This window comes from Suncus etruscus, chromosome 13 (assembly GCF_024139225.1).
Source record: "Suncus etruscus isolate mSunEtr1 chromosome 13, mSunEtr1.pri.cur, whole genome shotgun sequence".
NCBI classification, from domain to species: Eukaryota; Metazoa; Chordata; class Mammalia; order Eulipotyphla; family Soricidae; genus Suncus; species Suncus etruscus.
Genome location: NC_064860.1, coordinates 60,381,473 through 60,453,561, shown reverse-complemented (window position 1 = coordinate 60,453,561; position 72,089 = coordinate 60,381,473). Strand labels below are relative to the sequence as shown.

Below are 72,089 nucleotides of genomic sequence, written 5' to 3'. Positions count from 1 at the left end.
TCGGTGCACTTTTCCTGCATTTATAGCCTACTGTCACCAGATAATATTGTTTAGGGACTGTCAAATATGATTTAGAAAATAAAATCGTACTAAGCTTAAAATAAATGGAGAGATCTACAACAAAGAGTGAGAAAATGATGTGTGTTGCATACCAAAAAAGCAGTGATATTAACAATTCGATGGCTTCCTGGTTGGGAGACCAGGCTGAGCCAGACGCATATATTAAAGGCTGTCTGCTATCGATGCAAGCTTGCTCAATGCGGTGGAAATGAGGAATCACCCCTTTTCTGACACTAGTTTATTTTACATTTTCATTTTGAAATAGCAAATCCCTGTTTTACATAAATATACTAAGTCCTGCTTTGATTTTTTTTCCTTCTCACATGATTTGCTAATCTACTGTGAGCTTTCAATTCCTTTAAAAAATACATATTGTCACTCACCTTATACATCTATCAGAGACTGAAAGGATGTGTAAATTTTCCCTTTGTCTCTTTTGCATTGCTCTGTGAGTATTCTGATATGAAATTTTTGAAACTTCTAATCTCTGTAAAAAGACATCAGTTTTCTAGCATGCTTTTTCTTGAAGCCTTTTAGGATCCATCAAAACAACCACTTCTGGAATATTGCCAAATCTATATATGATTATATTTCATTTCAAGGTGTATAGGATCAATATCTTTCTAAGTGTAAAAGTCCTTAACACTTCAGTAGTCCAATAGCTTTAAAAGAGGTATAGCAAAATCCCTAAGTATTTGAAGCATTAGATTACAATAATAATGTCTAGAAGAGGAATGTGTATCTCAGGAGGATTTCAGTACAATTAATTAGTAATTAAATTGTAAAGGTATATACTACCTTAAATTCCTCCTCAAATGGTCATGCTAGTACGCATGTCTAGGCCTGATCTAATTCATCTGATAAAAATGTAAATGGTATTACAGGCTGTCATGTTTGACTGAGTTTTGAGAAAAGCAGTACATAAAGGGTTAGCTAACGCCCAAATTTTTCTCCCATGTACTCTTGCAGTGCAGCCTACATTTCGATAGGCAGAATATGCAGGCATCATTTGAGTACTTGGATTCTTTTGTTTAATGTCTTACTAGACTTTTGACTTAGCATTCTAAATACACTGCTCCTTAAGACTGTATTTGCAAAGAAAAAACAAAGTTTATAAAAGACAGAACTCTTCTAAATTTTGGGACTATTGTAAGCATTTTTAAAACAGACATTTTGATGTATTTCTGAAAATGAATAATTAGTATGCAGAATCCTAGGTATTGATAGGAACTCTGTTGGCTTCATATTTAGTTCATTCATATCTTTGAATGAACAAACACAATGAGCTATTAGTGCCTGTTTTATTCTGTATATTGTCCACTTTAAAAAGTCCATATATACAAAATAAAAATTAATATATCACCATAAAACTATTCACACTTTTTTCCAATGAGCTAGTTCATGTTTCATTGAATGTTTCTTTCCCCATCTCATTTTTATTTGCCTAGATTAAATGTTTCTTTATCATAGAAAGTTTATGGCTAGCCAGTAATATTATTCTGTATAAAATATTTTACTGGTGGAGCTTAAAAGAAAGTTAAATTTGAAGATAATAGAAATGAAGTAAATATAATATTATGTAGTTAGGTTTTTATATGACCAATCAACTATTTCCAGATATATCTTATGGATAATATTAAAGTCAACAATTACTTTACAGTAAAATAAGAATTGTTGGTAAAGGTAATTTGACTTAGTTTTTTACCTTAAAAATTTCTAAATAAGCAATGGTTAAATGACTGTGAGCTATATGTTGTTCAACTGAATGACAATGATAATAATAATAATGTCTATGTATCACCTTGACCTTATAAGTGTATGTTTGATTTTATTGTGTGTAGGTAGATTTAACCATTACTCTTTTCTAAAAAGTTTCTCCCTCTCTGTTGTTAGGTGTGTGATGATTTGTGAAACCTGTGACTATTCTATGGATTCATCTTTCCTTGATTTTTGAATTAATGTTTTCTAGGCCATGAATCAACAGCCCTATTTTATACATTCAAATTGGTAGGTCTTACTGAAACTCTATATTTATCTGTGGATTTTAAGAAATTAGAATTTAAGTGTTAATAGTGCTTTTAATGTTCAAATATCATCTTTATGAAATTTGGGTAGTGTTGAAAGTAGCCAATGGAAAAATTGGTGTTAAAATTTTTTAAATGTTGTTTTTGTCATATTTGAGTTCTTAGTTATTGCTGTGTTACACATCATCCTAAAACTTAGCCTGTGCAATTGTAAACCTTGCTGAGATTTCTACATTAGACAACCTTTTTTTGTTGTTGTTGGGGGATTACACCACAGTTGGTTCCTCTCACTTTTCTCTGTCTTCCTGCCCCCCTCCACCCAACATGGAGCCTTTTCAACTTCTTCAAAGAAATGGGGGTTGGGGGATGTAGACTCTTTATTAATGGCAGAAAACAAACTGGCTGCTGGACTTCCGAGGCAGCCTTCTAATAATAAAGCAGGGTAGGCCTTACAACAAAGAATTCTTGAATGTACAATATATATAGGGAAGCCTATTTAAATTCACCAGAGGGGCTTAGAAGACAAGCAGCAGAAAGTTTAGAATTCAATTCAAGCCATGCCAGAAAATGAAAATGTACTTAAAAAAGGATTTCTGAAACAATTGTTCAAAGACATGTCAACTTTTAAGGTTCTTTCACAATAATGAAATTTGTACTCTAATTTCTGTGGTGACTTTTTCAATTAGAGAAGAGAAAAAAAATGATTAACAGGATCTCAAAAGAACTGCATCTCATATTCAAAGGGAATGTGTTTTCTTTCCATAGGGTGTGCTCAAGTGAGGACCACCTAGTATACAGACTAAAATCACCCAAATTCATACATAAGACCAGGAGATGAAGTATTTTTCCCCTCATTTAGACATACCATAACAGATGTATTCTTCCTTTTTTGAAAACTATTCATATATTCTTTGTAGTTTATCTCCTTGCTATCATTCTATGAATTATAATCATTTTAAATGAATGTAAAAAACATTTAGAAAATAAATCTCCAAAAAAGTACAACCCCTTCACCAGTGCAACCATCCTGCCACCAATGACCCCCATTACTGAAACCCAACTACAAACATATTTCTAACCATAGTGCTTAAATAAAGATGTTATTTTAAAGAGTAAAGAAGCCCAAATAGAAGTTAAAAAATTGAAATGAAAAGACTATTCATAAACTTGGTATAGGGCAGGTTTTTGATGACATAGTGCTAGTGAATTTGTTAATATATAGTAATTTTTAGTTAAACAAACTTGAAACATAACGCTATATTATTTCAATATAAAATCTAGTAAAGTGATCAAATTCGAAAAGAACAAATGTTGATTAAATAATATTAGTTCTCTGTTGACAAATTTTTGAAAAAATCAAAAATATTTCTAATTTATCTAGTTTAGAAAACACTCTAAATACCTTATCTATAATTGTTGTGAGTCTAGAAGCAGTACCAACATCTATGAAAATTTTTTATTAGTCCTAATATTGAGAATAAAAGTACATTTATAATGTTTATTTAAGTCTAGTTCAACCTTGACTAAGGAATATAATTCCTAGCAGCATTTTTTCCTAATTACTTCTCTTAAAAGTAACAAATTATATTAGAGAAAGATCATCATTATTTACCTCAGGGATTATAAATTGTAAAGAAATTATAAACAGTAACCCTCTAGAGGCACATTTGTTTTGCCATCCTGGAGAATTATTTAAGAATCAAGCCCACATGAATTTGACAGTTTATAATCATACTTTATCATAAAAAAGCTACTGGTTCATTATTTCATACATTAATGTGCAAATAAAAGTTGGAAATAAAAAAATGCTTGAAGAATGAAAACTGATTCATACATGAAACCACCATAGTAATCAAGACTTGATCAAAATTTGATTTCAAATTTCATTCACTATTTAGAGAAATGTCAGATTCATGAATATAGATATTAGATGCTTAATGATAAAAGTCATTATTACCTTTAATATACAGGTGTACCCTAAGTCATATTTTTCTAATTAACTAATCTTCTTTTTTATGTTTCCTTGCTTGATTGCTTGATTGTTTTTGTCTGGTGTTAATTGTAGGAGATATTTAGGCCAGGCCCAGTGATATTCAGGGCACTATCCTGACCCTCTTCTCCTGGGTCAATCCTGGAGGTGCTAATGTTCATGATGTGATGCCATAGATTAAGCCACGTTCATTCAAAACAAGCATGTGTCTTAATGCTAAAACTATTCATTAGTTTCAATGATATTTTTATTCAGTATTTTAATAGGTCTACAAAACTGACCTATCATATAATCCAAGTAAAAGTCTTAGCCCTGCTTACTAACATCTAAGATGCACCAAGTGAATATTATTTTACATTGTTTAGGTAAGAAAACTATTATCCAACTTTGCTCATTGATTTTTGGTCATGGAAGTCACTGAGTGCACATTCTATGAGAGGTGCACTCCTATGATGCAGACAGTATTGTGACATCACTTCAGCTCCACAAGTTCAAAAATTATAAAACAATTTATTAAATGTCTTCTGCATGCCAATTATAGAAAAGAGAGGACAATTCTGCTCTTAAGTAGTTTATAATATACAAAAATGTTTCTCATTTACCCAATACTTTATTGCCTCTTTTGTGTGAATTGCCTTCTCATAAATCCTGAAATTTGGCATTAATTCTTCCTGTTTTACCTATGTGTATCCTATATGACTTGGCCTTTTCTCTGCAAATATAATGACTATAAAGGTTTCTTTTCTTAAGTGAACAGGGATATTCAAGGTTTAACTGTGTTTAGAATCTATTGATATTATATTTTTCAGTCAAGAAATCTAAGAAAGAAAATCATTTTAGCTTGTTTAGTACATTACTGTTATTATGGGGGGGTCACACCCGGCAGCGCTCAGAGGTTCTTCCTGGCTCTGCACACAGAAATCACCCATAGCAGGCACAGTGGGACCATATGGGATGCTGGGATTTGAACCACCGTCCTTCTGCCTGCAAAGCAAATTCCTTGCCTTTATGCTATCTCTTCGGCCCCATTACTAATATTTTTAAAATCAATTTTATGTTGGGTAACTAAAAAATCAAAACTATCTTATACTGCATGGACAAAATATGGGGCTGGAGAGGTGGTGTAGTGGTAGGGCATTTGCCTTGCTTGCAGCTCACCTAGGAGAGACCTCAGTTCAATCCCCTGGCATCCCATATGGTTCCCCAAGCCAGGAGCGATTTCTAAATGCACAGCCAGGAGTAACCCCTGAATGTCGCTGGTATGGCCCAAAAACCAAAAGAGAAAAAAGGAAAAATGGAATCAGTATATACATTATCTTGTCCTCCTTCTCTTTTGCTCACACTGTATGTCCTATTTCACCCAGATCCTCTTTGCCTCTCCCTCTCTTTTCTTTTCTCATCTCTCCCACTACCTCCTCTAAGGCCCTGGTGTTGACTTTAATCTCAGGTGGACTCTATGTAATAGCAGCTGGCATTCTAGACTCATGCATTGTTTTAAGAACTTGTGATTTCAGAAAGAAAAATAATTAAAAGGTTCTCTGTATTCCTGGGGCCGGAGTGGTGGTACAAGTGGTAAGGCATCCACCTTGCCCAAGCTAGCCTAAGACAGACATCGGTTTAATCCCCTCATATGGTCCCCCAAGCCAAGAGCAATTTCAGGAGCGATTTCTGAGTGCATAGTCAGGAGTAACCCCTGAGCCTTCACCAGGTGTGGCCCAAAAACCAAAAAAGGAAAAATATTTAAAAAAAGTTCTCTGTATTCCAACATCAATTTCTCTTTTTCAAAAAACTCTATTGGTCCCATTGGATAGATAGAGCTATGATAAAAGTATGATAAAAGTATGATAGAGCTATTTTTCTATCCAAGTGAGATTTACTAAGTTTGCACAGTTGTGTGGAGATAGAGAAAGACAATTAGCTAGCAAGGTTAGTGTCAGTCTAAAAAAGGCTGAAAACAATTCCAAACCAGGAAAAGGAAAATCAGGACTTTAAACTTTGAAATTCTCAATCATTAAGTATAGTGTTATTGTATGGGGGTCTGCCAGACATGTTCATCTCAGTGCACTTTAGTGGAGCCTTTGGCGGTTAGGCAATCATAAAGTTATTCAGCCCAGATGGCTCTGTATAGCATAGTCACTATAAATCACCTGCAGCAGCAAATCTCAGTGCTGCGTATCATGAAGATTAATTATGTTTTCTTAACCATTTCCATGATCATTTACTATATGGTATGCTTCAGGAAATCAGCATTTGCACTTATTTAGGAATGTGACCTTTTAAAATTATTTAGAACTATTAAAAATAGGAGTCGGCTGAAGAAGAGATGGTGATTTTTATTTGGTTTCCAGTGTCTACTCAGTCACAGTATGTTTAGGTCATTCCGATAGATCCATTTTTTAACTTTTCTACTTTTAACTTCCAGTGTTAGAGAACATTTTGTTGTTCCATCTTTTACTCAGATACAATTGATATGACATTATCTGAGTTTTAGATGTATATTAGTATAATGACTATATATAACTCCTAATTAATATTCATCATAATAGTTCTATTTTTTTAAGAAATGTTTTCATGTTTACTTTTTCGCCACTTCCATAGTTTTGTACAATATTAGCTGTAGTCACTATATTGTATATAATCATATTATTACTTTTTAGTTTATTATTATTCTTAAAAAATGTTTCATTTCTGGGCTACAGATAAGTATAGTGGGTAGGGCATTGATTGTTATAACATTGACCTAAGTTTGATGCCAGGAACCCTATATGGTCCCCCGAGTACTTCCAGGAGTGATCCCTGCATGTAAGAGCTGGGAGAAATCACTGAGCACTACTGGCTCTGGTCCATTTCTTTATTTAGTTTGAAAAAATTTTAAAACTTTAGATGTAAATTCATAAAATCATATTTACATACATGTAAAAAATAAACAGAAGAATACCCCTGCTATTTATTATGGAATGGGCTGGGAAGTTTTAAATATTCTGCTCTTAGAGTTATCATTTAGGGATATTCCTCAACAAGAAAATGATTTATTTATTATTATCTTAATATAATATATAATCATTCTAATTCAAAATCATTCTAATGCAAAACAATTTTAGGTTTTGTGTATGTGATGTAGATGAACATTGCCACAATATATAAATTTTAAAATTTATAATTCTTCTTAATTAATCAAATCACAAATTATACTATGATTTCAAGTATATTGAAATAAGTTGTTATACTTGGAATATTTGTTTATGCTTCACTTATGAATATTTTTTTCAAGTGTCTGAAATATAGATTGTCATAAATAATGTAAGTTAGTCTATGAAACTATGTTATCTACTTTCTCCCACAGTGCTTATTTCCCATAAAGTAAATCTTCTAGATTGTATTTTATCATTTCCTTATCAAGATAGAGAGGGTGAATCAAGGTTTTAGTTAAACTTTCTTATTGGGCAAGAAAAGCTATTTCTGGAAAGGGCAACTATTCCAGACATTGTACCATGACTCCAGACAATCAACAGCAACTATCACTTTGTCTTAGTCCTAAAACACAATCTTAGCCAAGGCTGACATTTTGACATTTTCAAGAAAAGGAAATGATCTGTTTTGAGTGGAAATCAATTTCATTTCACAAATCTTGGCTTACTATTTCAAGATTTTATTGTTTGTTCTTGAGACTTATTTGAGATTTTCATGATTATCAGAGAATTATTATAATGTTTTATGTGATATCTCTATAGCAACATTCTTTCATTCTAAATTTGTAAAAATCTCTGTTCAGTTTGTAAGAAAAAATGCCAATAATCTCAATTTTATTTTTATGGTGATGCATTAATAGTTTTAATGTCATTTCTGGAGTAGTTTTAAACTTCACACAAATAGGTATCAGACTTAGACTTCTCTAGGTAAGTGTTCTTTAGAACACATACTTCTCTAAAAAGTGTTTTTCTGTTTCTTATGCATGAAAAGCAGGCTTATATATTTTAGAATTTTTGAATAATAACGGGAATTTATAGGAAGCTATAGTCTCAAAGTCTCCTCAGTTTGAAGGGAGAAGCTCTCCCAAGAGTTCTCAGGGGATCCAGGCACCATAACTGACCACATTCATCAAGTTATGTGGACCTGTTGGTTCACTCTTGATTTCACAACTCAGTGTTTTTGGGGCTAATACTAAAAGGGGCCACAACAGATACCTTGTCTTGGCTCAGTGATGTCTGGACCCATTAAGACCACACCAGTGGTGAAAATGAGGCTTAATAATGACACCCAAATGAGCAAGAGATGGGGTTTGGGGTATTGAAACTTGAGCTTTGGGTTCTAAGCATTCCAGACATGTGCTTTAGTCCATTGAGCTGTATTCTTGGAAATCTGTTTCCTTTTATTTACAATTCAAGCCAAGTAGTGCACGCACGCGCGCGCGCGCACACACACACACACACACACACACACACACACACACACACACACACACACCATTTATGTTTAATGTTCCATTTAGCTCTTTAGGGAACTTGGTTGTTCTATATTTAAAATTATATTTACCTACTCTATAATGTTATAAGATTTTCCATCTTTGGTAGAATGCTTGTGCTTAAAACAGTAGAAAGGAAGAAATGTCTCTGTTTTGTTTTGTTTTGTTTTGTTTGTATTGGGTCCACAGCCAGCTATGCTCAGGGAATACTGCTGTCTTTGCACTGAGAAATCATTCCTGGCAGGCTAGGGAAACAATATGGGATGCCAGGGATCAAACTGTGGTCAACCATGTGCAAGGTAAATGCCATAACTATTGTACTACTACTCTGGCCACTGCTTCCTTAGAATTGTTGCTCTCCTATTCTACAATGGCTAGTGAGTTTTGAATTTTCTAAGACTAGTTATTAAAGAAGAATTTTGATAATGCCTCTCTCTACTTTGTTCGATCTGGAAAGATAAACACAGCGCCTAAGTGACTTGCTTTTATAATCTTCATTTTTAGGTTTAAACTTTATCCCAAGCATCACTTATAAACGGGATGACACCTTCATCAATCATTTTGTTGTATAATGCCTTAAAAGTAATGTTGCAGAAATGTACAATAGGAAACTCTCAACTCTGTAATTTTTATTGACCTATTTATTCCCAAAACGGAAACTTAGATTTAAAGAACTTGATGCTAGGCATGTGTAAAATACAAAATAAAATAATCACACCTTTTTGTGTAATATATATTTTTATAAAAAGTAAAAACTATTAAAATGTGACAAATTCAGAGACAATCCAAAAATTGTATGACTATTCAAGAAGAAGGATTTGCTTTAATGGTTGTAATTCAAGAAAAACTTACAGAGAATACTGAAGTGAGATGGTCTATGGCCTAAGACAAATAGTAATCAATTCTAGCAAAGATAATGACAGTTCTTGGGGTCAAGAGAAATATGCTACATGTGCAGCTATACATAAACAGAAATTAGTTATATTTTCATTGTTTTTTAATGGGGAGCATATTGATGAAAATTCTTACTTGACAGTGAACTGAAATAAGCTTGTGAATATCATATATACATTTTCATTCCATTGCCTTTAGAAAATTTTAGAGTTCTTGGACAACTGCAAAGATAAAGACGTTAAATGCATCTTTGTATTCAGTATAGCATAAGATCTCAACCCAAGTGATTTATGATAATTACTCATAAAGTGTTATAGAGGTACAATACTTTTTCTAATTTGTAAACTTTTACTCAGAGATTTTGAGTAGAGCCCATGCCTCTCAAGAGCACTTATCTTTGGTGGTGAAGAGTTGGTTTACACCTAGCAGTGTTCAGGGTTTATTCCTTGCCTTGTACTTCCATGGGTCAGACCTAACAGTTGTCAGAAGACCAATTGTAGTGCTGGGTATCAAATTATAGTGCACAGCATACAAGACAAAGGCTAACCATGTACTAACTATCTCTCTCTTGTATGGGTATAATATTTTAATAAAAATTCATAGCTTAATATATTTAAATTGATAAAGAGTTGGGTATATAATGTTAAACTGAAAGATATTGGAGAATATTATGACAAAGAAAGAAAAAGAGGAAATAAAAAGAACTTGAGATTTCTAATCTAGAATCCAAATATTCCTTGTTCTTTGAGATTCAAAATTTCCATACTATTAAAACTTCCATACTATTAAAAGAAATATTTTGAGTGAATTTTCACGTCCCTAGTGAAGGAAATCTATGGTATTTATAAACTGTTACTCAATGAATATAAAAGCCACTACAGTTGTATATTATGAAGGATAATTTATATAAAAGGGAAGTGGTCCATTTGAAAAAATCTATAACTATGATAAAGGGAATTTAATTTATAAGCATAATATATAGGAATTCAAACTGTCAAGAAAGAAAAGGCTATCAGGTGACACTAGGATTTGCTCTAGAAGGGCAAGAAGTGCAATAATCCTTTTGTAGACAAACCAGCATCAGATATCACTTGGTTCCTCTTTCAGTGTATGGGTCTGTGGTATAATGAATGATGGATTTATAGAAGAAATATGTAGATGCCAAACACTCAAACATTTTGAACTGATTACATAACTTTAAAAATACTTCTGAGAGGTTGGGCTATGGTTCAAATGGTAACACATACATGCTCCTCTAAAACTTTTAAGTGTAGCCCTTACTAAAAAAATAAACATTAAACTTATAAATCATTCTCTCAGGTTTGGGGAAATAACTCAGAGGGCTGGGCAGCATATGGAAACCCTTGGTGTAGTTTCCAGTCCTGCAGGGCCTCTGAGCACAACTGGTTTGTGCACTTGGCAGCCTCATGTACCATGAGACCATAATTATTGAACTAGGAGCCAGTTATCATATGAGAGAAGTGTTCATATTTTCTCTATCTCTCCATCATTGCATAGCATTCAATATTTTCCTAATCATTGATAACTTTCTCTTAAATTGATAAATGTCATATATTCCTGATATATTTTGGTTTAATCAGTGCCAATAATCTTACTATTGAGTATTTATTTAACTACGTACTCATGTGTTTTACTGAATTTCCTTTTATGCCCTTTTTACTAATTTAAATAGCATTTATATAAATGTATTCAAAGATATGTTGTGATTCCATGGGAGATTATTGGGGGCCATTTCTATTATCTAGGAGTGTGAGTAAGTAAAGGTGGCTGTAGAAATTGAAAACTGTTGAATATAAAAATATAGAATCTAATACAATAGACTATAAATACAATATTTAGAATATAAAACTTCTCCAAAGTAATTTTTCAAAAAAGGATGGAATAAATCCGGAGAAGTTTCACATCTTTAAGAAACATCAAAAAAATATCTGACAAAGCTTGACAATATAGTGGAGTTTCATAGTAGACAAAACACCAACTACAACTAATGGTAGAGTCTTAACAACCTGGCTGTCTGTTAACAAATTTATATTGTTTTAATACTGAGAGAAGAATTTCATGAAGGTTTTAGAGGGAAAAGAGCAGTGCCCAAAGAGACATGTTTATATTAGCAAACTTTAATGAGAAATAGAAGAACCCAACTACATTTAGTAAGTTAAAAAAACTATGTGAAGTGTTATCTTATATACTAATTGTTTATATATTCTAAAATTCTAAAATATCCCAAACATTTAAAAATATCAGAGTAATAACTATTTCTACATTTTCCTTTTGCTTTCTGCTGAGTAAATTGACAAACAGAAAATTGTTAACTTATATGTGTGAAGTAGTTTATTAAAGTGTAATATACAATTCCATTTATATTTTTAAACTTTATCAAGACCATATCATTTTATTTATATACAAATAATGAAGCATGTGATCCTTTGAAGATAAAGGGCCTATTTATTTATAAATTCAGTCAAAGACACTTTTTAGAACATTTTCCATACATATACTTTAAAACTGTAAACTTAATTTTGATTAGTATGTTAGGATCAGCTACAAAGAACTTTATTTTTAATTGAAATTTTATTGTATTTTAGGCTATAATTGAAGAGTACCTAAATGCTGGAGAGAGAACATATGCTTCCTTCCAAAATTGCTGGAGAGCGATATATTTACTTATGAATGTTTGACATATAATTTAATTGAAATAAAAAGACACATATGTATACCTATCTACAGAATACAGGCATAGTAGATGGTGCTAAAGAAAATGGTGATAAATTGTTATAGGAAAGATTATGCTACTTAAAATATTAACATATATTTTTAGAATCATAAAATAAAAGAACACCATATATAAAAGTGTTATTTATTTCTTTGTCATGTTTCCAATATCTTTCCTGGGAATTTAAGTGGAATAGACAATCCAATGAAATCTCATGCTTTGCATCATTATTGAGCTCATATCTGCAAGCTAATCATGTGTGATAAGGCTGAAATGTAAAAGCATTCGAATCAATAGCTCTTTCAGATGTTTTCTGATAAAATTGCTTTATTTTCTTTTCAAATTAATTAATTCATTTAAGTGTAGAGAAGAAAACCTTATTTATATTAAAAGTAACAAGAACGAGACAGTGTATTGATCTCTATTGTTGGCATCTTTTCAACAAAAAATTTCCTTTTAATAATTAGATATCCAAAACATCTATCTTAGAAAGGGGTATATTTCTGGCTCTATTAACTTGTAAATAAATTTAGTTAATGTCAGGAGCAGAAGTTAAATTACTTCTACTAGAAATATATCTGAAATTTTCTTTTTCCCTTTGATGTTACTTTTTTGCCCCTCCTTTTATCATCTTTCAATTCTAATTCTTTCTTGTATCTAGAAAGTAGTATAAAGTCATGAGAGATCGTATATTTTCATTTTTAAATAATTATATACTGAAAATATTATGGAACATGGTCTGATGAAATGTTGTTAAAAGGTATAACATTTAAAAAATTCAAACAATCATTTGTGACTTTAATATATTGGCAAATTTTAGGCTACTTTATTAGTCATATTTCTCCCAGAAGAAACCAACTTTTTATTTTGTGTTTTTGCATTGGCATTACTGCAAAGTCATTCATACTTATGAAAAGGATATTAATCAAATCTTCATTCCTTCCTCTACAATTTCCAAACTCAGTGTTTAATGAATTAGTTAGACTAAATAAAGGAACTGTTCTATATCTATTTATTTCCACATATATCTAGGAGATTCTAATTTAGCTTTACAATGGAATACTAAGCTCAAGTGATAGCATTATATACTAGATATGTCTTATTACATCATTAATGACATCTCAAAATTGTCAAATATGTTGAAATCCGGTAATTGCAGCTGACAGGCTTTAGTATGATTTGACTCCATTGGGAAAGATTAAAAAAGAAAGAAAGAAAACGAAAGTAATAGGCTCCTCTGTTCTCGCTCTGAGTGCATATGACTATATAACAAGTTCTTGTTTCTTCTGCTAATATTTTCAGTGGGATTTTATTTTCAAGATATTCATGATAACTGGCTCCTGAAGTTTTCAAATGCAAAAACTATACCATCTCCTGAATTCAGAAATTCAATGCTGTTCCAGAAAGAACTACAAAGATAAACTGGCAAGAAGAAAAATGACCCACCTGGCAGGGCTTATCTCCCTCTAATGTTTAATTCTTAGCTCAACATTCCAGGAAATAACATCACTTGAAAGTTTATACAGAGTTCACAAAGAAAAATTATTTCTCTGCTATCATTTAGTTCTACTCCTACTGCTTAAAAGGCAAATATTCCTTAACGCCCCCCCCCCATTTTTTTTCTAAAAAATACGTAGAAATAGGTTGGAAATACAAGGATATAGAATTACTTGAGTTTCATAGACAGAAAAGTTATTCATTAGGATGATTAAAGTCAAGAATCCTTAGCCTTTACTTCTGCTTTATTTGTATTTGGAGAGACTATAGGGGAAGAAGAAAAAGAGGAAGCTTATGTCTGCTCTCTTCCAAATGAATTCCTGTTAGCCATTTACTTGTGGATTATTTTTTTCAGCCCAGAGGACATTGTAATTGTTCTTTTTGTGAATCTTAGCAGTATTAAAGTGAATTGACAATGGCCGGCATGTAGAGAATCACCAGGTTTTCCCGGGCAGAGTCACTTGTCCAAGATCAAACGAGCTGCAGCACTTTTAGGGTTACTGTCTCCTTCTCTTCCTCCGTTTTCTCAACCACAGTGGAGCTTTTTCCAGCGTTGCCATGGTAACACTATATCTGGCTGCAAGCTCTGTCGTAAGTTATTGAACTGAGACTGGCTTTTGGTTTAGCAGATAATTAGGTTCTGTCTCACAGGTTCATTTTCCTGTGACTGGGACGTGAATATGACCTACAGCTGGCCTCAATTTCAGTGTCACAGGCAAAACTTTAACCCTTCCGAAGCTCCCCAGGCTCTGACTTGGTTATTGGAGGGAGTGCAGTTCACCCACACCTTGAAGGGAATTACCAAGTCTCAATTTTAGCTTTAAATTTTATCAGTACACTATGGAAAATATGGTTAAGGGTGTAGTCTATTTTTGAAAATATAAATATACCAATATTGGCATACCTATACTTGTGTTACTAAAGATTGCTTCTAATAAATAAAGCTTAACTATGGGCGCTCTTGTCTCCTGCTTCTCTAATAAATGATAAGTCATGTTGCACTTTAGGTGTTATAGTGTTTTCAAAAACCATATTCACAAAAATATTCACATGGACACTTATTCTCAGTTTTCAGAACTGTCTTCCCCTCCCCTTTAAAAACGCTTGGTTTAGGGAACATTTCAAAGTTTATTTTGAGTCAAAGGCAAATACATGTCACTACTTTACTACAATGCCTAAATGTCTCCTCAATGCCTGGAAAGCTAGCAAAGGTCTGCCCTTTGTTTAGGAAGAAGAAAGAAAAACTTGGGGAACAGATAGTGAATTCACAATAGCCAGCCAACACAGAGAGATATGGGGTTAATATAAAATGGAGTGCTTTATATTTCAAACAATAACAGTGACCTTCTAGAAAATATGCTCCAAATGTTAGTGTATTCCACTTAAACTGTATTAAGAAACAATAAGAATAAAGCAAGAGAAAGTTGACCCAGTGTAATTAAAATATGAGTTAGAAATAAAATAAATCCCATAATTTAATTGTCTGGGAGTACATAAGACTGCCAATAAATGTAAGTAAATTTTGTTAAAATGAACATTTATAATGCTCATTGTTTTTGTTTTGTTTTGTTTCTTTATAATGAAACTGTGTGGGGCACTAAGGATATTATATTTTTTAATCCATTTCTTTTCATCTAAAACTAGATCTGAGACCATATGAAATGAAAGCTTTCAGATGGCTGGCTGAAAACAGCTATTGGCCCTTTGGATGCACAGAAGAGTTCAGTGGAAGAGTTCAATCAGGATGAGACAATTTTTATAAAACTAAGAGAAAGCTTATATGTAAGAAATCCAGATGGTCATTTTTTTTTTACTAATTTTAACATCCAATACCAAATGTTTCCCCTGACTTCTCATAAATATTATCATAAGTATTGATTCAATGTATAATTTCTTCCCCACTATGCATTCAAAACAGCAAAACCTGTTTTTATATTGAGTAGGACTCAATATAAAAAAATTTAGCAAGTCAAAGTATATTTTCAATCCCAAATCCTTCCATCTGTTTTAAACATATAGATTATTTCTTATCTGCATTATTACAATAGCTTTGCCCCCATAACTAGCCTTCTCACATTTTGTTATTTACTATTTCTATCTGAATAAGAGATGGGCCCAGTTCTAAATTATTTTAAATCTGTATCCTTCTCACTATTTTCATGTGGGATTTTAAGTACTTGAATAACAGATAAAATCTTTATTGTACCATAAGGCTATATATCACCTTGACCCCATACTTACCTCATGATGATACAGTCACTGTTGTCACTTTCTACTACTTTGCCTTTCCTCAAACAGCTAAGAACAGATCTTCTGCTGAAGAATTCTCTCCTTTGCCACTTCCTCCACCTAGAATGTTATGGCTCACACCTTTATCTTGTCCATTATTCTCAATTATTCTGTCATAGAAGTGTTTTTCCAAATTATCTTTTAAAAACACCTTATCAGACCAAACCAATAGCACAGCAGGTATGGCATTTGCATAGCGTGCAAAACTACCTGGGTCTTTTCCTCATCTCCCATCTAGTCATTCTCCTGAGCATCACTAGGACTAATTTCTTAATGCAGACCAAGAGTAACCCTTGAGTCTCATGGATGTGGCCATAAAAATCAACACAAATACAACAAAAAAACTTTTTATTTTTTTTGTTCTTTTTGTCTACCACCTTTCCTGCTTTAACTTATCTTCACAGCATTTGTCACTTTTTTACATCATGTTAGACAATACGCAGATAAGTAATATGTTTTCCAAGTAAACGAATGTTCCACATGGACAGGAGCATTTCTTTTTAATAAATACAGTATTTAATGCTGTATTTGGCTTTTTTTTAGATTGGATACTGCTGTCATTATAGGATACTTTCTTTTATAAATACTTCCAAATGAGTGAATGAATGAATGAATGAATGAGATCTAGGGCTGAAGATATAGTATAGTTTGTCCTGAACACAGCTAATCCGGGTTACAATCACAGTACCCCATGTGACCCTCAAGCATTGCCAGAAGTTTTCCATGACTCCACAGAACCAGGAGTAACCTCTAAACATGAAGACGTATTAAAAAAATCCAGGTAGGAAATCTGATTGTATTAGTGTTTTGACATAATGCATAATTTTTCAACATTTTAATATTGTCTGATTAGATACAACATGTAATGACTTTGCTTGTATTTATGAGAATATCAGAACAGGGTAAAGTTATATAATTGGTGTTTTTAAGACACTCTTACTTGCAAAAATATTAATAGAATTTTAAGCTTCCAATTCTAAACCTACCACCAGTGCCAGTATCTACTCACCAATGACCCAAAGTATCCTCCATCTTTCCAAAACAATAGCTCATCCTAGCATGACTCAAACCCAAAACACAGCATATATGTAACAAACATCACAGAAAAATACTTTACAAATGAGAAGATGGTCAAGTTTTATGGCTTTGTGGATCATCTATCTGTGTTTCAAACACTCAGACCTTCAGTTGATGGGTGAAGGGTAGCTACAAACAATGCATACAGAGATGGGTATAACTTTATATTAATAAAGTATTATTACAAAAATAGAAAATCTGTACACATGTAATACATGAGGCCATCTTGTACACAATGCTGTTGTGTTTTTTTTATCTCTTAAAATTTTTGGAAGAATGCCCAAAGAAACATGGTTCTTGGGCTGGAGCAGTGGCTTAACCATAAGCCATCTGGTTTGTGCATGCTAGCCTAAGATAGACCACAGTTTGATCCCGTAAAGTCCCATATGGACCCCCATGCCAGGATCAACTTCTGAGTGTATATCCAGGAGTAACCCCTGAGTGTCACCGGGTATGGCCCAAAAACCAAAAACAAAAAGCAAACAAACAAACAAAAAAAACATAGTTCTCTTAACTTATTCATTACAAGAAATCAAAAACTCAACGACTTGTAGAGCACTGTGCAGACTTATTTCTTCCCCCCTTAGTTACTCAAAATGAATTAATTCCTAACTTAATCGATGTGTATATTACCAATAATTGAATCGTGTAAAATATTCCCAATGACACATTGTTTTCTGGGTGAATGTATGAAAAAGAAAACAATTGTATATTGTTTAGCAAAAGGTTCTCTTAGGAAGCAAAAGATACTAGTTTTCTGTTAATTCATCTCTAATGATTATTTTATACTACCAGTAGGGTGTCACATAATATGAAACTGGGAAAAGATGCACATCGAGTTTCCTGAACCAATATGAGTTCACAAAAGTTCATCACCCATCTCATCAGATGTACCAGTACATATTTAGAAGTTGCTGTCTAGAGTAAATGTAATGTACATTAATACTAAATGTATAATGTATAACGTGTTTATACTATATTTAATGTGTTTATACTATATTTAAGAGCTCTTTATTAAGTTATGGTGTCATTGTTCAGTTAAAATACATTCTCTTCCATCAAATGCTAGCTATTATCTTTGTTTTGTTCCTGTAAGCGTTAAAACTTAGTCTTTAGATACAAGTTCAATCTATTTTCCATGTCTTTGTGTCAATAAATCCTCTTAACATTGAAGCAACAAATATAAAGGAATTTTATGTCTATTCAAGATTCTGCCTTGCTCAAGGTTAGGGAAGCATCAAAATACTTCAATGAAAATAAAAGAAATCTCTTCATGGCCACTCTTCTTAACACTCCATAGGGGTCAAGTTGTTATTTCCCTTTAGTGTTATGCAGATGCATTGTAGTTCAATTGTTATTGAATAAAGGATCCAATTTGTCTATAAATCAACCAAGTAAACTCCCTTGAGTTTAAAACAAATGACAAGCTGAGAACATGATAAACGTTCATCTTGTTTCAAGACCACCTCTCAGATTGGATTAGTAACATGGATGTCTTTTGTTATTTGGAAATGAATAGTTTGGACCCAATAAGAGGGAATGAGCAAAATTATGAAAATGATTTGAGTAACCGGACACCAAATGGGCATCAACCTGAAAGAAATTAGTAGAGAAAAGAAAAAGACTTGAATGAATAAGAGAGATAATAATATAGTGAGTAAGGCATTTGTTTTGGATACCACTGAGCCAGGTTCAGTCCTCTGCACCACACATTGTCTCACAAACACCACCAGGAGTGATCCCTGAGCACAGGACCAAGAGTAACCCCTAGCACAACTGGATGTGCCTCCCTAAAGACACCTTTGTAATTTGATGATATGTAATAAGCTTAGGTTGACTTACTCATTCCTTTGGAGAAAAAATAAGAGAGACAAACATTGCTTTTGAAAATATTTACCCTTTTCTGTTCCTCTGATTTATTTCAGTACGTAAGTTTTACTGCACTTCTTTTAAAGTTATGTTTAGAACAATTATTTAGTGATGGAATGGGTATTCACTTTGTTGTGCTGAGGGCCTCTTGGTTTACAAATGTCAGGGCTGAGGACCACATAGTGCTAAGGATAAAACCAAGGACAGCTGGATGCAAAGCATGTGACTTAACACCTTTATTCTCTGCTTAAGATATTTGGATAGGTTTTCTTTTTTTTCTTAGCCATTGTGAAGAAGTTTGCAATAAACAGGGGATGTCCTTGAAATAGAGATTTTAACTATTCTCAACTAGTCAACTTTCTTTTTTTCATTTCTTTTTTCTTTTTCTTTTTTTACTGAACAAGTTTTATCTAGATCTACTATTTACTAATTTCTTATCTCAGGAATAATATTGATGAAATGTTATACATCATATGATTTAGTTTATAATATTTCAGCAATTACTTCTAAAAGAAAAGAATGATTTTAAACCACAATAGCATTGTTATATTTACAATTATTAACTAATATCATCTATTATCCTTCAAGTGTACACATCTTCCTGATTGTCTCATTTTTACAATTTTCTTTGGTTTGTTTATTTTCTTTTTGATTGTTGTTTTGTTTTTGGGCCTCCTCCTGTAGGTACTCAGTGCTTACTTCTGCTTTGCATTCAGGAATTACTCTCAATGGTATCTGGAGGACCATATGAGATGACAAAATTGTAGCCTGGCTCAGCTTCATATAAGGCAAAATGCCTTCTTCACTTTATTATCACTTTGGCCCCAATAAAGTTAATATTTTAATGAAAAATTAAGTGTAAGACAACACAAGACATTTGGTTTACACATTTTTAAATCCCTGAAATCTTTTCTTACTTCCTTGCATTGTGTTTGTTGACAAACTGAGTTCTTACCTTTCTTATTTTTGATGTTGCTGATGGCATCCTTATAGTCAAGTTACCCTATTTTTCCTGTGAACTGAGAAATATACTTAAGTTTCATTTATACATAAGATATACTTATGTTTCATTTAGCATTTTATAGTTGTATAGTAAGATTTATTATTGATGTACTGTAAGCATCCCAGTAGGAAGCAGATAGGTGGACTGTCTTAATTCTGACTATATAGGAGATATATGTCGATTTATAAATAAATTTAAGTATATATTAAGTTGCTTCAACTAAGAATAAAATATTTCAAATTTACTTTAGAATTCTATATTATACTGTTTCGTTATAGTTTGAAAAGAACACCTTACCTTCTGATTCTGCAGGTTTAAACATCAATATTTCAATATTTATTAAGCTGCGGTTATTCTATATTTAAACCTGAACAAGAAAAAATTCTAGAGGAATTCTAGGAAAAGTAGCTTTAAGCAAACATAAGGTACTCTTCCATCTTATACAGTCCTAGATCATTCTTAAGAAGTAGGAATAGGTGGGGTCAGAGCAGTGGCGCAAGTGGTAGGATATTTGCTTTGCATGTGCTGACCTAAGATGTACCTTGGTTCAATCTCCCGGTGTCTCATATGCTCCCCCAAGCCAGGAGCTATTTCTGAGCATATAGCTAGGGATAAACCCTGAGTGTCACCGATGTGGCCCAAAGACCAAAAAAAGAAAAAAAAAAGAAATAGGAATAGAATATTTTATTAGGATCAGACTTCTGTGATAAAGGTCTTAAAAAGATCCTTAGAGAAGAACAATCTAGACTAAACAATAGAGATAATTCAAAACATCCAAGTTTTCTTATGGTGAGATATATGAACTACCCAGTTTACTCTAATAAGACAATACATTCCAGTTGATAGAGTAACAATTGAAAATCACAGTGAAAGTTATTGTGAATATGATGAATATGAATTAATGATTATTTGTGTAAGCATAGATATGTGACAATTTTATAATATGTTTATTTTTATTTGGAAATCTTCTTCTGTAATCTGATTAATTATTAAGCTATGTCAATTCTCATCATATTTCATTAAATGCTGCACTATTAATAAATTATATTTCAGAGAAGATATACTTATAGTAACATTAGAAAGTAAAGTTATTTTAGTTTGTGATTATATTAAAACATTATATGCAGAGTTTGGGTTTGAACAAAAAGGATATAAAGTTAATATTTCTTCTAGTACGATCCTAGCATACTGTTTTATTTCTGATATATTTAAGAAAAATAAATGAATTTTTGTAAAAGCAAATTAAAGGTCTGATCTACTAAGTCAGTTTATTATAATTATTAATTTATGGTATATAATGGAAACTTTTAATATATTTTGTTACATTGGTAGGGGTCAGAAGAGTAATGGGATTTGAGCATTGTTTCATGTTTATTGTGTTGTTACTTCTGTATTGTGATTTTGTAATGTCAGTGATAGAAAATGGCACCTCACTTATGAATCGCATCATTCTACCAGTCAATTACTCTCTGACTCCATACTTTCTTCTTTTATTGAGACATGTTTGCTATAATAATATTTCCTTAAAGACATAATAATTCAATACTTGTACAATTTGAAATGACCACAATAGAGTCATAACATCCAATACAGAGATAAAATACTTCCTCCTAATTAGAACTTTAAAAATATAACTCTCACTCTATGATTCTACACTATATTATTAAATAATAGTCACCATGCCATGCAATACATATTAATGACTTATTTTATATCTAAGCGTTTTCACTTACTTCTTTTTACACATTTTCCTCACACACACCCACGAGCCAATTCTGACAGTGACATGTGAAAGTGTACGTGAAGTGTTGCTATCAGAGAAAACTTACTTGTGCTTCATCTTCCATATTTTTCACTAAAGTTTTATGATATAGTCATAATCAAATGCTTACTAAGTTTCACATTATTCCATTTGAATGACAAAAATAAAAGTCCTGTAATCAGAAATTCCACAAGTTTAAACAAATAAAGATTATCTTTTTCTCCTTAGATAACTAAAAATTCTATACTATGCAATACTATTTACTATTATTCTTGGATAAACTCTCCAGCTCACCAATATAAGATAAATATATTTCCAGAACCTCAAGATGTATTGTTTGAATGTTTCTAGATAAGCTCCAATTTATAAGTGTTTATCATTAAAATTATGTCTCAGTGACTACTGACATAAAATGTATGTCTAGTGACTACATAAAATGTACTACAGGGATTAAGATATTTCTTTGCACACTGCCAACACTAGTTTGAGCCTCCTTCTAACATATGGCCACCCTACTGTCATCAGAAGTGGTATCTGAGCACAGAGTCAGGAGTAAGCCTGAGCATTTTTTGGTTTGATCCAAAAGTACAAATTATACAAATAAAAATATTGGTTCAATCACTTGTCTCCTCTAACTTACTACAATTTAAAGCTTATTTTCTCAAAACATATCTCTATTTTGAGTTAATTTCTACTAGAAATTGTGAAACTTTGGTCTTTGGTTTTTTCTAAGAAAAGAGAATCTAAGCATGTATTAATCGTTAGCCTTATGAAAATTACTCGTTCAATTCTTGAATTTAATTTTTGTCTTTAATTTGGTTTAATAACATATTCATTAGGTGTGGACTAAAGAAGACAACATCTGGTATTTTAATCTTTCATAGGCGTATAATAAATATGTTTATATTATTGAAAATCCATTAGATAGTATGGAGTTGTACACGATCAGTATCTTACACAGTGTTTGCCTAGTGAAGCTTCCAGACTAGATGAGTGCATATATTATTAAAACAGGAGAGTTTATTCTCCTCATCAAATATTTATCTGAGTCCAGCTGAGAGTGTAAAGCATTATGCTACACACACACACACACACACAAACACACACACACAGAGCAACTTTCTTCTTTCCTGGAGTGAGAACATTTTAAGAAATATATTTGATAAGATAGTAGGATGAGTGGCCATTGAGTTCAAGTGCTCAGCTAGACTAATACTAGATGCCTAAGAAAGAAATGGATTAATTTATTTGGCATTTTTTTGACTTTGGTATTTGGAGGACCTCACCAGGCAGTCCTCAGGAGTTACTCCTGACTCTGCTCATAGAAATTACTCCTGAAGGCTCAGGGAACCGTATGAGGTGCCAGGGTTGAACCCAGGTCAGCCACATGTAAGGTAAACATCCTATCTGTTGTACTACTGCTTCAAACCCATCTCTTATTTTGGGGCTAGTGCTTGTCCATGTCAATAAAATATGGAGGATTAAAAGATAGGGAGCTTTGTTTGCACTTTTAGAATAATGAGAAACTTTTTTCATATTTCTGATCGTACTTAGTAAAAAAGTAAATTTCACAATAGCATGTAAATGTTCTGAGACTACATTAAACTGTGAAGCTTCTGTACCTCAAAGGAAACAATGACTAGTATACAAAAGCCACCCACAGAATGGGAGAAACTATTCACACAATACCCATCAAATAAGGGGCTAATATCTAAGATATACAAAGTATTGGCATAACTTAACAAGAAAAAAAAATGAACACCATCAAAATAAAGTGGATAAAGAATAAACAGACACTTCCTCAAAGAAGAAATACAGATGGCCAAAAGGCACGTGAAAAATGCTCTATATCAGTAATCATTAGGGATATACAAGTCAAAACAATAATGAGATACTATATCACCACAGACATGGCACATTCACAAAGAACAAGAAAAATAACTGCTGAGAGGTATGTGGGGAGAAAGGGACTATTAGTCACTGCTGGTGAGAATGCCATCTAGACCAGCCTTCCTGAAAACAATATGGATATTTCTCAAAAAACTAAAAATTAAGTTTCCATTTGATTCAGCAATACACTCCTAAAGGAACACAAAAAGCACCACATAAGAATGTTCTCTGCACACTTATGTTCATTACAGCACTATTTACAATAGCCAGAATCTGAAAACAACTCAAATGCCTGACCACAAATGAGTGGCAAAAGAAACTGTGGTACATTTACACAGTGGGATACTATGCAGCTGTCAGGAAAAATAGTCATGAAATTTTCCTGTACATGGATGGACATGGAAACTATTTTGCTGAGGGAAATGAGTCACAGAGTGATAGATGCAAAATAGTTTCACTCATCTGTGATATTTAAAAATAAAAGACAATACAGTAATAATACCCAGAGACAATAGAAATGAGGGCTGAAGGATCAACCCATGATATGAATCTTACACAAAAAGTGGTGAGTTCAGTTAGAGAAATAAATACACCAATAATTATCATGACAATTGTAGTGAGTGAGATAAATAGAATGCCTGTCTCAAAGAAAAAAATAACTGAGGCAAGGAGGGAAATGGGGGACATTAGTGGTGGGAAGAATGCACTGGTGAAGATGGATGTATGTTTTATGACTGAAACACAACTGTAAGCATGTTTGTAACCATGGAGCTTAAATAAAAATATTATAAAATAATATTAGAAATCAAAAAAATAATAGAATGTATTTTTTTTGATTTTTGGGTCACACCTGGCAGCGCTCAGGGGTTACTCCTGGCTCTACACTCAGAAATCGCTTCTGGCGGGCTCAGGGGAGCATTTGGGATGCCAGGATTCAAACCACCATCCTTCTGCATGCAAGGGAAATGCCTTACCTCCATGCTATCTCTCCGGCCACTAGAATGCATATTTTAAAATGTTGTCTAAAATAAAATGTCTTTGAAATAAATGACCATGTATTTTAAAAGATTAACTGAAGCTCAATTTTTTAATTAAGAAACTACTTTTTGACCTTAATAGACCATAAATTATTTGTTCTAATTGTCTTCCCACTGTAACTTTACCTTATCCTCTTTCTTTGCATCTTTGTCTCCATAAAATAAAAAAAAGAAAAGGAAAACACCAAAAAAATATTTGTTCTGTACTTTGCACTTAAAAAAAACTCAAAAGACTTGATACAGTTTCTGATGTTACATTTAGTTTTGAATTCAAAGTAAGTATGCATTTTATTTGAGGCAAATTTGAACTATGGAAGAGTCTGACCTAATTTATTTGGTCATGAAACAAGACATATGCTGAGCAGGAGGCATTATTTCCAGGATCTTTGGAAAACAGACAAGAAGTAAGAAATAAATATATACAATGTCAGATGGATAATTACTGTTGAGAAAATTAAAATAGTGACATGGGTGCTCCAAAGGATCAGAGAAGGTTAAGGAATATTTTCTTTCATGTAAAATAGATCAGGAAATTCATGGTCCCAGATATGTGAACAGTGTAAATTGTTAAGGATTAAGCCAGAAAAATATCTTGGGATAAATGTTACAAAGTCAAGTTCCTGAGTCTGGAGCATGCTTAGCATTTTCCAGAAAGAACAAGAACTCTAGTAAGGCTAAAGGTCGAAAGCAATAGAGTTTGTTGTGACATTGGACTCTGTAAACTATTTAAAAATCCCTAGATTTCATTTTATTATAAGTGCCTCTGTAACCTAATCCATAACTTTTAACTTCAGTAGACCTTATAAGTAAATAATGTACAGAAAAAAAATTGTTGGATATCTTTCTTAATTTTTTTTATTTCAAGTTAAGAATAGCACTTCATATCTTAAAAATAAGTGAGATCACTAGTAAAGAATTTAGTTTATTTATTTTGATGTGTTGTTTACAACAGTTCTGCTCAGGACTTACTCCAGGGTCTGCGTTTAGGAACAGTGCACTACTGGCTGTGTTTGAGGACCAGTGTAGTGATACAGATCAAAGCAATCTCAGCTGTATGCAAGATAAGCACCTTATCCTAGAACTGAGTTTGTCAAGGCCTTGGATAAGGGAGAGGGAGATTCAGAAGTAATTCAGGACAGTGGTATTGTGAAGCAAATTCTGAAAAGGAAGGTGTTTGACTGTTGTATGCACCCTATTATTGACACTATTGTAAATTACAGCGCTCCAAAAATGATATTTTTAATATTTAGTATATTGAAGAGCCTAATAAATATTAGTTGCTTTCTGAAAAAAAATATTAACTTCTTTTCTAGATGTTGGTATTTTTATTATTTTCTTTAAAATTTCTATAATTTCTATAACATCCTGGTTAATAATAGAATCTAAAACTAAATGTTCTAGAACTTGATTTTGTTTATTTATATTGTATATTTTGTTATTGTAGGGGGGTTCCCAAGCAGTGTTTGGAGACCTGAGAGCCACTCTCAGTAATATTAGCTGACTGCATCGTAGACAGTCAAACTGACCCTGGAGCTAGAAAACAAATATGGGTCATTGCATGAGCCCTAACCCCTGAGATATCTCTCTGGACCTAGGTTTAGGTTTTGGATCTAGTCTGTATTATTATATTATATATATTCATGCCAGAGAAATTGTATAGTGGGTAGAGTGCTGCCTTGTAGTTGTCCTACAAGGATTTGATCCCCAGTATCCCATATGTCCTATCCGTCCCCCAATCTGTTACCTCCACCTCAGCACTAACCCCTGAATAATTCCTAAAAGTGAGAAGTTCTGAGAACATCAGGGTATGTCCCAAACACCAAAACAGAGAAGATATGTAATGACTCTTATTCTTTAGTTTTTTTATTGTTAAATTATCTTTATTTAAACACCGTGATTACAAATATGATTGTAGTTGTATGGTTACAGTCATGTAAAGAACACCCCTCTTCAGCAGTGCAAGATTCCCACCACCAATTGGGGAGGAGGGAGAGCTTTAGTTTTAAATCTGTGAATATGGTAACACTGATCCCAGAGAGCATTTAATCATTAAAGCTATTAGCCTGATGAATTTTTAAATATTTTTGTTTAATTTCTTATGGCCATATGGCAATACTTTTCTCTAAGTTTGTGTCTCTTGAGTTTATAATCAGTACAGAATTAATGTCCCCTTGTACCTCAAAATAATTTTGCTCTAATTATACTGAAATACATCCAGGTGTAAAAGGAAGATTTTTCTTTTTTGTTTTAATATGTTTTTGTTTCTTGGTTTAATCATTTGTTTTCAATGAGTATATTAAGAATTTAAATGACCATGAAATTTTCTGACATTTATTGAATGTTTACGTTATCTTCAGAAATATATTAAACAATTTTCCCGAATTACTTTTATTAAGATATAATTTGCATATAACACTAATAAGGTTAGAGTGTATAGTTAGTTGATTTGTATATATTTACATAATAATTGAAATATGATTACTGTGCCTTCTTAATACCCTATAATTATTAGTGTTTTATTTTGTTTGTGGTGGAGAAATTTTAAAATCTAGTTTCTTAGCAACTTTGAAGTATATAGTATGTTCATAGAATAGTACAGGAAGCAACTATAATCATTCATCTTTTGCACATGAGGAAACAGACTAAGAGAAGTTAAATCAGTGGCTAAGGTCATGGTGTTAGTAATCCTTGCCAGGATATTACCCATTGTATTGTGAGTTTCTGACCTTCTCCAGTATTACATGTTACCTCTCATTTCAAAAAATTCAAGTGAGTTATTCAGGATAATCATGAAGATGGTATGTTCACATATAAATAAGTGATGTTCACTTATTTTGTATGATTCCTATGCAATGTATTTTAGTCATAATGTTTGAAAAATTAAGCTATCCTATCCTCTCTAATCCTTATGTTTATTGTATTCTTAACAGCACCTGTAAATAAAAAATAATAGCACCAACAAACTCTTGCTGAATCTAGCATTTTTCTCTTATTTCTTTACAGGATTTTAGAGTTCAACATAAATATCTATTACGACAAAAATATTTACTCTTATGATCAGGTGACACCAACATGGGAAATATGAAAGGGTAATGCTGTATTTGTTGCAATCACTCGTTCATGACATTTTAATAGATCTGCGGTTACTAACTGGAATACCAATATAGAAGGTTATTTTTGTAGCTAAAATATTAAATATTTATTAAATATTAAATATTTCAAAACTATTCTTTATGTCATCATTTATTTCTATCAGACAAGAGAGTGTTTGGAACTTTTTAACACTCTATCATACATTTGTCCCATACAGGTATTTTTGTATAAAAATTGTCACTATATTACATATAAAATAACTATTTCATATTTAGTTGTGTGCTGCTATAATGTGAGCAGTGAGAACTCTATAAGCCTGAGATCATTTGCTTCAAATAATACAGAAATGTTTATTATTTTTTTATTTCCCTAAAATATCAACTTTGATTAATAATCATTACAGGTTTTCTTCTTCTCTGAGTGTCAACAGTAATTGGAATCCATATCCATATCCTATCTTGCAATCATGCTTCAAAAGGCCAATAAATTCCCACTGAGTGCGTTACTTGTTAAATTTAGTGCATTACATTTCGGGTAATGAATAAAACCAGTGGGCCGTTACTGTCTGGCTGGCTGAGGAAAGCTACAAGAGCCAGACTCCCCTGAGGCCTTCAGCCAGCTTAGAAATGGTGACAGGCAGAATCAAGGGACTCCCCAAGCATCACAGTTCAGTGTGTCTTCCTTAATTTCCTCTTCTGTGGACAATGAGAAGGCTGTAGGGAGGTGAGGAAAACTTAGTCATTAATCTGCCACATTTTCATAAAATGCTGTGTGCTCTAGTTTCGTTAACAAGCACATAGACTTTAGAGAGTTATATCTATATTCAGCAGAGAGGTGAGAATATCCTTGAATGTAGACTTGAATACTCCTCTGTTCAGTTCACTCTGTATGTCTGTAGGTCTATTGTGTATTCATTTGTCTGTTAAATATATGCATTTGTGTGTATAAATACATAATAATCAATGTAGTAAGGCCATACATAGATCTAAAAGTGTTTATTTCTGTTCCATATGTATTAAACATATACACTGTTACTGAAAAAGAGATTGTTAAGTAAAGTTTGAATTAGTTCTTTCTTTTATTTTAAATATTTTTAAATATTTTAAATATTTTAAAATATTAAAAAAAATATTTTACATATGAAACAAGTTCTCAAAGTATATTTTCACAAAACTAGCACTTATAATAAATGTACAAAAGTAAGGATGTTACAGCTTAGTCAGTAATTTCTTTGAAAACTAAGAACGTATACTTTTGACAAATCAGTGCTTTATTACAAAAAATATATTGCATATGTTTCATGTCAAAGCCAACTGACTCAGTCCTTGAAGTTTTATGAATGCTAATATCCACTCAGAAAATTAAATTGTTAAGGAAGGGAGAAAAATAATTTATACAGAATTATTGCTGGTATTCATAGAAATTTTAGTGTAGAATATCCTTTATGTTCTATAATATAACATTTGGTTATAACAAATATATATCAGTAGAAATACAGTAGATATAATTATGTAACAGAAATAATATCATAATAACATCACCTCAATTGGGTAAGTTAAGCACATGTGAAATCTAGCACTCTATTACTTGAATGAATCTTTGAAAGCAAACGTAAGGATATAATTATCAAAGGTGTTCATTGAGTGCTAGCCATGGACTCTTCACATATAATGGGAAATATAACAGGAATAGATACTTTGATAATTGTACTGTAGATAAAAAATGAACTGCCTGCACAACATTATCTGTTAATATAAATTGTTTTATGAACAAAATCAAATGCCAGTAGACAATGCATATAACCTTTTTATTTTGTGTTTATTCTCTTTTTCAATGTAGTTCTTCTAAGCAAGAGTAACTCACGCTTTAGCATGTAGTAGAACCATAAGAAGGGCTTCTTCAACCACAAATGCTGGGCACATAAAATAGCACATTGGGTAGGGTTCTTGCATTGTACTTGACAGAACCAGGTTCAACCTACACCACAGTTTATGGACACTTGAGCACTAACAATAATGCTCCCTGAGTCAAGAGCCAGAAGTAAGTCCTTAATATAGTTGGGTGTAGCACCAAAGTCATAAAAATTAAAACCACAGAATTCTGGCCTGATTCTTCATTTCTAATTCAGCAAGACTGGTTGGAGTCTGAGAACTGGCATTTCTGAAACTGCTTTTTCACAACCAGTGCTGGTCCTATTTAAAAATCTCTGGACTATGCAAGATATACTATAGTACAAGTTTAACTCCTATATTTTATTGTTTATTATTCTGTAAGGTAAATATCTAAGGATTCTATATCTTGATCTATTTTTTTAACTCAAACTGTATTTTTGGAAATTTAGATTATATTACCAAGAAAGCTATTCTGAATGTATGATTAAGGCTATTTGTCTGACAAGTGCATTGGGTATACTTATATTAGAATTCTTATGAACAACAGCAAAAGCAATCAAATGATTATACAAAGACAGTCCCAGAATTTACCAAGTGAGGAAAAGTACCCCAACTGAAAAGTTTCAGGTTTATACAGTTAAATTGACTCACTCTAAGCTTGGAATTATCTATTTCCTAAGAGGTGTGATTATACAAAATTTATTGATATTATGCTGTACAACATGATGACTATAGTTATTTTTGCTCCACACCACTTAAATATGGCTGTGAGTAGTGTCTGTGTGGCTGTAGTCTCACCACTTATAGGAAAAATAGTAGCTATGTGATGTAATGGATGTGTTTAATTAAATTAATTATGATACTCATTTTATAAAGTATATATATGTTTTGAGGGTTTTTTTTGAGCCACACCCATTTGGTGCTCAGGGGTTACTCCTGGCTAAATGCTCAGAAATTGCCCCTGGCTTGGGGGGACCATATGGGACGCCGGGGGATCGAACCATGGTCGAGATCTTTCCTTGACTAGTGCTTGCAAGGCAGACACCTTACCTCTAGCGCCACCTCGCTGGCCCCAAGTATAGATATTTTAAGTAAATCATTCAGTCCACTTTTCAAATGTAGTTTCTTTCTCAAGCATAACAGTACATTATATGAGTGAGTAAAACTAAATTTATTCTATGAATTTTAAATTAAGACAGGATAGTAATTCAAATATTTTATCAACTCTGAAATAGCTGGGTGTTACTGTTATTTATGATACCATCCTAACTATGCCTCTAATTGTTTTGGTTTTAAAGAATTGAATGGGTTTCCAAGTGTTTGCAAGGACTTAAGAGTCCCTCTAGCCTATGGGATTGAACCAAATTCAATAAGATATAATGCAAGTTCCTAAAGCCCTGTGAGGTTTCTCTGGCCACTTAAATTGGTTGTTGATATCGATTAGTTATTTAGGAAGAACAGGATAATAAAATGCTAACAATATATGGCATGTGTTTTGTTTTGTTTTCAACTGTTTCTAATTTTGAGTCAGGTGTTCAGTTGTTCTAATGAAAATTTTTTCTTAAGCCTGATTAGATAGCCTTCAGAGTACATTGGGATGGGGGGGGGCTAGAGAGATATTTGCATTTGCCTTGCATGCAGCCAAACCAGAAGGATGGTGGTTCGAACCTCTGCATACCGTATTGTCCCCCATACCTGCCAGGAGTGAAATTTGAGAACAGAGCCAGTAGTAATCCCTGAGCACTGCTGGGTATGACAAACCTCCCCTCCCCTAAATACATCAGATTATTTTCTTTTCAGTGGCCAACACTGGCTTACTCTCAGCCTCACATATGGTCCTTGGATTTCACTAGAAGTGATCCTTGAGCACAGAGTTAGGAACAATTCCTGAGCATTACCTCCCCCCAAATTTGAGTATTCTATACTCAAATGACTATGATTCCATCATATTATGAATCATTTAGGTAGAGATTATGATGAAAAATTAAGAAACATATCTTAGTAGATCATTGTTTGGGTTAAAACTTCATTTTTCCTCATCGAAGAAATCCCACACCAAATATATGAAATACAGTACTTAATTTAGAAAAATTAACTGACAATCTGCTTTTACATGTTCATTTTAATGAACCTTTTGACTAACTTAGAAAGCTTTATGTCTTTGTTTTGACACCCAAAATAGATGAAATTTTATTCATTTATATGTTCAAAGACACAAGACAGTTACTGCAATGATAGTTTTTTTAAATAATATTCATGGGGTTATTCAAGTAATTAAAAAGAGACCCTTTTTTATCATTTTAAGTGTCCAGGAAAGTGTTTTGCTATGTTGTGCCATATTCACAAGCATAACTAGACTGAGATTCAGATTCTACTGAGTTTACTATGCTTTTATTCTTGACTGTACCCTATAGGCACATGAATTATATTAAATACTGATGCATAGGTCTCAACTGGAATAGATTTAGATTTAATTGGTCTGGTGAGTAGTTGGATCATTAGAACTTTTAATAATCACTATGTAATTACAATGTGCAGCTGAGTTGGAATTCCACATTAACAGTTATTTACAGGTAAATCTATTGAAATGGGATCAGAGAGTTAGCTTAATAGATGGCTTGCTTTCCATGTAAAAGACTTAATTTTGACCAATCGTACATCTTGGCCTCCAGTCCACTGATCACAAATCTGGTAAAAACCCTCTAAGTGCTGCTCAGTGTCACTAAAAATTAAGCAAGGAAAAAAAATGAAATAACTGACCAAGAAAGTTAGTTTTTGCAATGAGGAGAGAGAAGCCTCAGTTTCATTCTGTTGGGGCCAAGCAATGGGGTGTGAAAAGAACTTACCAGAACAAACAGGTAGTTTTAATAATAAAGTAAGTATTAAAATGACAATACTAGGAAGACTGATACAAAAGAAGCCTCCAAAGAGAGAGACCAATAAGTCTTAGGGAGTCTCTTTTTATGTTATGGTGCTGAAGGGTAAGACATTTCTGTTTTCTATGCATCAGTTTTGGGAACTGGGTAAGCAGCAAAAGTAGCGAGTTATGGAAAGAGAGTAAGTTGTATAGAAATTGTTCCAAGCCAATCATATAAAGAGAATGAGATGTTGATGAAATATTTTAAGTCAATCTTGGGAAGAAAAGAGAGTAAATCGGTCAATTCTAGGCATTAAGCAGCAGAATTGAGTGACAGTGGGGCCTCTAGGGGCTTGGGAAAGCTAATTATGTTAGCAGGGTCAGCAGAGTGGATTGCATTAGACCATTAGACATTTTGATATAGGAATGAAGCTAGGCAACTTTTCATAGGGCTATGCTTAACCTGTTCAGGCACTTCAGATTCCAAAATTATTAGCGCCTGGGAAGTAAGAAAATGTTCATTCCTACTAATATAGATTTGTCTGTGGATATTTCTTTCTTGGAGGGGCTAGGTTTATCCTGCCAAACAGTGCTTCAATGACCCGGGAATCCTTTCTAGATTCCAGAAATCTAGAAATTCCAGAATTAGGCTAGATTTGACCCTAACGGTAATAAAGTTCTTTCTTTTGTATTACCAGTCTGTATATATTTTAGGTCACAAAGAAACAGACTATCAAAGTGGGAATTTACCCTAATCTGAACCATTACATATTACATGCTCAGATGTATACTCTAGAAGCAATGTTAATGATAAAGGCCTTCTTGGTATATGCCCTAATCTGAAGTTACATGTTCAGTTTATATATAAATGTTTAAATGAATATTCCAGAAGCAATATTAATTATATAGGCACACAGCAGCCAAGCCAGTGGACAATTAGTGTTGTCCCTTGATAATTAGTTTTGGAAGCCATAAACTTTGAGATAACCTGAAAAGGAGTTAGAATAAGGATGACACAGGGCCAAATCTGTGAAAACTGGAATCCCAAAAAGATGATTCTGAGGAACAAATGAATGGTAAAGTTTGAATGATGCCAGCCCACATGCCATCCCAAAGGGCAGAAAAGCTTGCTGCTCTAAAGAGAGGAGATGTCCAACAGAAGAAAGACCTACTAAATCCAATAACGAACATATAATAAAGCTAGAGTTAGATCAGCATTCAATTAAGGCTGTCCTTAATTTGCTTGACTGATTGAAACAAAGGGAGAGATATCTGGGTAATAAGAATGCCCTAAATCCAAAAGGTCACACAAACCGTTACCTCACTTGCATTCTTGCTGCTGAGTATTCTAAGTACTATTTGCCCTTTTCCATTCTGTCTCATGCTTTTATGACCTTTCTCCACTTTCTGTGTACCTAACAACATGGTAGAAAACTGTGAGCTTTGCATGTTCTAATTTAAGCACTCAGCATCCAAAGATTCATGTACTCAATTCCAAGAGTTGACTCACTTTGAATAAAACTTTAAATATTGATGAAGAATATCTTTGGCCAGGTTCAGGCCATTGCCCATTCTGTAGCTTCTTTAATTCAATCACTTAAATAAAGATTGTAGGAAGAATGTTTTGTGGACCTTATATCTTGAATATGAGGAATACTGTGAGAAAAGAGTAGATTCCATTTGGTGTTGATAGATGCATGTGGAACCACAGAGATGGATAATAACAGAGAATATGTTTTTCAAGATCCTGCTATGACCACCATCCTGGTTGGCTGACCATGACCTCATGGAAGAATATCCTGGAGCTAAGACTGACACACAAAAGACTACAGAAGCTGTTACATGGCATGAACATTTAAATTCTGATTCCACTGAGAGGTTCCTGTGTTGTCTATTCTCACCAAGAGATATTTCAAACAGAGACAAATACCAAAGCAAAGAAATTTTATCTGTGAAATATGAAAGGCAAAGGGAGAAGTGGACAACTTCTAGAGTGAAGTCTGGTTTCACCAGAGAGAGAGGAAAGCTTGATAAGTAAAAACTTATACTCCCCACATTAGGATGGAGGCAACGCCCCAGAGGAGCCTACCCCTTAAGTAAAGGGAAACTGTTTTACATCCAGAGAAGACAGGCAAGGGTCACTCAGGTACAAGACCAGAAAGTGTGAATAATTTCCTTTTGCAAAGAGGATCTTATAGTGCTTTTGTCATACTTCTTCTCCTAGGGGTATATTGCTAGGCATTTGTTAAGAAGAATTGCTGAAAATGTTCTTTGATGGGTTCATGATGGATGTTGATGAATTCCAGCTAATTTTGAATTTAAAAATTCACATGAAATGAATTGCCCTCTCACACCCCTTCCTGCCTGACTGGTTCAAAGTGAGGAGGAGACATAGGAAACAAGGTAAGTTAAAATGCAAACTGTAGTCCACCCCCAAATATATATATTTTATATAATATATAAGCCACTTTCTAATGGTTATAAATTGAAACAAGAAAATATAAATAATGGTAAGGATTTAAGTGGTAAGATTAAGCACATGAGATATAAATGTAAGATGGTATTTCTCTGATATGACATGTACAAATTATGATGAAAACAGCCAATAAAATGATCAAAGAAAAGCATTCCAGGAGCACATGTTAAAGTTAGAAAAACAGATGGGGCTGGAGCAGCACAAAGGTAGGGTGTTTGCCTTACACGTGGCTGACCCAAGAGGAACACAGTTCGATCCCCCAGTGTCCCATATGGTCCCCCAAGCCAGAAGCAATTTTGGAGCGCATAACCAGGAGTAACCCATGAGCATCACATAGTATGACCCAAAAATACAAAAACAAACAAATAAACAAAAAACAAAGAATATTAAACTTCCAGATGGCTAGAACTATATAAGCAAATGTAGGAAATAAAATAGGGATCAATGTGGGAGGATTCAAAATTTGCAAAAAAAAAAAAAAAAAAAAAAAAAAAGAGGCCTTATAAGACATTTGAACATTATTTCAAGTGGGAAAGATATAGCCAGAAGGGAACTGCACTCATATCCTCAAGTTGAGTTTGGTGGCCTTATGGTTCTATTTTAATTTGGCTATTGTTGGTGTAGCTAGGAGGCTAAAAAGTGAGAGAGCTATGATTCTGGGCAGAAAGCAAATGAACAATACTATTTTTTTTCACAATTCTGTTCAAGAAGTTCTGTTATAAATAAATATCATAAGATTGTATTTCATATATTGGCAAGTGCCAGTAGCCACTGTTCTTGCAAAGCCAGCTTTGTCTAGAAAGCTTCATTTTCTCCTTGCTTTAAATAAGCTAAAGTTCGATGTTCCATAGACTATTAGAGCCTTTAAAGGCTGATGCTCTCATCCAGTTGGAAAACTCCCTTTCTTATGCTGAGTTTTGATTGATGACCTGCTGCTTAATATTTGCTTGAATATTGTCTGTTGCCTCTAGCCATTGGCTTCTAGCTTGATTTCATTGGATTGTGTGTCTTAGTTTTCCTATCTTCTGAGATCTTTTATTTACCATACTTATTTTCAGTTTTCTTAGTTAAGAAAAAAAGATTGAATCCTGAGAGCATTTGCTAGATATGTTGCAACGAGCATCACCTAACTACAAAATCAAGTAAAGTGAAGAAATCTGGTAAAATGGAAATGGATGCCAGGATAAAGGAGAGAGTCAGAGAGTTAAAAAAAAAAAAAGGAAGGGAGTGAAGATAAAGATTCAAGAGGGTAGTCATATCAGAAAACAAAGAAATGGCCTGGAGACTTATGAATCACTGCAATAGAATTAATGAGATGGAAAATTTCTCAAGGAAATGAGCCAAGTATAGATAAAGAGGAAAAAACAGCTTAAAGGATGGGAAAACAAAATAGGAGGAAAAAAATGTAACTTCCCCCAAGTGCAAGGTGAAAGAGAAAAACAAAAGAGTAGATAAATTAAGAATTGTGTGTTGCAGGAGACAAATATATTCTTGTTTTCTTTATTCTTATCTTTAACTGGCCTTGCAAGTCTCTGGTAGCAGAGCCAAACTGAAAGGATAATTTTGTTTATGTACCCAATTTGCATAATTGTGCAATATAAATTATAATGCTAATTAAGGACAGCCCTTGGGCTTCTGGAATTGGGTCAAAGTAGCTCCCTGAGTGCAGCAAAGAGGTTGGGGCATTGGCTCTGTCCCCTCTTTCACTGCAGGGAAGCCCGGCAAGAGAAAAGAATCTCTCTGACAGTGTGTGAAATCTTGTCAGTATTTGTCCAGGCCCCAAATTCTATGTCTCATTCCAAAACTTGGCTTTTCAAATCATCTTTGTGTGATTTTGCAATGAGGTGCTTACAGTATGAGTTGAAGGTTCCCAGAAAGGCTTTGTTGGTTACATTTTTGTGAAGGTGCTTTTTTTTTTTCTTTTTCCCTCCCTCACTGCTTTTATTTTAAAAAAGTTGTTTTCTATCGGTAAAGAACAGAGTATCATAATCATATGCAATATATTCTCATTCAGCTCTAGCCAGAATTATTCCAAACCCCCTACTATATCAAAGTATACATGTTCTACTGTCTCAGTTCCCGAGTCTCAGGACAATGAGTCTGAGTTGATATCTGAGCTGAAATTAAATTCCAGTCCTGAAAACTAGTTTAATTATCACTCATTTCTATTAAAATTATATTATGGAAAGAAGTTTATTCTCTGCACTATTCATCATAAATGTGTAATATATAAGGTTCATATCATCTTTAGCTTGGATTGTGAATGCTTCTAAGTTATATCTAACGATCCAAAATAGCAGTAGTTGAAATAGAAAATAGGAGAAGAGTAATGTAGGATACCTAGTGATCTTTTTCCATTCTCTTTTGTAGCCTCTTTTCCTCTGACGTCTTACACCATCTTTCACAAAGGTTATTCTATCTACATATCAGGAATAGCAGACGAGCTATGGATGTTGGTTTCATACAATTTCTTTCCACTAGTATTGTCTGTGCGAAACCGGGTTTAGATCCTGAGTTTGTGGGTCCTTGAGTCCCATATGAAAGTTTTACATACCAAATGCCAGATATTTATGAAGTTATAACATTGTGCATTTTAAATAGTGGGCCTAAGACCTGTTCCTTGTCCAGGTTTCTCTCTGTTTTTTTCACATGCAAGATTTTGTTCTTCCTATCCCTTCACTGCCTCTCCAGTGAATGATGGTCAAATCTGTTCCCATGCCATACTCATCCATCTTATGGTTTCTGAATGTCTGGAAATATATTCTTTGTTCACTGGCTGGTGGTGGACTGGTCTATGGTGCTTTGTTACTGGGCTCCACAGGCTGCCTCTTTATACCAATAGCCCAGCAAAAACATTGACTTTGACTTTGCTCTTTTCATAACTGCACATAGTAAAAAGCTGTTTTCTTGCTATCCACCTCAGTGATAGATTAAAGAAGTCCTGCTGTCCATCAGATATAAGTTTGGGGTCAATAAAAAAAGTTACATAACCCCTGAACCCTTTTTTACTACCTTAAAATTTCTCATTCCCACCATTTTCTTATTTCACTGTACCTCTTCTGTGGGCAAGGTTTAAAAATGACAAATAAAATTAATTACAATACCTTGAACCTATACTTACCTGGCAGGGGAGATACCATGATCACGAAGGTGGTTTCCCCAGGGCGAGGCTTGTTCATTGCACTCCGGGTGTGCTGACCCCTGCAATTTCCTCAAATGTGGGAAACTTGACTGCATAATTTGTGGTAGTGAGAGAGGTAGTAAAGAGCGTTTGCGCTCTCCCCTGGGGGAAAAAAATACCTGGACCCCTGCTCTTCATTTTCCTTTTATTTCTACCTTATTGTAACATTATTGAAATAATTGTGTGTTTGTGACTTATTTGCTATTTTACTTTATAGAGCCCCCCATTTTTTTAATAAAAGCCTCTCCAGCATGTAAAAACAATGACAATATTTCTTGAAATACTGGTATTAGAGGAAATTGTGACTTTGGACAAGGCTGGTCATGGTCCATTGTGACTGATTTAGAGTTTTAGCCAATACAGTTCACCATTTACTCGAGGCCAAATGATTGATTCATGGTTAAGCATTGACTATCTGATGAATCACAGGCTCAGGAACAATTGAGAATGTTGGCAAAATCTTGAGAAAATTGTTGGAGCAAGCAGATACAACCATAGATGAATTTTCCAACTACTCATCTATGAAAAAAATGTGCCTCTGAATTTGTATTTAAAGCTTGACTTGCTGTGTTTCTTTTTCAACTGGGAGAGTTTATGACATATATTCTCATTTTCTAAATCCTGATCTAATGAACTAATTTTTGCTTTTATAAATTTCTATCATTCACCATTTTATGTATGATAAGCTCATCTTCATCTATTTATAATAAATATAGCTTTGCCTATATTTATTTGGGAGGTGCTGTTTCTCACTGGTTTTATGATCTTAATATTGACCACCAATATTTCTAATATAACTACTAATATTCCTAGTATGACTTGTCTAGTTAGCTTATTTTTATTATCATTTGAAAGTCCAGTAGCAGAGGTTCCCTACTACTCTAAAACTTGTTTTACATTTGGGTAAAGTTTTGTTCACTTTTTCTTCTGTTACTCAGAAAGATCTTGTCATTTTAATCTTTGACAGTGCTCAAGGTTTACTCCTGATACTACACTCAGGAATTACTCCTGATAAGGTTTGGGGGAGCAATATGTAACAGTAACAACCAAGCCCATGTAAACTGCATGCAATGTACTGTCACTTCTGGATCTATTATATACCAAGATTCTCATTGTATATGCACAATATTATAGAGTAAACAATTTAAAAATTACTCCTGATGGGCTTTTCTTTGTTTGTTTTGGGAGTCACACCTCAGGGATTACTTCTGGTTAGGCACTCAACCTTTAATCTTGGAGTACTTTGCTAAGGCAAAGTATATGGAATGCCAGGAATTCAACCCAGGCTGGCCACATGCAAGACAAATGTCTTACTTACTCTAATATCCTTTGAGCCCTACTCCTAATAGTTTTATGTATATTGTGCTATATGAAAGTATATATTTTAAAATACTTACATGTTAGAGGCCTGAGTGGTGGCGCAAGCGGTTAGGCATCTTCCTTGCCTGTGCTAGCCTAGGACTGACAGTGGTTCAATCCCCAAGCTTCCCATATGGTCCCCCAAGTCAGAAGCGATTTCTGAACGCATAGCCAGGTGTAACATCTGAGCGTCACCGGGTGAGGCCCCCTCAAAAAAGCCCCCAAATATATATTTACATGTTAATATCTATAGCTATATATGTTAATTAGTAAAGAAGACTAAGTCTTCAAATCTGATCCCTGGAAAAACAGTATAATTATTATCTATATATGTTTAATAATACAATTTCTCAGGACCATCTTTTACTGAGGTAGGGCCTAGAGATCTATATTTTAATCAGTAAGTATTTTGTGCCATGACATTTGTGAACTATTCCCCAAAAGAGACCTTTCTCTCATTACTCAACAATATTTTTTTTGGTGATTCTTTGCTTCTATAGGTAACTCCAGGGATGATTTTTCTTAATCAACTAGATTTATAGTTAACATAGTTTAATTTTCTGTGGTTAACTCTCTTATTTTTTCTGGAATATGAGAAAATGAAACTAATTAGCTTTTCATTAATAAACTGCCACTTAGCTCCCTCAGGGTAGAATTGTGATAAAAATTATCAAGCATGTTTTTTTTCCTTTTCTTAGGATTATCTTCATGCTCATATTAAAGTCATAATTTCTAGGCATTAACAAATGAATGATATTGAGATATAACAATTGTGAAATACAACTCAATTCATAGTATATGGCAAGAAAACTCATTTTCATTTTCCTTCCCTTTTTTTTCTTCTTTTTTTTTGTGCCACACAGGACAAAGCTCAAGGCTAACATTTAGCGTTAGACTCATGGATCATTCCTGGTGGTTCTCAGAGGACCATGTGTAGTGCCAAGGATCAAACTATGGTCTGCTTCTAGCAAGAAAAGCACCTTAATCCCTATATCTCTCTCCTACCTGAGGGTGAGGGATCAAAGACTACATTCTAGAGTTAAATTCCTGCCATTAAAAAAAAATGTCCACAAGGCTTATGACACAAATTCTGGCATGCATCACAAAAGAAAAAAGAAAAAAACAAGAACAATCAGTGCTGGTGGGTATGTGGGGGAGAAAGAAACTCTCATTTACTATTTGTGGGAATGTTGGCTAGTCCAACCTTTATGGAAATTAATATGTAAATTTCTCCAAAAACTGGAAATTGAACTCCCAAATGATCCAGCTATCCCACTCCTAGGGATATACTTTAGGAAAGCAAAAATACAATACAAAATTGTCTTCTGCACACATATCCATTGCAGCACTATTTACAATAACCAGAATCTGGAAACAATCCAGATGCCCTTCAACAGATGAGTGGCTGAAGAAGCTGTGGTACATATACACAATGTAATACTATGCAACCATCAGGAGAGAAGAAGTCATGAAATTTTACTATACATGAATGGGCATGGAAACTATTATGCTGAGTGAAATAAGTCAGAGGGAGTGAGATAGACACTAGTCTCATGCATCTGTGCGATTTAAGAAAAATAAAAGACATTACTGTAATATTGCACAAAGACAATAGAGATGAGTATTCTTCATTGACCCATGATATGAAGCTTACCACAATGAGTGGTGAGTGTAGTTAGAGAAATAACTAGACTGACAACTATCATGACAATGGAAGTGGGTGAGATAAATAGAATACCTGACTCAAAGGCTGGCAGGAAAAGATGGGGAAGAGTGAAATGGGGGAGAAACTGGTGGTGAGAAGCTTGCCCTGGTGAAGGGCAGTGTTCTTTTTTATGACTGAAACCCTACTACAACCATGTTTGTAATCATGATGATTAAATAAAGATATTATTATTTTAAAATATGTCCACAAGGAAGGCAAGGCACGTATGTATAAATTAACCTTTAAATATCATTGCATCCTAACAGAAATCAAAGAATAAAAACCCTGTTTAGGAAGTTAAGAGCTAACTCTGGAGTCAGATTTATTAAGATCAGATACTTCTTATGAAATCACTTTTGGGGGGAATCTTCTGAAAGTATCTATGCCTGTTTCTTTGTCCATCACACATAATGCTTAGTAAATTCTTTGTGCATTTTAAACCTGTTGACCCATCCTGTGAAGGATGCAAAAAGATCACAGGCAAGGTTTTAAACTAAATATCTGTCTCTAAAAATATATTGGGGCAGGAGTGGTGGCTAAGCAGTAGAGCGTTTGCCTTTCACATGCTAACCTAGGATGGACAATGGTTAGATCCTCCAGCATCTCATATGAGTGCATAGCCAGGAGTAACCCCTGATCGTCACCGGGTATGGCCCACAAACAAACAAACAAAAATACGCATAGGGCTTAATGCTTTCTAGCCCCAACAGTTCATATAGTTCCCCAAGCACTAGCAAAAATTATCCTTGAACTCACAAAACTAAATTGTGAGCATAGTTGGATGCCCCAATATCCACACAAAATAAATTAAAATACATTTAGAGGCAAATGTTTTTGAAAAAAATGATAATATTTACCCCATAGTGTGAGATTAATGAACAATTTTTATTTTAAAAATGTAGTAATGCACTCAAGCCAAATAAAACATAAACTGATAGCAATAAAATTAAGTAGAGTTGTCAGAAAATTGTACACATTTTTATCTAAATAGTACCTTCTTATCTGTTGCCCTTTATTTTAATATATCAGTTTCTTCCAGGTCCTTTATTCAGAAGTTGTTAGCTTCATCTTATAAATTTATTGAATTGGTTGGTTTCTATTCTTATACCAGTCAGACACTATTGTTGATGGAAAATATTCTAAATTTTGTAAATAGCTCAAAGTGTATGCTAAGATAAGAGTCTTGATGAACAAAACTGCAATGTTTGGCTTTTTTCTATGTGGCTAAAAAAGCCAGCCAATTAACCCAGTAATGTCCCTGATCTATTTTTTCTGGCTCTGTAGATGTCTAAATTAGAATTTGACTCTATTCATTTTGCACTATTCTGTATATTATTGGTTAGATTTTTTTATAACAAAGTCTTGAAAATTCTTGAAAATTTTCTCTAATATTATGGTTTTTTTTTTGTGTGTGTGAAATAAATGTCCAGTATCAGGAACTGCTTTAGCCAATAAGAACATTGAAATCACTGAATTTGTGTGACATTACTATGCTTATAATAACATTGAATTAAACTGTCTTTTCTTAGAACGCAGACATGAAAAACTGTGGATTTATAAAACAAATATACTTAACTTGTATGAAAAAAAATTTTGAGCAGGAATGACAGAAACTGAGCAGGTATTTGTAGAGTAAAAAGCTATTTTACCTAAGGCCATTTTCAGGCTTCTCAGTGGAAATGCTTTTCTGCTTTTGAAAAAAGAAAACAATGAAAAATACGCAAGGCACAAAATAAGACAGACTCTTATTGCATAGCTTACTCTACATTATGTATATACTATATACACTATCAACACTAGTAATATATATTAAGAGGAAAACTGTAATCAGGTGAAGGAAACCATAGTTGACTTTGTCAGTTAGCAACTCTAACTTAAGCAAGACTATTATCTTCTCAAAATCCCATATGATAGGGTGACTGAGCAATAGTACAGAAGATAAGGTGTTCGCCTTGCAGGTGATCAACATAGGGTTTAACCCTGGAATCCCAAATGATTCACTGTGCTCTCCAAGTGCTCCCAAGTTCATAATCAGGAGTAACCTCTGAGCATGGCCATTTGTGGCTCTTAACAAACAAACAACAACAAAAGACAAGAAATGCCTTGGTAAACATTCAGGATATTGTGAAAATTAAAGACTAGGTTATTTTAAGTCACTTTGACTGCACTTTTATAAGTATTAATAACTTTTCTTTGAATAACAAGATTGGGTTTAGGGGAAAGTGTTTTGGGGTACATAAATAGTGATGAGGACACAGCTGTTAGAAAAAAGAAACAGTGCTTTCTGTCATTAAAAACTGTTCACCAATACCTACCCTTAAAATTTATCACTTTATCACTAAGTGGTTTAAATATAGAGGAACAACAAACCATTGCCCAGGGGTCTCAAACTCGTGGGCCATTTGCAGCCCTCCCTACAACATTTTGTGGCCCTGCCCTAGAGGAATCTTGTTTTGTTTTGTTTTGTTTTAGTTGTTTGGATCACACCCCCCAATGTCCAAGGCTTACTAATGACTTTGCACTCAAGGATCACCCCAACTTTGCCTCCTACGGCCCCCAGGTAAATTGAGTTTGAGACCCCTGGCTTAGACCATTGTTTGTACAGTACATTTAAATAAATTATTTAAACTTTGTCTCACATTTAGTACAAGAAACCAATAAGAATATAAATGTTTTTTCATAAAAATGCTTAGTATATTTTTCAGCAACAATTTATTGGTTTACTAACGGCCTTACTACTTATTTTTGAGTAGAAAAAGCATATTATAATATGTCTTAACATATTATAATATGTTTTGTATTTATCAAATATCTAAGAAACTTTGAAGATAATATAATTATGGGGAAGAGTCTTTCTAGTTGCCTAAATATTTTATTCAGATTCAAGGTATAAATTTGGTTTATAAATTTATGTTACATTATATTATTATATAATATACTACCTTGTATATTATTAAAATATATTTTTTCTAATGTTTCTAATTCTACATTTTAATTTTTTATCAATAAATATACATGAGAATTGTTACTGATATTAACTCACTCCACTTTATATGTCTTTAAAAAAACTCTTCCCTGGTTTTAAGCTTTCTTTCACTGTGCTACCCTAATTTTTACTCATACCTTCCTCTTTGTATTTATGACTTATTCTTCTGACAATATTTTATATAAGTTTGTGAATTCCCTGTTGTTGATATTCAATGATAAATATTTTCTGATTCAACATACTTGATTGCAAGGAAAAATTATAAGCTTTTACTAATTCTGAAGAACAATGCAAGCTAAGATTATCAGGAAGTGATTTTCTGTTTAAGCTATAAACCAAAGGTTACACATATTATCTTCATACATTTATATATACATGGAGACCTTGATGAATAAAAGAGGTTTATCTTCATTTGAGAAAATGCTTGCTTTTTAATAAATTATTCTGTGTAAATAAATAAAAAATGTAAGCAAAATTAAGTAGCCCAAATATGTGTATGTAACTGCAATATAAATGATAAATGGAAAAAGAATTGGTCAGTATAAGTTTTACTGTGATCATTGCTAGCTATCACCAATACTGCCCAATACCTAGATATGTTTTAATTTTTATTTTTTGTCACATCTGGTAGTACACATGACTTATATCTCTCCCTTTTCATAGGGATAATTCCTAATAGGACTCAGAAGACAATATTTGGTGCCAGGGATCAACATGGATAAAACCCAAATCAGTCACATGCAGGAAAAGTATCCCACACTCTGGCACCTACACTTCTCATTTCTTAATTAACAGCCATGCCAACTAAATATAAATGTGTTTAAGGGTTCTGGGATGTGGCTTAAAGCTAGAAAATCTGTCTTACATGTGTTAGGGTCTGGGATTCAATCCCCAACCCATCCAAAAAATGTTTATCTATAAAATTTGCCTTGGCAGCTTCCAATGCAGAAAAAAGTTGTAATGTGTCCCAAATTTGCCAATAACAAATTTGGTGGAAGTTTCTGACAGGGACTTTCCATAAAATCATTATAAAAGAGAGCAACACCCTGGGATGACTCTTTACTCTCTTTTTCTCTCAGAGGAATTCCTAGAGGAGCTATCATCTTGCAACTGTGAAAATTAAGTCCAAATTGTACAGTTCTTTCAATAGTAATGCAGAAAAACCTCAAGATACGTAATGAAAATAAGCCAAAGTACTATTCCTAATTAATTGCCTGCAGACGTTTTTTGGCAAAAGACAAATAACTCTCTTGTTGAATTCACTGTTGTATTTTCTTGGAATGGAGTATAGTACTGATATATTTTTCCTCTAAGAAAAAGTATAGGACATAAAATACAAAAACTGATGAAATATAAGTTAACCCAAAGCTACTTTATTAAAATTTCTCAACTCATGAAGCAGAAGAATGAAGGACAGTGTTTAATTTTTTTTTCATTTCATTTTTTGTTAGGGTAAAGAAATTATGAGGGAGATATGTAATTCTGTGTAAGTAAAAAGTTTATTATGATATATACTATCTTCTGCAAAAATCAGCTAAGAAATATCCTTAATAAAATACTTTTATATTTAAATTATATTTCTCTCTGGGTGTGATACCTAGTATGGAAACATAATCAATAAATATCAGCAAGTTGTTCAGATCTTAAACTTTGTCCTACATATATAACTTAATACATGTTGTTTATAAATACTATGTTCCTGCAGCTTATTATCTGAAAATCCTTCCCATATGTGCTAAGAATTTTAAGTAATTATGTATATTTTATTTTTGATAAGTACACTAAGTATGTTTGTAACAAGAATAAAGAACCACACTTTTAATCTCAGGGGGTAATTTGAATTTAAGAATAATTGATTCATTTCCTATTTACCCAGTATTATCTTAAAAACATATGTAATTAAAGAAAAGTCTACCCTATAAATGTAGCTGTCTTATCAATGTAATGATCCAAAGATAAGTTAAAAAGGTTTTGTTGTAATTGGATTCTGAAGAATCATTTATATAATTCAGTTTTCCCCCAATTGAGATTTATCCAATTCTGAAGTGCTTCTTTTTTTAAGTCAAAACTCAAATAATTTTTAAAATTGGAAGTGATCCTATATGTGATCAAATTTATATAGTCTCTCCATTTAGCAAATTATAAGACTAGAAACCAGGCCTACTATCTACTAGTCTGTGCATGTATATGTATAAATTTGTTTATGTATCTGTTTGACCTACTTAATATGACAAAAAATAAAAAGAAATATTTAGGCTCTACTGAAGAAACTGTACTTTCTAGCTTCTAGTGCCCAACACTTAATGATATCCAGTGTAACAAGTGGGAACCTAAAACTAAAATTGCATTGGCTAGACTCCCATAAAACTTGATTTCTGAGTAAGATAATGCTTGACAGATGTTGTGTATAATACTGGAAGATGACAGTAAGGCAAATGTCATACAACTGGATAATTAAATTCTATTTAATGACATTTTTAATATTTCATGTATATTAACACACTTCATCATTTTAAAGTATATTGTTTGGTAAATTCTGATAGATTGGCCAATGGAACCAATATAATATGAAGCCACATCATAATTCTCTCACCCCAGGAACAACACTGTGCTTTCTTAATTTTCTCCCTCAAAAGCTGCTGCTAATTTACTACCTCTCAACTCTACCATATACAATTAAATTGGTGGAATCATATCTGCATTCTACCTTAGTTTAATTCTTTGATTCAGTATCCTAGTTTAGAAATTCAACTATATCATTCAGTAAAGAGGATTCTCAAATATCTTTTAAAATTTCTATTCCTCAAATAGACACTAAGCATTCCATTAGACACACATTTATGTGATATTATGAAAGGATTTTCCAGATTTAAACTCTTAGGTTTACATATGTTGAATTTTCTTGGTGGGATTAACTAAAGTGATGAGAAAAAAAATTAGAAGCATTAGGATCATAAGAGAAATTCAGTTGTTGGCTTTTAAAAGGTAAGTATTGGACCGGAGAGATAGCATGGAGGTAAGGCATTTGCCTTGCATGCAGAAGGATGGTGGTTCAAATCCCGGCATCCCATATGGTCCCCCGGAGCCTGCTAGGAGCGATTTCTGAGTGTTGAACCAGGAGTAAACCCTGAGCACTGCCGGATGTGAACCAAAAACCAAAATAAAGGGGGCCGGGAAGGTGGCGCTACAGGTAAGGTGTCTGCCTTGCAAGCGCTAGCGTAGGACGGATCCCCCGGCGTCCCATATGGTCCCCCCAAGCCAGGAGCGACTTCTGAGCGCATAGCCAGGAGTAACCCCTGAGCATCAAACGGGTGTGGCCCAAAAACCAAAAAAAAAAAAAAATCCAAAATAAAATAAAATAAAAAGGTAAGTGTTCACATTATGGAGGTAAGAAGAAACTTTAGACATCCTTTAGACGATTTAAAAATGGCATGTTGATAATAAGAACAATTCTGCTCCTGTCTCAGCACTGTAAGGAGCCTAATACTATCAAAATTCACATGTACTAATCTGACTAAAAATTCTGATCTCAGGAGATCATGGCAGTTGGTGGCCAACACCCTGCATTGATCTGATGAAACCTGAATGGAGAATCCAAAAGTACCACATCCGAATTTCTGACAGAGCACTGTGAAGTGAAAGAAACAAGTTACTATTTAAAGCTAAATATGTAGTACTTTTTTATTCAACTGTATAAAATGAAAGCAATGTGTTAATCTTTAGATTTCTCCTTTTAATTGGTGAGTGCATAAGTTCTCTATTGTGATGAGAGAACATCTACAGATCTATCACAAAACCTCAGATATTTAATATCCTATACTTTCTGTTGATCAACAAACTATTCATAGCTTGGGTGAATTTTCTTATAGAAGGTTGCTTAAAAGCCTGCAAAACAGAGAGCTATCAGGCACTGAGTTCTCTTCTGATAGTCTGATTGGGAAGTGTCCAGTTCTAACCTCACTTAATGAATTTTTTGGCAGTCTATAGTTCCTTTGGGGTTATTGGGAAGAATGTATTCAGATACTAGGTGGCTATTACTCAGATGCTATCCTGAGTTTGTTACTATATGAAAGTTTCTGTAATGGCAATTTGCATTATCAAAACCAGCAAAGGAAAGAAAGAGAGCCAATTGTAAGAAGTAGATGTTTTGGGGCCGGGCAGTGGCGCTGGAGGTAAGGTGCCTGCCTTGCCTGCGCTAGCCTAGGACGGACCGCAGTTCAATCCCCCGGTGCCCCATATGGTCCCCCAAGAAGCCAGGAGCAACTTCTGAGCGCATAGCCAGGAGTAACCCCTGAGCGTCACAGGGTGTGGCCCAAAAACCAAAAAAAAAAAAAAAGAAGTAGATGTTTTATTCCCTCCACAATGAAAAGCATTATTGGTTAGAAAGAAAAATTACTCAAAGAGATGATATTATATGAAGTTATGCATATCAGAAAGCTGAGATCACTCAGAGCTCTCTGAGAGGCTACCTTCTACAATAAGAATATTCTATTATATGAATATATATTATTTTCCTAATCCATCCAACTATACAGATAGATAGCTGGTTTGATATCTGATTTGGATACTATTAACTAGGGAAAAACTTTCCCATGAAAGTATTTGTCATTTGATTTGATCAGAGTATACAGACATATAAAAATATATATTCAATTTGATTATGTTCAATCTTAAAAGTGGAGATGAACATATTATTTTATAGTCCCAATATATACAATATTGTAGACAATAACTAGTTGTCCCATGGCTTCCTACACACTTGAATGTGTCTGTTTCCATTGTAGCCATTTGAATGAGGATATTGGTATTAACTATGGTTTTAATATCCATTTAAATGCATACTATATCTTAATATGCATTTCTTTGTTATATTATGAAAGTTAATGATGATAAGCATATTTTATGTAGTCAGTTATTTGTGTCTATATTTTCTGAAAAGTTTAAGTTTTATCCATATTTAGTTAAACAGATAGATATTTATTTAAAGAAATTTAGTTAGAAAAGTTAGAAAAGTGTGAAAGAGAGAGGCAAATGTGTTCAGAAAGAACACATGCTTAACCAGAGTAGAAAAAAGCAAAATTGTATCTACTTTTAAACTCTAAAAAATAAACAAAAAATAAATTAAGATTATGTTATTTTATATTCTATTATTAAAATATGAGATGTCTTTAAATATTATGCATAAAGTTCATTTATTTAAACATTTTTTTCAGCTTGTGGCATGCACTTTTATTTATAAATACTATTGAACTGCTTTAATATTCATTTTCTGCATTTCATATTGATTCATACTTCTGAGCCATCATATCAAACTATTTACTAAATATTATAAAATATTATCAGAAAATGTTATATTGTTATTACAATATCTACAGTCATTTTTATAATTTTAGCTTACAACTGTGATCCATTTATGGAAGTAGAATTAGGGGTTTGAGGCTATTCATGAAAACTGAGGTTAATCGTACAACCAATCCAATGATACAATGTGAGGCTGAGTTTGTGTTCTTATTCTATGGTTCCAAAACCACCAAGATGGCTTGAATATGCTCAGGGGGACATATGGTATTGGTAATTAAATTAGGGGTTGCATATGCAAAGCATATTCCTTAAATCCTGTATTAGCTCCTGATCTTTGTGATTTTTCTGAATGAATTTTATAATGAGTTTGAGAAAGGCATGATTTTTGCTGGCTTATTCACAAATTTTTTTTCTGCCATCACCATTTGTTGCAAAGACACTACTTATATACTGAATTATTTCATCCAAATTATCATTTCTAAATATCCACTGGTCAATTTGTGAAGAATTAATTTTGTTCCCACAATCTATACATGTTCCTTTTTACCAAAATCACTGTAGTTTTACTTATATTTACTAGATATCTTGGATCTAAGAATTGTAATTTTGTTCTTTCATCAAAGTACTTAGATCGATTTTGTCTTAATATTTTCCTATGTATGTGTTTTTAGTTATATTATTAATTTCTTTAAATCTATATGTTTCTGGACTTTTGATCAGAATTATCTGGATATGTAGATAAACAAGGGACAATTGATAACTCTTTTTAATTGTTTTAGGGGCCAAACTCCTTGAGGGTTTCATCCTCATCTGCTCTTTCTATAATTTATCATAATGGTAAGTAAAAAATTCAGTAACAGTAAACTAGCTCCAAATTGCACTCTACTAATTTCTACAAATTAGAAGAATCCCAAAGTCCTGAAGAAATTTTTCTGAATAAGACAGATGGTTGACCAGTAGGCATATTAGAAAAATGTTGTGTTCACCATCATTCATTATCAGAGAAATAAAAATCAAACCAACAATGAGATATTCTCTCACTCCAATCAGAATGGCTTATATCAGGAAAATTGGAAATGACGAGAGTTGATGAGGATAAAGCCCTCATTTACTGTTGATGAGAATTACTCTGACTCTATCTCTACAGAATACAGAAGGGATATATCTCAAAGAAGTCTGACTAGACTGCAAGAGCATCCAATTTACACATCTAGGCATCTACTCCTAAACAAAAGAACATCAATTTGAAAATATACACACATCTATGTTCATGAAAGCATTGTCAAAGAATCAGAATATGGAAACAACCTAAATGCGCAAATTGAACAGAAGAATGTTTAAAGATGTCATGATATATATGTATATATATGCAATGGAATACTATGAAGCTATAATGAAATTATGCAGTTCATCGTGACAATACACAGAACTGGATTTATAACTATGTTAAATGGAATAAGTGAGAGAGTGAAATTTAAATACTGGATATAATTCTATACATATATTTATAATCAGCAAATTCATTTGTGGAACATATAGGAATGCAACAAAGAAATAGTATAAAACAATGACAAATTTTAGACATAATAGGAATTAACAGAAGGAAGAGTAGGAGAAAAAGATTGGACCATAGTTGACAAAGTCACAGTGGTATAGAGTATTGGTCATTGGCAGTGGCAGGGTGCACTAACATTATGTAATACTTTGAACCACTTTACCTAACCAAGTTACTTAAACTATAGTACATTTAAAAGTAAAGAAAACCTACTACAGAAAACAAATTATATATAAAACAAATGTATACATGTAAAACAAATTATTATAAATTAATATCTAAATATATAGCAAACCTAACAAAGAAAGAGAGAGAGAAACTTGATAACTTGTATTAGGAATGAAAAAGGAGAGATCATTACTGATATGACAGAGATTCAAAGGGTAATCAGAAACTACTTTGAGAAACTCTACACCACTAAAAATGAGAACCTGGAAGAAATGGATAAATTCTTGGACTCTTATAATCTTCCACGGTTGAAGGAAGAGGAACAGACTTTCTATATCTGTTTCAGTAACTCAATTTGTGCCCTCCATAAGTTGTTTTCAATGCTAATTGTCTCTGTTTATTCAACTGTAAAATGGTAATAACTATACATAACTTATTTTGCTGTTTTGAAATGTATTGAGTTTATAGTAGGAAGATTTTAGCAATTGTATTACCAGGGATTATCCACAGAAACAGGGGTATTGGAATATACAAGTAGTTCCTTATACGAGATGATTCTCATCGTGTTCTTGGACCATTATGAAGTTCAGATATGACTTGCCATTATCATGATTTTTTAATTAGTGTTTGTGTGAGAATTTAGACATTATATATATAAACCACACATTACTTCACAATTTTTAGTTTTTATATTTTTTCTGGATTGCCTATAATGGGCAGGAAACAGGTAATTCCATAAGCACAAGGGAAAAATAACCAATAATATAAAGTCAATGCATTAAACGCACTCTTTACTCATATGCCTCTTATATCTCAACTTCTCTTGAATTTATCAAGATGTAATCTTATATATATATATATATATATATATATATATATATATATTGAAGACAATATCTCTTTATATTTATAAGGGAAAATTGTTACAAAAATTGGCCTTCTGGTCTTTCTAGAGTCCTCCAATCTGAGTGCTTGAAAAATAGAAAACTAGTAATTAATTAATTTTAAATTGGATGACCAGAGAAATGGAAATGCAAAGTAGAAAAAAGCCCAAATCTGGTAGCTTCTATTACTAATCATCTTGCTAATAAGCAAAGTAATGATTGACAATACACAGGAATCTTTGCAGTCTCCTCATCTCCTGCTCTCATTCTCTACTCTATACCAGTTTTGTAACTCATGTGGCAGAAGAAGAAAGTGTTCACCTATCAAAGGCGTTGGGTTTGGCAATTCTGCATGCTGGTAATGAAATAGATCACTTCTCAGCCAAATCAATTAAATACTTCAAGAGAAGTTTAAATATTAATTTTGATAGTTACTTTAGATATGTTCATCTCACCTAGAACTGATGGAAAACACTTTAGCTTGTTACAACTGGAAAATATTTTGCTACTGGTATTTGTGGCTAGAGGCCAAGGGTGCTCATTCATATACCACAGAGTACAGGATGTCCTCAAAAATAAAGGGTTGTCTAGTCCAAAATCCTAATACTATTTAGTTTGATAAGCTTCGTGCTGATTTTTAAAATATTCTTCCTTTAACATATTCTTCCTTGGGCCAGTTTTAAAACAGGACTTTAGGTGTTTTCCTTCCATACATTTTTATTAAATTTATTTAAAGAAAATGCATCACATAGTTGACATACCTGATCATAATACATTTGTTTCAAGATGACCAAAAGGAAAGTTATTTAAAAAATACAAAATAGAGGAGCCAGCACAAGCAGTATGGCATTTGCCTTGCACACGCTAACCTAGGATGAACCAAGATTTGATACCCCAGCATCCCATATGGCCCCCAAAGCCAGGAGTGATTTCTGAGTGCATTGTCAGGAGTAACCCCTGAGGGGATAAAAAAGATAAAATAGAGAGAAAAACTGAAGAGACGGAAGAGAAAGGCTGAGAATCTATCTTTTCACTTTCAGAGCTGCTTGGGAGCTGGCTTGAGTGGGGATAATGATCTGTTTCATGAGGAGCCAGGAATTGAGGGTAAAATAGATTAAATGTGGGGTAATAGCAGGTAAGGGTGAGGGAGTGAAGGACTAGAAATGAGTTTGTAAGGTGGTGAGCCAAGGGAGGAAGGACAGTATACAACATAGGTTTCTATACATTGCAAATGTACATTAAACAGACAAAGGTATGGCGGACCTGTACTCTCATGTGCATACATCATCAGAGACTAAGGATGGACCCATGGGTTATAGTCGAAAAGCTAAACTCAATGAAATGGGACAGAATGCTTAAAAAATACAACAAGAAAAAGATGCTAAGTCTGATAAAGATATTTTCCATGTTCTAGGCCAGTCATGTTTGGTGTGGGTGACTATGCTGAAAATTAGATTGTACATCAGATTAAATTAGATTTTTATACAGTGCTTTTCTCGAAAAAAATTCATAGTATTTGAGTCTATAAATTTAAGTGAAATGATAATAAGCACTTCTTTGGAGTCAATACCATGAAATAGACATGTGTCACAGAGGACATTGGACAGACATTGGTATGGCAAACACATATACTCTTTCATTTATATCAGCATACACTGAGGATAAATACATAGATTACAGTTGAAAAACTGACCCATGTACAGTAAGAAAGGATGCTTTTTTAAAAAAGAATAGAGTAAACAAGGTATACTAAAATAAAATAAAAAGAAAAAAAAATATATATATAACCGGCTTGTTTAGTATAACCATTTCCCATTTTCTAGACAAAACATGGTTAGTGATGGAAAACTTTACTGAAGAAAGGTTTCATGGATTGGGTTGTGTATAGAGTACTTCTTTTTTAAAAAAAAATTATAATTTTTAAGTTTAGAAAGGAGAGTAATATGGTGGTAGGCCCTGTATGTGAGTTTATACCATGAAATATTGTCCAGTGGGTCTTGAGCATATAGTTTTCTTTCCTAAGCATTCTAAAATTACAAACCCTATGATATCCTGTTAAACTATCTAATCTAATATTTACTATCTAATCTTGCCCCTTCACAGTTTTGAGAATGGAGACTGAAGGGAAGGAAAGTTGTAGGCAATTTCCCCAAGCCATTCCCCAAGGCATTCTTCTTGAAGCCTCTCAGACCTCAGGCAGGCCAAAGCTTCCGGATTCCCAGAACAAAAAATAGGTCAGTACTGAGCTAGGAGCCAGAAGTTTGCCAGCCCTTTACTGAAACCCATTCTGGATAAGGGTGGGGAAGGCCTGGGGTCCCCTTTAAAGTCTTCCTTGACACTAACCTCACTGTCTCCCTTGGGCGGGGGCCCAAGAATGCCTCTGGAGTCTGGGGAAGGGGGAGAAAGAAGGGCCTCAAGCTGGCCAAAGGCTCCAGCTGTAATTTGGGTAATTTATCTAAGTTTTGACTACTTTTTAAAGTTAAACCTTCAAAAGCAAAGATTAATATTTACTTAATAGAGTATTTGACAGAACAGATTTTATATGAAAAAATACTATCAGAAACTATAGTAATAAGCTGTTATTATGAAACATTTATCTAATAAAAATAATCATCAAACAATCTGACTAAGTAGAGGGATAAAGAAATTCTCCTACTACAATTTATCCAATTTTGATAATAAAAAATAAACACCTTATTCTAATCAAAAGAAGAAAATGCTTGCGTACATCAACAGAACAATATGATAATGTGACCCGAGGGGAAAATCCAATATTAGTGTGGGGCCCTGGGTTCTGGAAAAAAAAGGGGATGCCATTTTATAATGACCACATATCATGCTTCTTTTCTGTTCTAAACAAGAAGGAACTCCATTATGTAAGGACCACATGTTTGTAAGCCACTTATTAGGCTTTCTCAAGCTTGTTACCAGGCTTGAGTTACCTCTCAAAGCTACAGCTTAAAGCTACCTAGCCATACTAGGTAGCTTATATTGAAAGGACAAGAGGGACAAGAGCCATAAGATGGTACTCTTTTTTTTTTTTTTTTTTTTTTTTGTGGTTTTCGGGTCACACCCGGCAGTGCTCAGGGTTTTTTTCCTGGCTCCGTGCTCAGAAATTGCTCCTGGCAGGCACGGGGGACCATATGGGACACCGGGATTCGAACCGATGACCTTCTGCATGAAAGGTAAACACCTTACCTCCATGCTATCTCTCCGGCCCAAGATGGTACTCTTGAGAACAGCAAATCATTTTAAAGATCATAAGAAGCTAGAATCTTCCTGTATCCTCTCCCTATATAATCTGATTTATGTCCTTGGGCATGGTCATCTTCTCTGAGAGACATCCTTGATAAGAAAGTTTGGGGCTTGTGGCTGACAGAATAAAGATTTGTTTAACTTTATTCCAATTGTGGGATCTCATCTGATTCTGGACATAAACATCAGGAGACTTGAAATGTTCTTAATTTTATTCTAAGTCTTAAGACATCCGCTGATCCGTGATGAGAATTCTAGACTTGAATGCAGACTTACATATGACACTGAGGAAAAAGGTCTAAAGATAAAGTCCAGTCTCAAACAGTATTATGGGCAGTCACACAGATGCCTGCCAATATGGGTAGTGGGAGGTTATCTAGGCTCCATGGGGTTTTTCCAGGTACTCTATTTTGGAGTTGACTTTGCACAGAATAGTGTATAATAGTAAAAAGAGAAATCAGAGAGATAGTATTAGCATTATAAGAATTGTGTTGAAAATCTTTTCCTGGAGACAAGCAGAAAAAAAAAAGAAAATAGCAGTTTTCATTTTTATTTCTACTTTTATAAGGAACATCTATTTCTAAGAGCTTTGCTCACCACTCAGTTTCGGCCTAAACACTTCACTTACAAATACTCACATTAAGAGTTAATGATTCAATATTATAAATTTGGATAGAGAGAAGACAGGCACAAACATGCAGTGTTTTTAGTTTAGAGACGCTGCAGCAACATTGCCCCTTTCAAAGAATAACCCAGATCACTTTATGTCTCAGGGTTATACTCTACTGGAACCATCATAAGTAGAGAGGAAAAAAGAGCCATAGAATGACTACTTTGTATTTTATGTCCATAGCTCAAAAATTAAGTTTTAATAAAGTGCACTGAGCAATAGAAAAATTGTATTGTACCTTTATTGAGACTAGAAAGAAGAAACTTAGAATGAGAAGAAAAGCCAACTTGTACATTAAGAGTATCTGCCAAAATAGGTGAACTTTTGACTTTTGAGGCCTGTATAAGCACATATTTTAGTAAGAGACTCTTTAAAAAGACTAAGTACTTGATAAATCAACTTGCTCAATATGAGAAAATAGAAATATTGAATTTTCTCCTCCAAGTGTGGCAAAGAGAATTGCTTGACTCAAACCATGGAATATGTAATCACAAGTAGCTCTCAAGTGGATTTTCAGTATGAATTTATAATCCCTGAGTATTCTAAAACTGTTCAAATATTGGATTTAGTTAATGGGCCCAGGAATTATTCAGGAATAATACTAAAGCAAAGACAAATGGTATGAAAAACATCACATTTATTCCAGATTCCTTATTCTCTAAAGTAATTTATAATTAGCATTTCAAAGAAAACCAACTAAAGACTCAGAAATAATACCCACTGGCAGATACATTTTATTTTCTAGAAACATGCAGGTTGAAGTAATAGTAAATAGAATTAAATACACCAAACTGATAACATTGAAGTAGTTTATATAAAATATAAGTGATATAATGTATTGATAATGTTTATAAAATATTTGATATTTAAATGTGTTTTATTTGTAAATTAATTGACATCAGAAGAGTAGTGACAAATTTAAAAATGTTTATATTTATTAACTACCTTACTGTGTTTTAAAAAATTAATAAACTAAAAGTATTTTTAAAATTATTTAAAGGTAGTTTATACACTGTATGTTCTAGAAATATGGGGCTGAATCAGTGGCGCAAGCCATAAGGCATCTACCTTGCCTGCACTAGCTTAGTACGAACCACAGTTCGATCCCGGCACCCCATATGGTCCCCCAAGCCAGGCACAATTTCTGACCGAATAGCCAGGGGTAACCACTGAGTATCACAGGGTGTGCCTCCCACAAAAACAATAAAACTAGAAATAACAAAAGACCAAATCTTGAAATTCATTAGGACAGAAAAAAAACTAATTACTTTTATATTGGAAGTTTATTATGCATGGAAATTCTTTTTGCAACATATTAAAGAATAAAAATAGACATAGCATTCAAAGATTATCCTAGGCAAATATCTTTGCAAAAGGGAGTTTAACCCCCACCTTTGTGTAGTTTTATTTTTAGTTTGTGAAGCCAGTTATTGCTAAAAAAAAATATTTAAATAGTGGAAAACATGTTGCAAAAATTATTTAGCAGTTAAAATATGAATTGCATTGATAATAGATGATTAAAATAAGAATCCAGTAGAAAGTTAAGTATAAGGTTTTCACTGCTTATTGAGAATATAAATATGTTGGTGCTTATTCTAAAAAATAAAGATAAATTTAATGGCTCAGGTATTCAAATGAAGGAAACAATATAAAAAAAAGTCCAACATAATAAGAGCAAATAAAAACATAACAAGCACTTACAAAGTGTTTGATAAATAGTTATGGATGAAAACAGATTCTATGGTGCTCAAAAGATATAGATTTATAAGACAGTGAGACTTTTCTTTGCAGACAAAGTTTGTTGACAGAAAGAGGCTTGTGAAAAGACAGATGAGGAGACTATCTGAGCAAAGGTGATCCATCACCAAGCATGGGGTCATGGCTAGCTTCTTAAAATAGTTTTACTATTTAATAGAAGTCCCAAATATCTGTCTAATCCAGCAACTTCCTTGCTTCTTGTAAGAAACAGTGCACTCAGCTACAACAATTGCATAAGGAGGACTGGTCTATGCATATCTAATTGAGGTCTGTGATTCAAAGTTCTACAGATTATCACATGCAGTATATGCTTGGTGGAGATCAACAGGATATTGACTAAGATGGCAAAGGTGTTTGTTGCCAGCATCTGGGAAATAAGCATTTGAACAGTTTGTACAAACTCTAAAAGTGGGAATTCTGTCCAACTTTCTAGCTTTGCTAGTGGGAGGGGCAAGAAGATCAAATATGTTTATGATCAAATTCTCAATAATTTATAGACCAGTTGGTGTTTTGCTGTATATCAGGAACTTTCAGGTTGGGCTTCTTGATTTAGATATAATGGCAAATTCATTCAATCTTTATTCTGTCTTAATGTAATCATCTTTTTTGTGGTTTGTCTTTGGGCAACACCCGGCAGCACCCAGGGATTACTCCTGAATCTTCACTCAGAAATCCCCCCTGGTGGGCATGGGGGACCAAATGGAATGCCGAGATTTGAACTGGTGTCTGTCCTGTGTTGGCTGCAAATGCCTTGCCGCTGTGCTATAGCTCTGGCTTCCTTAATGTAATAATGTTTTGAGGCACAATTCTTGCCAACATAAACTTAATTTTCATAAATAAATTGAATAATAGCAATAGTAAATAAAAATATTTACAAAAGCAAGTATAATAGAAAAAAAGCACATCAAGTATAGTAACAAAATATATTAAAATGTTATTTGAAATTACAAAACCAGAAGTAAGGCCTAAGTTTACTTGACGTGACCTAAAAATTAAACAAAAAATGAAATAAAATAATTTAAAATCTATGACAATAGTCTAAATAAAATATAAAATTTATTTCACGGATTGATACACTAATTTATGGTACAAGTTCTTTTAAACTGTCCTGTAGATTTAATATAGTCTGAATAAAAATTCTAACAGACTATATTGTGTGAAAATAGCTTTTATGGAACTACAAAAAATTTTTCATATAATATTTAACATGATAAAATCAGAGAATTGATTCAACCATCAATGTTATTATAAAACTCATAAAATTATAATAATATGGTATTATTATAATATATGATATTATTATATATTATGTTGTTATATATTATAATAGTTTCTTTATATTATATTGTCATAATATAATATATAACAATACAATTATTACATAATATATAATAAAATATTTTATAATAGTCTCACTTTATTACTGTATTTCTATAATATAATAAATATAATATAATGGCATAGATATAATAAATAAAACAGTTGAATAATGGGACAGGAATGGTAGTATAGCAGTAGGGCATTTGCCTTGCATGGCTGACCCAGGATGGACTCAGGTTTGATTCCTGGCATCTCATATGATCCCCTGAGCCAAGAGTGATTTCTGAGCAATGAACCAGGAGTAATGCTTGAGCGCTTTTGGGTGTGTCCCCCAAAAGCAAAACAATAATACCAGTAGAATAATTCAATTTACATATGTATGACCAATTGATATATTATAAATATTTCTAATATAAATATTTCTAATACATAGTTAAAACATTCTTTTTAAATAATGACACAGAAAATAATATTAAAATATTTAGACCTGTACTTAGCAAACTTATCAGTTTCAGTTAGATTTTTATTCTGAATGTATAAAGCAATATAATAGTTCTTGTATACATACAAATAATTTCTAAGTCAAGCTTCAAAGAGTGAACTTATTTTAAGAGAAAGCTGCCAAGTTCTATCAGCATAAAAATAAAAAGTTGCTATGCAGTGGAATATCTATTTACAATAACATTTTATCTGTGCAAAACTTTAAACTGAAATGGTAACTTTTGCATGGCAAAAAATAAATCATTTGCTTTTTTTTAAATAAATGAACTAAATACTTTAAAAGGCTCTTCATAAGAAAAGATATAAAAATGATACTAAGTGTATCTACTTACATACAAAAAATGTGCTCAGCCTCTTTTCTAATGAGAAACATTCAAACATTCATAGCTGACTATTAGACTGAATCTTCTAGCGTTGAGGCGAATGCAGGTTGGCAAGTTCTTGCATAAAATACTGATAGATGTGTTAGCTGATATAACCACTTTGGAAACTTCTTTGAAGAGATAAATTGAAGCTCAAATAATTTCAAATTTGTCTGTAGAAATAAGGAAACATTAAGGAAGCCAAAAAGCAGAAACTTCGGGATTGGGCACAAGCTTCAATATAACAGCAATAAACCTAGATATTTGTTATTTTATAAGTTATATAAGCTTAATTTTATCTTTGAAAGAAAAATAAAATTAAGAACTTTGAGAATAAATTTATAATAACATAAATAAAAAGAAATCATTAAAATCCTATAGATTTAAAAAATAATAATAAAATATATTTTTGATGTGATTATAACAATTTTAGATAAATTCTAAAAATTTTCTTTTACCAATGGTCATAGTCCATTATAAAAATTAATTTAATTAAATAAAACTTTTAAATCTTTTTAAGTTAAATATTTCACTATAATGAAAAGATGTTTCAAATAAAAGTTCATATTCAGATGACCTTGGAGGAGTCTATCAAACTTTTATAGACAAATTAAAATGCTGATAATAATACTGTGTTACAAGTCAGTAAATAACTTAAACTCAAAGAAGTTGAGAATTTAGATGAATAGAACAACCTTAGAAAACTGATCTTAGGAGCCTGAAAGCTAGGACAACAGGTAGGGCTCTTGCCTTGTACTCAGCTAACCAAGATTAAATTCGTAGACTCACATATTTCAGTGTAGAGTTATTCTTAACCAGAGAGCTAGGAGAACAAACTGAGCACTGTTCAGTGAAACCAAAAACAAAGAATGAAAACAAACAAACAAATGTTTAAAAAGCTGGCATTGATATTCAAATATATCCATAAAAATGATGTGTAACAAAAATAATATCCATATAGCAGCATCAAAAGATGCATAACTGACATGTATTAAAACAACTCCTTCCTTTACTGACATTAGAATGCATAAACTATAGTGTGCTATTTTCTCATAATGTAATACAGCAAAGAAAATGCATGAACTCATACTTCACCATGAATAAATTTCATGATTACATGAATGGAGATAAGCACACAGAAATAGTTTGAATGGCATAATTCCACTTTTTGAAATTCAAAACCAGGCAAAATTAACTTATGGTGTTGGTGAGGAGAGAAGTTTCCTTTATAGTGCCATGGGGAGAAAATTCTAGGGATACAAGCTATTTTATTTCTTGATCTGAGTTATTGTTCCTTAAGAGGTTTTATTAAATTAAAAGTGTTAACTCTAATAATATTTTTCCCAAATTGTGACATTGCTTTTTAAAAGTCAAAATTTGAAAGTGAGTTTTCTTCAATAAGACTTTGTACACATGCAGTGTATTACTGTATCTTGTTGGTTTTTCTGCATTAATAAACTTGATTTTGTAATTAGTCTTTTTGCCATTTAATAAAGAAACCCATACTATAATTTCTTCTAGAGAACAATTTCCCTTCCTTCTCAGACAGCTTGAAATAGCACTTTGCAAAGGGTCTTTCTACATCCATGTTAATATGTTGCCTTTATTATAAATTTATAAAATTTATATTTTCTACAAATTATGTGACTGTGCTTATCATTTATATAGCATTAAATTTCCCTCTTATCTTGATTTTATTCATTTTATAAAACTTTGAAGAAATAAATACAGAGAACTTTTATTAAACTGTGATATGAAATCATTATATGCACATGGATAAAAACTTATGACAAAACCAGAGGCCACATCACAATCTACTCAATATTTTTAAATACTCAGTATTTTGTTAATGCTGATAGTACAATGGAATACAGGAATATAGGGCTAAATGAGGGCATAAAGAGTCTTTCAAGAATATGCCAGAACAATGCCAGATTCTCTGATTGGTGCCCAAATCATTGACTTTTCTTTTTCTGTTTTTAGTAGAAAATGTAAATCAAGAGCTTTGCATTTCAATTGTTACTGAATACAGTATAAGAGACTATTTAGAAATGAAAGAGAAAGGAGACTGACAAGAGGTTTGCAGAGAGTGATACAAGAAGAATAAGATTTTTAAAATGTTTCATCAGAGGCCAGAGCGGTAGCACAGCTGGTAGGTAGGACATTTCACCTTGCACTCAGCAGACCTGGATTTGATCCTGAGCATCTCAGATAGGTCCCAAGGCTGCCAGAAGTTATGTCTAAGTTTAGAGCCACAGTGTAACCTCTGAGCTCCACCGAGTGTGACCCAACATGCCCCCCACACACCAAAATAAAAGTTTCATGAGGGCAGGAACCTAGTATAGGAAATAAGAAAGTGGCCTTGCAAGTGACTGTCCCCAGTTCTAATCTTTGGTAGCGCACAGGGCTACTATGCACAGGGCTACTCTCAAGCATAGAGCCAGAAATAGACCCTGAGCACCACTCCATGGGCCTCACCCACCCACCCAACTCCTACCTTGGCTAAAAAAAAAGTTTCAGGGGTTAACTGAGATGTGGGTCTTTGAGAGCAAATATGTCTCCAAGTATGTGAAGTCTTCAGTGGCATGATTCCTGGTACTTAAAAAAAAAATGGCAAAGAAGCTCATATTTCATGGAGTTTTATAAGGTGACATATGGTTAAAACCTATCATATCTTCATGCAACATGTTCAGTAAAATTTTATTGTTGGAATTTTGGAGTTGAATACATTTTCTACAGCTTGATATTTTAAAGCCAGGAAGAGTGTCAGTAAAATAGCTGTAAGAAGTCCTCAGATTTTGATTTTACTTTTAAAATAAAAACATTACAGCAGTATATTTAAGCTCATTTAAGCCCACTGATTTTATTTTATTTTACTTATTATTTTGGTTTTAGGGCCACAGCCAGTAACACTCAGAGGTGACTCCTGGCTCTGCTCTTAGAAATTGCTCCTGGCTTAAAGGACCATATGGGATGCCGGTGATTGACCCCAGGTCCATCCTGGGTCAGCCGCATGCAAGGCAAATGCTGTGCTGTCTCTCCAGCACCAAGCCCAATGATTTTACATTCACTATCTCTTACTGCTATTCTAAAATTACTGTAGAATTCACTGATAATCAGTAGTAAGTTGTAGATTTCATAGTGTCTGTGTTCTGGAGTTTGTGCTTTGGATTTACAGCTACACCACCCTCCCATATCATCAGTATAACCAAACCCCCTACCCTTGTTCCCCATTGCAAACCTTTCTCATCTTCATCCTTTCCACCTTTATTCTTTTCCTTTTCTTTCCTTCTTCCTAACATCGGTGGTTAAAGGTAATCTAGGCACTCACCTGTTATTACATTACATTTCCTCATCCAGTTATTCGATATATCCCAGACAAATAAGATCATCCTGTATTTGTCTTTCTTCTCCTGGCTTTCATCAACATATTATCTTCCAGTTCCAATTGTTTTCTTTTATCATTGCTTGCAGTTGCATAGTATTCCCTCAGATATGAGTGGACCTTGTCAGCTGGCAAGGGTCAACCCCTATTATTCTGGAGCATTCAGGAACTGAGGATGTTTCCCAGTTGACCTCCAGGAAGGAACGTGTCTGAGGCTGATGGTCCAAGAAAATTTATTCCCTTATAACAATGTTTATATAACACTCAAAGAGGAACTGGGGTATCGGAAGGGCAATAGGTCATAGCCTAGGAGGGATAGGTGAGATGCCAAAGAGAAACTAAACATAAACAATGGGGCTTAGGAGTGCTACTAGAGCAACAGTGTTGCTTGGTTGTTAGCTCCTTTAGCTAGAACTCTAGGAGAGGGAGGAAGGTCCATCCAAGGTCAAGCTCTATTAAGAATCACTAAAGTCTTCCACACACAAAAACAAAACAAAACAAAACAAAACAAAAAAAAAAAAAAAAAAAACACACCACCGGGAGAGTAATGATCCTGAGCAAAGACTAGAACTGATCCCATGACAGTATACTCCAAGGACGGAGAATCCCCATATCTCATAGGGCAAGTGAATTCCGTTTCGAATGACCCTAATATTTACTGTGCCAGGGCAGAGGGAAAAAACAAAAATGCAAAAAGCACAAAACCTTGGATATTTTTTATATACATATATATATTACCTTCATTTATTATTGTTATTATTATTTTTATTTACCTACCTATTTTGGTCGATTTCTCGGTTTGGATGTGATTATTGAAATTGGTGTCCCCAATTATTCTTTTTTTGTTTTTTGTTTTTTGTTTTTTTGTTTTTTTGTTTTTTTTTCTCTTCCTTTCTTTTCTTTCGTTATGTGCTACACCATGTTTCTTATTTCAAGACCACGGCGAGTTTTTTTGGTTTATATGTTTGTTTGTTTTTGTTTGTATTTTTTTTATCAGTTTTTTGTGGTGCTTATCGATGTAACTGAAGACCTCACTGGATATTTGACACTTCTTTTGGTACTGATGGGGTGTTTCACCTTCTTTTTCTCCTTCATTTCCCAAATCGATGAGGAGAACCCCTAGAAGGATTCTGCCCATTTTTGGGGTATTAGACTCTTACCCCAGTTTACTCATTTTCTCTTTTTCAGGCAAAACCACCCAACTTGAACTGCTAGCCCTGCCCCCACTTAGAGGGGGAAATAAGGGAGGCACCAAGACCAAACTGATGCAAGACTACTAAGTAGTAGGTCAAATACAGAGGGGATCACATATTCTAGCCACCCTGGGGGGGAGGGAAGAGGAAATGGGAGGTAGGACAAAAACGGAGGTGTAGGGAGGACAATTTAGGGATGGGAATCCCCCCTGATTTTATGTAAATATGTACCTAGAATATTATTGTCAACATTATGTAAGCCACTATGATCAAAATAAAAATTATATATAAAAAAAAAAAAAAAAGAATCGGGGCCGGAGAGATAGCATGGAGGTAAGGCATTTACCTTTCATGCAGAAGGTCATCGGTTCGAATCCCGGCATCCCATATGGTCCCCCGTGCATGCCAGGAGCAATTTCTGAGCCTGGAGCCAGGAAAAACCCTTGAGCACTGCTGGGTGTGACCCAAAAACCACAAAAAAAAAAAAAAAAAAAAGAATCACTAAAGGGAATGGAACACCTCTTTGTATTGTTTTTCCCCATCTCTGGGGTGGTGTCTCTGAAAATTTCAGTCTCAAGGAGAATCCCCGGAAACTGGAACAAATAGCTATAGAGGGGTTCTGTCTGCCAGTTGGTTTGGGAAAAGCATCATAGAAGATATCCAACACTGTTTATATACCACATCTGCAGAATCCTTTCCATATTTAAGCTATTGTACAGTGCAGCAATGAATAATGGTGTGTATGCATACTTTAGAATGAATATTTTATTTATTTATTTATTTATTTTGATTTTTCGACCACACCCATTTGATGCTCAGGGGTTACTCCTGGCTAAGTGCTCAAAAATTGCCCCTGACTTGGGGGGACCATATGGGACGCAGGGGGATTGAACCGCGGTCCTTCCTTGGCTAGCGCTTGCAAGGCAGACACCTTACCTTTAGCGCCACCTCGCCAGTCCCTAAAATGAATATTTTTAAATCCTGGGGTAGATACCCAAAATTGAAATTGCTGGGTCATATTCTAAGTTAACTGAGGACTCCTCCAAACTCTTTTTACAGGTGCTAAACGGACAACATTACCACCTACAATGGATGACAGTTCCTTTTTCACCACATCCCCTCCAGCATATGTTATTCTCACTATTTTGTATATCTGCCATTCTCACTGATGAAAGATGATATCTCATTGTTGTCCTGATATGTATTATCCTAATGTGATAATGCTGCTGATCACTTCTCATGTAGTGCCTACTAGCAATCTGCTTGTCTTTCTTTCAGAAGTGCCTGTTTGTTTCCTCTCCACATTTTTCATAGGACTTTTGAATTTTTTGTTGTTGTAAATCAATGTTCCATCCTATATTGGTAGCTAAACTTCTAGAGAAAACATATAGTCAAAAATTATGAATATCTATGGCCTTTTAAACATGTCTATTTGATCTTCCTGTGTAAAACTACCACTGTTACATTCATACCTCATACCTTCCAAGAGACTGAGAGATTCCCTCCCTTTGGCCTTCTACTTTCTCTATTTGTAGAGGAAATAATTTATTTCACCACTTCACTTTTTTATCCCTTTATATATATATATACATATATATATATATATATATATATATATATATATATATATATAGAGAGAGAGAGAGAGAGAGAGAGAGAGAGAGAGAGAGAGAGAGAGAGAAAGAGAAATAATATATATTCACTTGCTGTCCCCTTTCTGTTATTTCAACACCTTCTCTGGATTATCTCCTTTCATCCACACCAACACCTGCAGACTCTTTCATTTCCTTCACAGCCTCTTCCTATGTAGCCTCTGAAATTCAGCCTTCAAGCATCACTTTACACTCTTCCTAGTCATAGTTGTTTTTCTCAGGGATCCGATTAGACACCCATTGAGACCCCACTGCTCTACACACTGGGGAATTTGTTTTGTTTTTGGGTCACATGCGGCAGTGCTCAGGGATTACTCCTGGCTCTATGCTCAGAAATCGCTCCTGGCAGGCTCAGGGAACCATATGGGATGCTGGTATTCGAACGACTGACTTTCTGCATATAAGGCAAACACCTTACCTCCACACACTTTTTGAGGAGGCTGAAACAGGTTTAATCTCTTCATATTCCCTATGAGATCTCTGCCAAATTGATACTAAATTTGGTTCATTCTCTTTATTGTCTCTCATTAAACTATATATCTATTTTATATATCCAACTTTCTCCTATGAGCTTACTAGGAAAGATAGTCACATGATGGCATGAAGGGAATAAATACATAGAGATTATACAGCCTACAGGACATGTTCCTTGTGCACAGTGGATCCCAGGTTCAATTTTCATCACCTTATATAGTTCCTTGTGTACCATCAGGAATGATCTCTAAGTACAGAACTTTGAGTATGCCTGAAATATTGTTTAATGTGACACCAAAGGATCTTTAAAAGTATGTTGTTCTGGGCCCGGAGAGATAGCACAGCGGTGTTTGCCTTACAAGCAGCCGATCCAGGACCTAAGGTGGTTGGTTCGAATCTCGGTGTCCCATATGGTCCCCCGTGCCTGCCAGGAGCTATTTCTGAGCAGACAGCCAGGATTAACCCCTGAGCACCGCCGGGTGTGGCCCAAAAACCAAAAAAAAAAAAAAAAAAAAAAAGTATGTTGTTCTGAATCACACAGTTATGAGGATGAGCTTTGTGCCAAAAATAAGGCATTCCACAGGACAGTAGGAAGTCCCTAAAAATTGGTCCTGAGAGGGTTTACAACTCAATTACCCAGATTATGCACACTGGAATTATATTATTATCTCCAGAGTATATATTTGGTAGCCACCAAATTTATTAATTATAATTAAATTAATCAAGGGACCCAATAAATCCTGCAGTCTACGCAACCCTAACTAGAAATTCTTTATTCTTGTTCTTCATCTTTGGTCTGAAACATCAGACTCATTTTTAAATATCATTATTCTGATACCCTGGGTATTGATTCTGAACCATTTTGTGTTGATCCTTCTGCCCAATAAGCTTTTGACATACTGAATGATTTCCTTATTTCCGTATTTCTGATGCTCCCAAACCTTTAAAATATTGCCCTGTCTGCACACGAAAGGTTAGGAAATATCACAAAGCTGTTATCTTAACTTTCTCACCATATATATTATAGGTTTAAACATAGCTCGTTTTATCACACAGCTATGAAACATAGTTGTGGACCATAAATTCAGATCTATTGTTGAAATCATTCTTTGACTATTGCAAAATAGTGATAAATTACCACAACAAGCTTGTCAGATTAGCTGACTTCTTTAATCCAGACCATCCAGCATATATATCATGCATATCCCAGATATTTCCCAGAACATATCCCAGATATTTTCTTCTCCCTAGTTCTACTTTAGGGGTATTTCTATGACAAAGAGTTATATGTATAAATGACCTGTCTTCTTAATCCTTAAGTTTGTTTATGAATATAGAGGAGTGTATGGGTTGAAAGACTCAGTTTACTTCTATGAGCCGTCTCTCTGTATTCCCAAACATTCCTCAGCAATTCTGAAAAAACATATAAAGCTTTATGTCTTTTTTGTTCTAACTACTATCTCTTTTTATCACATATCACATATATGATTAACTGCAAGAAAAAATCTGTAAGTCCCTTAAGTGTTGCAACTGTATTATGATTGCATTATAGATTGTTAGCATGTTTAAATAATTTATTTATTTTGCGGGGTTGGATAAAACCCAGCGATGCTTGAGAGCTAATCTAAACTTTGTTTTAGGGATTCCACTAGATGATGCTCAGGACGGGCAATATATGCAATATATACTGGAACTTGAACCAAGATTAGTTGAATGCAAGGAAAAATATTTTGCCCTATACTACCTTTCCAGCTCTTGTTAACATACTTTAAAATTTTGGGATGCAGATTTTGGGGATTTACTGTGATCAGAAACTACACAAGAAACTAATTAATCTAAGTACAGTTGAAAGTTTTGTGTGGTAAAAATTCTGTACTTGCTAGAGTTTTCTTTCTTGGAAATATAAATGATTTTTACAATTAGAAACAATTTGCAAGTAGAATTATAAATATTTAAAATTTTTCCCTGTTTTTTGAGTTTTGACATGGATAGAATTATTGCTATTTGAAAGTATTTTTAATTTTCTTTTAGTTTCTTATTTCTAGAAACAAATGTTTCTTTGGATATTTATAATATGTTATAAAATATATATCCTTATTATATTACTTGAAGATTTTTTTACATTCATTCACTTTAGGGAATTACATTTTGCTTAGATCATATCAGGATATGGTGTAAAAATAAAAAGAATATAACAGGATATGTTTTAGTTCATAAATAACCTCTTAAAATTAAATAGTAAAAAAGTTTTGCTTATTCTGATCCAAATTAATCCTATAACTAAAATGTTTTAAGTGTAAAATAAGTTTTGAGCAAACTTTGACCCACACTCACCATTTTTAAGCACTTGATCACCCATGAGAGTACATTATATGATGAGATACTACTCAATATAGCAAATTTCTAAGTTTAAGTTTAGTTTTTTAACTGTGTCATCTTTAATCCTCAATTTATTTTTTTCCGTTATATCCATTGCAGTACCAATCTTTGAACACTTGTTTTAAACCATATACAGTAAAATAAATGTTAACCCATTAATTCTATGACACAAATACAATGGCCCAGAGTTAATTGTGTAAAATAAGGAAGCTACCAAATAAATAAGGCCTGATGATATAATACCTTATTGGAATACAACAGGAAGGCATTGAGCAAACAGTTACAAAATAATGCCTTTATATAAAATGCTGTGAGTTATCTACCTTCTTAATACCCCTATTTCCTTGCTGTCATTTAAAAACAAGTGTCAATTTACCACAGCAGTGTTGCTATCCATTCCACTTAAGTTCTATATGTTTATATTTAAGAATAGAATCATACACTTATAGGAATGAGAAAATTTCCTAGTGTGGAATCTCCAAGGTGACAGAATTTGGAGAACTTATGCATGCCTCCTCCTTCAATTGCAAAGAATTTACATAGACCATTACCCAAAGCCAGATGAAAAGGGTTTACACGACAAAGAATTAAAAAAAAAAACAACACTCAGGACAGAAGAATTAGTATAGGAGTAAGGCAATATTAGATCTGTGGCACAGCATATAATCCCTAAGTACCACAAGGAGTGTGCCCTTAGCACTCCTAGCTGTAACCTTAAACAAATAAAAAAATATACAAATAGTGATAGCGTCCATACATGTAAAGAAAAAAAAATCTCTTACCAGAAAAAACCCACTACAGGCAACAATATAAAACTTGGAGAAATTTCTAATGTGTGTAAATGGAGCATAGGTTTGGGTTGTGCCTATTTCCCAGCATCCTAATCCTATGGTTGCTTATAAGAAATGAGTCCCTGAAATATCTATATTGAAGGTCAGAGGAAAATTTGGGAATACCTGGGAAAAATTAGGCTTAAACTCCAGCCATCAGCAAGCCCAATAATTGTATCAATGCCCTGTAACTTAATAGTAATAACACTAATTTGATATTTCACCAAACCAAAGATAAGAAATCTTAATACTTAGGTAGCATTGCTAAAGGAAACAAATAACAAAAGAGACTAAGGTTGGTTTAGAGAGGTTGGCAGTTACTCTCCTAATAATTTCTAGAAACTTTGTTGATAGTACTGGTAGAGGCTATATTTGAACCCACTTTCTATAAAATTAGAAGCTATGAACAAATCCATAATCAGTCCTAGTATCCCTGGAAAGCAGCTTATTTAGCTTTGGTTTGAGAGACAGAGTATTGTCCCCAGACAGACAAATAGGTCATACTACTGGTTAACCCTTCTGCTAACAATGAATCAATAGCCTCCTAGGCAGTGGGTACCCAGATACCTTTCACAGAATAACTATCTATGAAAGTGGTCCTTTTGTTCTTTGCAGTAAAGCTGTGAGTCAGTCTCTCCTCCCTATCATGTCTCAAGTGCATAATCTGCCTCCTTTAGAGAGACAGAAATACTAGGTTTAAAGCACCAACTTCCCTCCAACCTGTCATGCTGTTGATTCCTTGCTACTACTCAGGTCCAAATGAATAAGATCCCTCAACTTTAACTAGTACTTTCCATTAAGACCATGCAGTCACAGGAGAGATACGAATAAAAATGAAACATTCATTCAAAGTAGGTAGACCATAAACTGGCTCAATCCTGATAGACAGTAATATGGATATTTTTAAAACTATTAAAATTAGACTATTTTTTTTATGATATCAACTATACTCTTAAAAATCTATTCAATGAGACACACAATAAATTACTGATTTTGGGGGGTTATTAAGAGGGCTTTTATTTTTTATTTTTAGTAAATAACTTTAAGCATCATGATAAAACATTGATTTTTAAAGATGTATACACAGACATGTATGATGCCCAAGATAATAAATGGCCCAAGTGTTCAATGCCTATGAATGGATAAACAATGGTGTCTCTACACATTAGAATAGTTAACAATTAAAAGAAAAGAAAATTTTGCCTTTTTAATAATTTAGATGGGACAAAAGAAGCACCATGTTAAGCAAAATGAATCAGAAAGAGAAAGACAGATACTGGATGATTTTGATCATATGTGAAATGTAAAAATCAATTGAAGCGGGGCCGGCGAGGTGGCGCTAGAGTTAAGGTGTCTGCCTTGAAAGCGCTAGCCAAGGAAGGATTGCAGTTCGATCCCCCGGTGTCCCATATGGTCCCCCCAAGCCAGGGGCGATTTCTGAGTGCTTAGCCAGGAGTAACCCCTGAGCATCAAACGGGTGTGGCCCAAAAACCAAAAAAAAAAAAATCAATTGAAGCATATAAAGTCAACAAAAATAGACATAGTTTCTGACTTTATAAATTAAGTTTTATGTGTCTGTGGGGAGGGATATGGAGTACATTTAAAGGGTAGAGTTCAAATATCCTGATGTCTAGATACAGCACTGTGGTTATGGCACGTTGTGGCAATATTGAGAAGATCTAAAAACTATGTCTATGCCTTAAACATACAATCTTTAAACCAATGTCACCATAATCAAGCAAAAAAACTTTGAATCTTTTTTATGTGATCAGCTTCTACAAGGATTATAAATAAATTTTTAGTTTACTTTGAAAATAATTCAAAGGTTAATTATAGGTTTTAAGTACTTTTATATATTCAATTATTCTATGAAACATGAAAATATTTAAACATAAGATTATTTTGACAGACATACAGAACTTATTTTTTATTTTTAAAATCATTTTTGGCTTAACTATATATTCCTTTCCCATGTCTATATGGGAACTTAATTTTTTCTTCATCATTATAACATATATGTATTCAGTATTTTATTAAGGTTTAAGTGAATTATTTTTATATTTGTTTATATATTTTATTCCCTTTTAAATATCCAAGTATTCATTTCAGCAGTGAATTATAGATTATATTTTATTCATCTTTCACGAAAAGTAATTTATACAAAGGGCCACTACTAAACAAATCAATGCCGTCACATTTCAAAATGTTTTTTGTCAGGCTGCACTTTTATCCACAAGTAATATACATAAATAATCAATCACCATT

The 72,089-nt window shown here is 33.5% G+C and overlaps 1 long non-coding RNA gene and 1 other non-coding gene across 3 annotated transcripts in view; both read left to right on the top strand.

Annotated features, from left to right (window-relative positions):
• LOC126025724 (uncharacterized) overlaps positions 1–13,780 on the top strand; it is a 14,481-nt gene extending 701 nt beyond the window's left edge. The window contains exons 2-3 of one of the 2 annotated variants that reach the window (XR_007501509.1): positions 1,954–2,067; positions 13,467–13,780. This is a non-coding gene — a long non-coding RNA (uncharacterized LOC126025724). Of the gene's footprint in view, positions 1–1,953; positions 2,068–12,036; positions 12,334–13,466 lie in introns of those variants that run through there. The other variant, XR_007501510.1, reaches the window with a different exon arrangement.
• A 24,239-nt stretch (positions 13,781–38,019) lies between these two features.
• Positions 38,020–38,188, top strand: LOC126026859 (U1 spliceosomal RNA). Its single transcript, XR_007502067.1, has one exon. It is a non-coding gene; the product is annotated as a U1 spliceosomal RNA (small nuclear RNA).
• The last annotated feature ends 33,901 nt before the right edge of the window (positions 38,189–72,089 follow it).